Here is a 72,089-nt window from a genome sequence, read left to right as displayed (position 1 = left end):
ATGCATGGTGTGGGGTGTATTTGTGTGTGTGAGTGAGAGAGAATGGTGTGGTATGTTGTATCTTAGCTTTTGGCATTTTTTCCCCAAATTCTTTGAACGGGATTCTATCATTTGCCTTTGAATTTCCTTAATTTCTTTGGCCACTTTGTTAACAATTTTTTTCTTCTTCTTATTAATCGTTGATTCTTCATTTTTATATTTTTGCATCTTCTCTCACTTTTTTGTTGAGGCGTATACTCGATAGTATAAGTATTTAACATTTACAAAAAGAATGGCAATGGCTTTAAGAGTGCACCGTACATCTTTTGTAACTTGAAGATAATGTTATGCAGCTTGATTCTATTGAGTTACCTGTGTGAACAATTCAAGATTTGAATTTGAAGTAGCTAGCATAATATAGGATATGTTCTGCTACTTTTCAAGCACTGTCAATAACTTTGACATCAAGTGCTTATGGTCAAGGGACCGACACTAACCATTTCAAAAGTACAGGATACATCTATTGTGAACGGACAAACCAGCTGTATTTTAACGGAGACAAACAGTGTTAAGTAAGAAGGGATGTATTTGTCATGTTGAAAATTAAGTAGGGGAGGTTTCTGCATGGTTGAAGAATAGAGGGGAGGTGAGTGTCATTTTAACATACCTCAAGGGAGGTTAGTGTAATTTGCCCTAAATCTTAAAGGTACACAATTTCTTATTCCTTCTTTGTTGTCTTGATATGCTATAATTTGTATCTATCATGTATGGCTAAACATTAAAAATTTTATCAGTCTAATTACATATCACTCTCCATTTACGGTTGGCCTTAATCATTTATCAATGTTTTTTGTAAAACAAAGCTCATAAACTATATCTTTTTGGAACTCGTCTATTAAACTAGGTCTTAATCATTATCAAGATTTCTTGTAAGAATTATTTTCGTAAACTTGACATGTTCACAACTTAATTTTTTTTGGCAACCTTATTAATGGATGATATCCCTTGAGTCATGCAAAAAATGAAGCATCATAGTTGAGAATATCTCAATATACAAATCCATGCAAAAAAAGAAGCACCAAAGTATTACTCCTTATTAAGGTAGACCCAAGTCATTATCAAAAAAATTTGCAAAACAAAACTCAAAAACTAAAAATGTGTTTTTAAAAAGTGTTTCAAACAAAGACTATATCTTTTCAGAACTCACCTATTAAGATAGGTCTTAATCATTTTCAAGGTTTCTTATAAAAATTGTCTACCTTAGCTACCCGTTATATTAGGGAACAAAGAGAAAAAACACACAAAAGAAACATTGTTAATATCTTCATCATCATTATTCTTATTCTTATTATTTTATGCTAAATGCGTGTAGTCTAATCGATTAATTTTGGCATGTGTCTAACCTAAGTAACACTTTCGGTGGCATTTAGGGTGGGAATGGGAAAGATTTTCCCACCATGAGTCAGTTTATTTAGACCATTGGATTAAATAGTTTATCATAGTCTGTCAGTACCAGATAACCCTCACTTTCTCTCTACCTCCTCTCTTTCCACCCTTGGGAACAGAACCACCACAACCACCACCATCTTTAACATCTTCATATCCCTCACTTTTTCTCAAAATTTGCTGAGAACAACTATGTCCCAACTAACTCATAAAAAAGTGGAGCAATGAAAACGCACAAGTTCGTTTCTGTCGGTGACTCAACTTTCCAGATCTGTAATTTTAAATGTAATCTCAGCTTGTGCAAGAAAATGAATCAATTGCGTCCACTCACGTCTTCTCCATCACCGTCAAATTGCGTATTGGCTTCAGAATTGAATTTCTTCTCAAAAATTCTTCACTCTTTCCCAACACTAATTATCCATGTCCAAATGCTTTTTTCGTAAATACCGTTACTCCCTTTTATGTTAATTAATTAATAATTTAATGGGTTTACAGAAGTAGTAATTAACATAAAATGGATCAATTGGATACGGCTTTTAACACAATTTTTGGTTTTCCATTTTGTAAATTGGCTTAATGGCTTTTAATAGTGAATTTTGTGTTCTTAAAAAAATAAGTGTCAATTTAGTGCATTATCTGAAAGAAAAGGATTTGAGTTTACAGAAGTGGTGATTCAAGCTATTGGAGTGGGAATCATGGTGGTAACTAGGTGGATTTTGACTTTTGAGAGGTTGTTGGTGGTGGGTGAAAGGAGGACACGAAAGAGAAATTGGTGAAAGATAGTGTTAAAAAAATATAGTGTTGAGAGAGTAAGATAATATTGTGGCCATTCTTTGATCTAATGGTTTAAAATTAACTTTCCCATGGTGGGAAAGAATTCCTCCTACCCACCCTAAATGTCACCCTTTCACATATTATATGAAAACATTCACACATGTCATTACCTATCTAATATCATTATTATGCGTTGAATATAGATTCAGAAACTAGATAATAGGTTCTACTATATATTTAATGAGTTTCATCATAATTAATTATTTTGTATTTATTTTTTAAAATCTTCTTTCGTTTCTATCTCTATTAGTGGGAGAACTTAGGCTTTTACTTCAAAATGTCTCTTTGCAGGTTGACAGGGTAGATAGGAGACTTTGGAGGTTGGAAACATCTTCCGTATTAGAAGTGCATATAATTTTTTGACTGTTAATGATCCTGTTGATGCTGCGGTGTCTGTGCCTGTGTCGTCTCTGTGGCATCGGGAAGTTCCGTTGAAGGTGGTGTTATTTGCTTGGCGTCTCTTACGTGATAGGTTGCCTACTCAGGACAACCTTTTTCGTCGTCACGTTGTTGGTGTTGATGACCAGTTTTGTGTTATTGGTTGTGGGGAGGTGAAAACATCTTCTCATTTATTATTACATTGTGACTTTTTTGGGACGGTTTGGAATCATATTTTTAGGTGGATTGGAGTATGTTCTGTTTTGCCTTATGATGCTCTAAGTCACTTTCATCAGTTCAATCTCATTGGAGGCCATGCTAGAACAAGGCGTTTCATCCTTCAGGTTATTTGGTTTGCAACAGTGTGGGAAATTTGGAAAGAAAGAAATAACAGAATATTCTCTGATAAAAAGTGCTCTATTTTGCAAGTGGTAGACAAGATAAAGTCCTTAACTTTCATGTGGTTGAAGGGGAAATATGTTACTCTCCCCTCTAATTATCATGGCTGGTGGCTAAGTCCGTTTGCCATTTTAGGAATTGGTTAACTGTTTATTTTTTTCTGTTTTGTTTCTTTGGTTTGGCGGTTTCCCTGTAAATATTGCTAAGACTCAGTTTGTACTTTGGTGTTACTTCCTTAGCACACCTTGTGCTAAGAAGGCCTTTTTGTTGTGGTAATAAAAAAAAAAAAATTTTTATTGGAACAATTTCCCTACATATATAGGGCCGCTACTTAGTAAAGATAGTCATATTATGTGGTTATCATAGTGCAATAAACTTCTTTTGCCATGTGTACTACACGTTCCAGTAGTTCAAGTGCATGCGATACACCATGAGCTGCACAAAATCGTATAGATTTCCCTCTATAAATAGTGCACTTTCTCTCCTAACTATCATAAACTCAAGTTAAGACTACAGTGTTCATTCTTGCCTTGTTTAATCATTCACTTCAAGAAATATAGTATTGTTCAAAACAAAAGTTATAATCCACAAATTCATAAGCAAATTCAATTATGAATGACTTATCTAAGAAGCGCAAATGTACCAAGAGATGTAGAGATGAAACAACCGAAGATTACATATTTGCAAGTGGAGAGAGTGCTTTGTCTAACAATAAGCAATTTGTAGTTATTGTAGCCTTATTATTAATCATGCCATGTTCAAATTCGGATTGGAAGATTCACCCACATTCATTATCCGGTATACCTCGAATAAAATTATTTTGGTGGAGGGAACTTATGAGAAACCGAAAAAAGTTCACATATCCTTGTGAATATTGGCGCATGGTATCATTAAACTGTGTACCTAAATAATAACATTATTACTTTTCTCATCATATGTCCTTCTTCTGCGCCATATATCTTTTACGAGAATGTTCATGAGATTTTTGAATTCTACAATCCAAAATGAGTTTTTCACCAATTTGAATTTTATAATCCGAATACCTCAAAAAAATAGTGCGTTCCTTGCTTTTTTTTAGAATATAAATCCGAAAACCCCCTAAACACTCCTCTTGTGCTCAGGGGCGGACCTGGACTGGGCCTGCTGTGGCAAGTGCCACACCAGCCCAGGCCCATTTTTTTTTTTTTTTTTAAATTATGCTGAAATAGAACAAAACCAAAATGCACTTGCTTCCTGCACCTCCTTTTTATATTGTTCTTTCCTCTTCTCTCAAACACACTAAAACCCCAAAACCACCATTCCCCAAATTGAGTGCCACCACCCACCGTCGAAGGCGACACACCACCAGTCCACCACACCGGTCACCATCACCAACATCTCTATTTTAGGTATCCCTCTTTTTCCTTCTTTTTTATAAGTATAAGTGGTAGAAAATAATTCATGTCTTGATTGAGATTTGAGAGGTATAATTATCAATAGTTCATGTGTTTTTCAGGCTTATGTTGATTGTTATGCTTCATATCATGATATTCAAGACAATATAAGAAAAGCTTATCTTAAAAAAGGTCCACATCAACCTGTTAATTTTGATTTTCCTTGGAAACATTTTGGTAAAAAAAGGCGTCGATTTGGTAAGCGTTGGTTTGGTTTACATAATTGACTTTAGTATAGTAAATCATCTGATAGTGCCCCACTGATATTCAAAGTCCAGGTCCGCCCCTGCTTGTGCTATGAATTCAGGGGAAAACAATCCGGATTATATAATCTGAACCGCACCAGCACAAATGCTGAGCATGTTTGTAACACAGGTAGTCATTTTAAAGACCATATTAATCATCCTAACCTTCATCCTTATGTTTTATGTCATTGTTATTTGTTCCAACCGTGTCCCAGTCGAAAATCTGATTTTTGGACTACTTGATCTGATTGTTCTGAAACTCCGAAATCCAAAATTTCATCGTTTAGACAATTTTTCATATTCTTAGATAAATCCGGAAAAAAAATTGCATTAATTTTATTTGATTTTTAGAATTTTTTTGTGGCATTTTTATATTTTTTTTACATGATTTATCATTTTTTTTACTTTTTTTTGTTGTTTTTAAAAGTGATATCCGCAACTACTGAAATGGGAGAGATTCTGATTGCTATTTATATATAAGTATATTTCAGATTCTATAATTCGAACACATCTGAACTGTGTTTGGATTATAGAATCTGAAATTACATGGGTATTTTTGTAAAAAATAAAAATAGGTCGCACGAGAAATGGATAGGGTGGAAAAAATAATAGTCAAATAACAATTCATATAAAAAATATCTTCTTTAGTACCATGTTCTTCTTAATAGTTTGATCATCATTGAACTTCATTATTGACTTATGTATTCACACACACCAAATTGACCTTTAATACCTCAAACGACAATTAACTATCATTGGAGATATTATGGTAATTTTTTGATGCGTGCGAGCATAGCCCAATGATATTCTCAGTTGCAGTAGTTAATGTTCGTATATGAATTTGAATAAAATTTATCTCAAAAAATAATTTGGTAGGAGTACCTTAGGATTTTAAAATTATCAATCAATCATAAGAGCTCTTGTCCACTCTAAAAACTTAAGTATACGATTTATCCAAAGAGTAGAACTAAAATTGAAAAAATTCAATCAGATACTAACGGTTTAGTGTTAAGTAACAATAGCTTGATAATACAAATATATTAGATCGAGTTCAAAAGTTAGGGTTGATAATCATTTGATACTATGGATGAATTCATACATGCAACAACATACAAAAGGTAGTAAAAACTGATATATTGCATAAAAATTAAGATTGTAATTGCATTGAGTAGAGTCTCACAATTACATTGTTGAAACATCTAGAAATAGCTTTATCTAAGACATAATCAAAGGTAAATTAGCTACTCATGGCTAAAGCATAAATAAATAAGAAGTTTGAGTATATTACATGCAAACAAGGGCCAACTATGAGTTCAATGGTGGATCACCATGAAATCCTAGAGTTGGAAGATACAAAAGTCTCTTCAAAACCTCAGAAATTTGAACCCTCTTCAAGAAATAAAATTCAACTTCTATAGACCAAATCCGGGTCGCAACAATCACGCCACGGTACTCATAGATCATGGCAAGATCTTCCACTTATCCTCTATTTCAGGAGCCTTCAATATAAGAATCATGTCATGCTGTCATCAATCGTGCCATGAACACTTCAGAATTCAAATCTTCATTTGGGCGCTCCTTCAAACCGTGGTGTGAGCTCCTCATTTCGTGCCACAAAATAATGCGAAGTAAAATAATCAATTTAGCTCCAAAATTGCATCGCTGCTGCCCTATTTCATGGCACAATCCTTCATTTCTTAATCTTTGATTTTCTTGTCTTTCCAGCATTCAAATTGTTTGTTACTCACTAAAAACTTACTAAACGACATAAAAAATGAGTGAATAAACTAATATGACAGAGTGTTGTCATTAGTCTATACATATTATAGTAAAATATTAGATAAGATGAGAGATGCATAAATTATGGTAAGTCGTAATCTTTACACAAGAAGTATGAGGTGGTCATCACATACCATATAAATTTGATCACACATTAATTTGGGGTGGCATTTACCATGGGAAAGGTGAATCCTTTCCCACCATGGGAAAGTTTTTTTGAACCATTAGATTAAATGAAGACTATATTTTTATCATATTCTCTCCACACTATATTATTTTTACACTGTTACACCCCCCTTGTCTCTCCTCCATGTCCCCACTCACCCACCAGCAACATCAACTTCACCACTAACATCAACGCCGCCCTCCCAAACCTCACAACCTTATCCTTCTTATTGCATCCGTCAACAAAGACTATAATTCCTTACTGTTGGATCCTGTTTTCTTAAGCACATCATTAGCAAAGCCTTTAACTGTAGTAACATATAGTTTAAGCAAAGTTTCTGAGTTCATAGTACCAATCAAAACAGTGAGATTAACAAGAGACAAAAACAAGATGGTGAAACAATGCAAAAGTTACTAAGAGAAGGTGATTTAGTTGTTTGTCCTGAAGGAACAACATGTAGAGAACCATATTTGTTATGGCAATGAGTACTCATGTCACCATGATTTATGGGACCCCAGCAAGCAGATTAAAGTGTTTGGATCCTATTTTTTCTTGCTGAATCCTAAGCCAAGTTATCATATTCAAATTCTTGGGAATGATGGTGTGTGGGTTTGAGATTTGAGAGAGAAAGGGGGAAATTAATTAAAAGTTATAATGAAATGATATAATTGCTAATTCTTGTTAATTTTTGTTTTTGAGTGTTATAATTAAATGATAGAATGATGAATGAGGAATTAGAAAACAAGGTATATTTGGTTTCCGACGAGATTCTGATGAGATTGAGTTGGTTGCACATGGTTGAAGAAAAATAGAAGAGTAGGATGATGGTGTGAGAAAATATAGTGTTGAGAGACTATCATAATATCATGTTCCTTACTTAATCTAATGGTTCAAAAAAACTTTCTCATGGTGGGAAAGGATTCACCTTTCCCATGGTAAATGCCACCTTTGGTCACTCCAACATCCTAATAAATTAGCCCTTAGCTCAATCGTCCAACATGATACAAATGTAGTCGATCAATCTTGTTTCTACTTATTCGGCTATCATGTTTCTACCAGTGGTCTACTTTGATATGATATTTCATATGTACGAAGTATTTCATGAGATAAGACTAATCGACCAATTTTTTTTGAATGCATTCACCTTTTCGGCTCAACAGTCGGGAGTTGTGTTCGATACCAAATTGATTAGTCACCAAGTCATTCATAATGCCTCCGCCTTTTAGGCTTGACGCTTGAGGTTGTGTTAGTTACAAGAGATTTAAGTCGTGAGGTCACTCATAACGTCTTTACCCTTTAGGCTCGATGCTCGGTGGTTGTGGTCAATACCAAATATTTTGGTCCATATATATAACTGAGCTCATATTGAACATGAATAACTGAGTGAATTCTTTCAAAAAAAAAACTGAGTGAATTGAAACGTGCATCCTACATGTGTGTACTACTAGGTGATGGACCTAAAGACTTACTCCCTCCGTCCCGCAATACTTGACCTGTTTGGAGGAAAAAAATTGTCCCACAATACTTGACCTTCTCAAATTTTTAAGCTTAATTTGACAAGTTTACCCCTTATAGTTACTTTTTGTGGTCTCCATGTAAAAGTTTGTAGTGGAACAAAGAAAGTAATCATTACTTAAAAAAGTGAAGGTTTAAAAATAATAATAGGGGCAATTCAGTAAAAATATCATTCTCTTTCTTTCATCTTTACACTTTTCTTAATCTGTGTGAAATGGTCAAGTAGGTCAAGTATTGCGGGACGGAGGGAGTATTTATTAAGATGTTTGATCAACCAATTTAATATGCAGTCTTGTTGGTATATAATGCTAAGGGATAAGGCCAATGAGGCCATCACCACTTCCTATATAAAGGGCATGGTTTGCCTAATTTAGGCGTGTTTCATCTTTTTCTCTTTTAAGGTGAAGTCATTCATGGACACAACCTCAAATCAATATTATATAGGCACACTTATATAAAATGAACGAAATTAAGGAAAAATAATTTAATCACATCAATTGACATCATTTAATTTTATTCGCTTTTAAAAAAAGTAGTTTAGAATGTGTGTTCAAATATTTTTATTTGGATTTGTGTCCAAATAAGCACTACTTCTCTTTTACTATACTATACTTAAACTAACTTTGGCATCAAAGGTACCTTTTTCATGTTGACATATCGAGAAATATTATAAACACTCTATTTCTAACATTTTATCCGACACTAACTATCTTATTAGAAGAAACTCATGTGCTCCCACACTTAAGAAATTTACTATTTTCTATATAAATATTACTTCATCCGCCCAAAATAAATGACATTAATGTTGATTGTTACACATATATCAATACACATTTTTTACCTTTAATATCTTTAATTATGTGTTGGCAAAAATTATATAATTTTGATATTTAGCAATAAAAAAATTATCAAGACAAATCCAACATCTTATATTCTACCATTTGTTCTTATATAATAATAGAAAAATATGATCAAAGTATGTTAAATGAATAATATATGTAGTCAAATTATGTCACTTATGTTAGGACAAATGAAGTATCCCTTGTTATCTATGGATATTTGTTAGCATTTTCAATCAATTTTACACTTACATTAGTTCATGTGTGTTTGACTTAGTTGATATGAGCAATGAATAATACATGTAAGGATCATAGTTTGAACCTCAAACACTACCTCTCTCACTTATTCAAATTTTAACGAATGTCCCGAATCACTTTTTAAAAACATTAAAATAAATTTTTATAAAAATTTACATATTCAATGCATCAAAAATTCAAATATTTGACTTCATTAAATAATCCTTAAATTTAAAATATTAAAAAAGTATCTCGAAAGCACTCACTCGTTATCAAGATCCTTATGCGATAACAACAACAACAACAACAACAACAACAACCAAGCCTTATCCCACTAAGTGGGGTCGGCTACATGGATCAAATGACGCCATAGTGTTCTATCAAAAACCATATTTGGATCCAACTTATTGACCTCTAAATCTTTTCTAATGGTTTCTCTAATGGTTTTCTTAGGTCTTCCTCTACCTCTTTTAACCTGAATCTCCTCCATTTGATCTACTCTTCTTACAACGGCATCTACAGGTCTTCTCTCTACATGTCCAAACCATCTAAGCCTATTTTCTACCAACTTTTCTACTATAGGTGCTACCCCCACTCTCTCTCTAATGGTGTCATTCCTAATCCTATCTTGTCTAGTCTTACCACTCATCCAATGCAACATCCGCATCTCCGCTATGCTTACTTTACTCTCGTGTTGGCTCTTAACATACAACATTGTCGGTCTTACTGCTGTTCGATAGAACTTTCCTTTCAGCTTAAGTGGTACTTTCTTATCGCACAAAACAACCTGAGGCTCTTCTCCATTTCAACCACCCAGCTTGAATACGATGATGTACATCAGCTTCTATTTCTCCGTCATTTTGTACTATGGACCCAAGATATCTAAACCGCGTAACTTGGGGTATGATATGATCTCCAACTTTCACCTCCAAGGTAGACCCACTTCTCCTTTTGCTGAAGTTACATTCCATATACTCCGTCTTGCTTCTACTCAGGCGGAAGCCATATGCTTCTAAGGCTTGCCTCCAAGTCTCTAGCTTCCCGTTTAACTCCTCCCTCGACTCACTAAGCAAGACTACATCATCTGCAAAAAGCATACATCTCGGTGCTAACTCTTGGATGTGTTCCGTCAGTATATCCAAAACTAAAGTAAAAAGATAAGGACTTAGGGTTGACTCTTGGTGTAGTCCTATTGTTATGGGAAAATCTACGGTATCCCCATCCTGCGTCCTCACACTAGTCGAAGCCCCCTCATACATATCCTGGATAGCTCTTATATAGGCAATCCTCACCCCTTTCTTCTCCAGGGCTTTCCACAAAATCTCTCTAGGTACTCTATCATACGCCTTCTCCAAATCAATGAAAACTAAGTGTAAGTCTTTTTTATCCGTTCGATATCGCTCCATCACGCGTCGAACTAAGTAGATCGCTTCCACAGTCGACCTCCCAGGCATAAAACTAAATTGGTTATCCGTAACGTGAGTCTCTTTTCTTAGTCTTCGCTCAATTACCCTTTCCCACAACTTCATGGGATGACTCATTAGCTTAATTCCCCTATAATTCGCGCAATGTTGTATATCTCCATTGTTCTTATAGATTGAAATTAAGGTGCTTCTTCTCCACTCGTCTGGCATTTTCTTCGTCCTCATAATCTCGTTGAAAAGTTTTGTGAGCCACACAATTCCTCTATCGCCAAGACTTTTCCACACTTCGATAGGTATGTTGTCCGACCCAACTGCCTTGCCATTACTCATCCTTTTCAACGCTTCTTTCACCTCGTGCTCCTGAATCCGACGGTAATAGTTATAGTTCCGGTCCTCCTCTCTGATGTCTAACATGTTAGAGTCTGGTAAGATCTCATATCCTTCATTAAATAAGTTGTGGAAATACTTCTTCCATCTATCCTTAATATCTCTTTCTTGCACCAAAACTCTACCCTCTTCGTCCTTAATACACTTCACTTGGTCCAGGTCTCTTGTCTTTCGTTCTCGTCCATTCGCAAGCTTGTATATAGATTTCTCCCCCTCCTTGGTACCTAAAGATTGGTATAATCCTTCAAATGCTTGAGTTCTCGCTTCGCTCACCGCCTTCTTAGCCTCTTTCCTAGCTATCTTATATTTATCCCAAGTTTCGGCATTTTTACACTTAAATCAATCTTTAAAACAATCTCTCTTGATCCGAACTTTACTCTGAACACTGTCATTCCACCACCAAAATTCTTTACCCCTAGGTCCAAAACCTCTAGATTCTCCCAACGTCTCTTTTGCCACCTTCTTAATCTCATGAGCCATCCTCTCCCACATATCATTAGCGCTTCCATGTGGTTGCCTGAAACCTCCCTCTAATATCTTATGTTGGAATATCCTTTGTTTGTCACCCTATAAATGCCACCACTTGATTCACGGAGCCCCGCTACGGTCTCTTCTCTTTGCCCTCCTCTTAACCCTTACATCCATCACCATTACTCTATGTTGGGTAGTTAAGCCCTCTCCAGGTATGACTTTACAGTCTAAACAGATCTTCCTGTCTGTTTTCCTAATGAGAAAGAAATCAATCTGAGAACATGAGGCCCCACTCTTGTAAGTGATGAGATGCTCCTCTCTTTTCCTAAAACACGTATTTGCTATAGTAAGATCAAAAGCCGATGAAAAATTTAAGATGGAATTACCCTCCGCATTTACCTCCCCGAGCCCATACCCTCCATACACGCCCTCAAAACCTCTCGAAACCCTCCCTACATGCCCATTCAAATCCCCACCTAGAAAAATCTTTTCTCCTAATGGGATATCCTGAATTAAGCCTTCTAGCTCCTCCCAAAACTTTACTTTAAGGTGTTCTTCTAATCCTACCTGAGGTGCATAAGCGCTAATTACGTTAAAGGTGTCTTGTTCCACTACAAACTTTAGGGCTATAATCCGATCTCCTATCTTTTTAACATCTACAATATCTTTCTTCCACTCCTTATCCACAATGATGCCTACCCCATTTCTCGATCTAACTTCGCCCGTGTACCAAAGCTTAAATCCTGAACTATCTAATTCTTTCGCCTTTTTCCCCACCCACTTAGTTTCTTGTAGGCACATAAAATTAATCATTCTCCTAGTCATAGTGTCTACTACTTCCATAGATTTACCCGTAAAAGTACCTATATTCCATGTTCCAAAACGAATCCTACTCTCATGAACTAGCTTCTTTACCCGCACTCGTTCACGAAGATGTGGGAACCCTTGCTTATTTTTCACTACATCCAGGCGCCGATGCAACGACCCTTGCTCATTTGACACTGTACTCGAGCTATACAGCGCGTTGCTTCTGGGCAACGACCTAGCATTCACACTATTTCGTATTTTGTCCATGTCATAGAGATTCGACAAAGTTTTACGTTGGCTGTCGAGGCCTAACACAACTCTCTCCTTTTACCCGGGCTTGAGACCGGCCTTGACAGGATTCCTTATCCGATAAAAAAAAAAGGTTTAAATGTGTAATTGGTCCCTGCACTTTCAACAGATTTTGGCATTGGTCCCTGCACTTTTTTATGTTTGGCATTGGTCCCTGCACTTTGTAAAAATATTGGCATTGGTCCCTGTACTTTTTTTTGTTTGGCATTGGTCCCTGCACTTTGTAAAAATATTGGTATTGGTCCCTGCACTTTGGAAAAATATTGGTATTGGTCCCAATCATTTCATGCAACGTGGCACCAATACCAATATTTTTTCAAAGTGCAGGGATCAATACCAATATTTTTACAAAGTGCAGGGGCCAATGCCAAACAAAAAAAAGTACAGGGACCAATGCCAATATTTTTACAAAGTGCAGGGACCAATGCCAAACAAAAAAAAATGCAGGGACCAATGTCAAAATCTGTTAAAAGTGCAGGGACCAATTACACATTTAAACAAAAAAAAAAAACCAATCTTACAGTCAATTCTCACTTTTTCTTCCACGATAAAAATGAAAGCTAGAAGGAATAAATTTATAGCGTAGGTGAGGCCATGTCACACATCACCAGTAATGGTGGGGGATACCAAACGCATCAGCAATGTCTGAACACAAGATGATTAAGATACTTGGTCGGCGAACTCAAATCTCCATGATACCCTCATCTAACTGTACTCAACCATGAAGTCAAACCTGCCAGCTTATACCTACAAGGACATTTCCGTCCTTTCAACCTAACAACCTTCAACACGTCAAAACTCACGCGTCAGCATGAAAATCTAGTCACGTGTCGGTTAAGCGAAGCCTCAACGCGTGCAACACAAACGCTTCTCAAGAATCCTATGGTGCATAAAAGTACACGTGTCAGTCATCGAACAAATTTACCGGTAGCCGCCAGTACCTACCATAGCCACAGTTATATTGTTTTTCAACAAAGCGTTGTAGAAACTATTGATCATTCGTTATTTTCTATCGAAATAGAAACTGCGAGAAAATTCTCAAGAAAACTTCAACAGAAAGAAAAAATCACAATAAAAAAGCAAAACAAAAAATCGTTAAAATCGAAACTTTTCTGATTACAAAGAGATATAATTCAGCTCTGTAAAACGTTGAAATTTGAATCGATTTTCTGAAGAAGACGAAGATTATTTTTGAAGAAAAAGTAGAAAAAAAAATGGTGGCTGAAGCAGAGGTTGTTGTGTGTCAACAAAGCGTGGATGTGAAGTATTTTCCGAATAAAGGGAGCAATAATCACGAGATCGGTGATGTAGATTCGAATTTTGATCGAGTTCGTGTTTCTGAATCAGTTTCTGCTGAGTTACTTACTACAAAAGAAGTTAGTTTTTTCAGATACCCTTTTGAGAATTTCTTCTGTTTTTGGTGATTTTGTTTTGTTGGATGATATAGATGCCAATTGGGTTTGATGGGTTTCTTTCTTTCTCTTGGTTTGTGATGTTTGATCATTTGATGTGAATTCTTTGACTTCTATTTTGGGATCGAGGTTCTAACATAAATAAAAAGAAAAACAAATTTGGAAACTTTTGGATCAGTAATCTGTTTATATGCTGAATTTGATTGATCTTAGAAGGAGATACCAGAATTTTGATAATTTAGTTTAGATTTTTTATTTAGCTTAGAAATTGGACTTATATATTTAGTTTAGTCCAATTTATTTTTATGATGATCCAAATTTTTTTTAGAACAAGGGAATCTCTCTCTATCCAGTTGAAATTGAGTTTCTTTGTGAGGTTTGATATGTGTGTGATGGATCTTAAAGTAGTTGATACCAAGAAGGATGACATATCTGCTAGCAGGCATATGTTGTTGATCAAGTAATTTAACATTAGATTTTCAAAATTGTGATTGTAATTTGATTGGTAGTTTATAACCTTCATTGTTGAGGTTATGTGCAGTCAAAATATTTGTAGCCATTATTAGTATTAAATGATCCATGCCTAGAAAACTAACTTCTCTTCAATGTGACTGAAGAACTTAGGGATAGCCATTATTAGTTGCAGCATATTTTTTTTTTTCCTTTTCATTTCTCATGTGGTAGTTTGAAGCATTTTGTTTTTCTGTGTATCTAGACTAGTCTAGTCTAACGTCAAAAAAAAAAAAAAAAAAGACTAGTCTAGTCTAGTCTCAAGCTACACTAAATAGTGCATTTTAGATACTTATGATTCTCACTTTTCTGATTTGCGTTTAATTATTCTGGTGTAGGATGTTAAGACTACAGATATAACCTCGGAAGCTGGTCTTGAATCTGCGGTTCTGCAATTTGTCCCCTCCATCCGTTCCGGTAGTTTTGCCGACATTGGGCCACGTAGATACATGGAAGATGAACATATAAGGATAGATGATTTGTCATCTCATCTGGGATCACAATACAATTTTCCTAAACCAAGTGCCTTTTATGGGGTAATGAGCTTTTTCACCTAGGTCTCTTGATTATGTTTAATCTCATTGTAAATCTAATTGAGCTTTGGCAAATGTATCAGGTATTTGATGGTCACGGAGGACCTGAAGCTGCAGCGTATATAAGAAAAAATGTTCTAAAATTCTTCTTTGAGGATGTCAATTTCCCTCAGATATCTGAAGTTGATAATGTATTTTTACAAGAGGTAGAGAATTCCCTTAGAAAGGCTTTTCTTTTGGCAGACTCAGCTTTGGCTGATGATAGCAATGTGAACACTTCATCAGGGACCACAGCTCTTACTGCTTTGATATTTGGAAGGTAGGTCCATCCTTTTAGGTTCTTGGGTTTTCTTTTTAGTCCACTATCTAATGTTTATTTCTTTTGTACATTTGTAATGGCTATAATGTATGGGTACTATTAGGTTGAAAGAGGATAAGGATAACTACATCTCAAACAATTAAGAAGCATTTGAAGTTAATGAATTTCACTTCATTGAACATGTTTCATTACACTAAACATGTTTCATTAGATATGGTTCGTGATTGGATATTATGTATGACACTGTATGATCTAGGTAGCCAATCCCTCTAGGTAGAAGAATAAAAAAACTCTGGTTGTTGTATTAGCTATGGAGAGGAGAAGGCCTCCCTTTGTTTGTTTAACTGACTTCTAATATGCTTCTTTCAGGCTTCTAATGGTGGCAAATGCCGGTGACTGCCGAGCAGTTCTCAGTCGTAAAGGAGAGGCCATTGACATGTCTCAAGATCATAGGCCTATTTATCCATCAGAGCGGAGGCGAGTTGAAAAATTGGGTGGCTATGTTGAGGATGGTTATCTTAATGGCGTTTTATCAGTTACGAGAGCACTAGGGGACTGGGACATGAAGTTACCTAGGGGTACTCCCTCACCTTTGATTGCAGATCCTGAGTTCCACCAAGTGGTTCTAACAGAGGATGACGAATTCCTCATCATAGGATGCGACGGCATCTGGGATGTGATGACAAGTCAGCATGCTGTTAGCCTTGTTCGTAAAGGTTTGAGGAGGCATGATGACCCAGAGAAGTGCGCCAGGGATTTAGTTATGGAGGCATTACGGCTCAACACATTTGACAATCTTACAGTGATCATCATATGCCTCTCCTCCCTTGACCATGGGGAGTCAGAGCCATCACCACCTCCCCAACGGAAATTGAGATGCTGTAGCCTCTCTGCAGAGGCTCTTTGTAGCTTGAGAAGCTTGTTGGAAGGCAATGCTAGCAACTGAATGTACATACAATTCATCTAATAAAGTGTTGTGGAGGTTACATAAGCTGTTTTTGACTGCTTCAGGTTTAGGCGTAGGAAAAAGCAGCCATCATTTTTTCACGTTGTCTGTTGATGTACATATCCCAGGGTTAGAGGATGGTGGTGTAGATATGTAATATTTTTACATTATTATTTTGTACTAGGCAATTTTTTTCCACTATGACACGACATTTATTTCACATTCTTGTGTATCAATAAAATTTTGTTTGGAATAACATATTAGTTTATATCCCATTCATTATCTTACAGCCACTGCATTATATAAGGGTAAGGGTATTAATAAAAAAGGTTCTCATTATTGTATAGAAAGACATGATGTACAAATTACAATACAGCTGGTATGGGCACATGACTTATAGGAGCTTCTTAGTCCTGAGATGGTTTGACAAAGGCAGGATCTAAAACTAAAAATGTATGTAAGTAAATACATTACTAAGTACGTAAATACTACATAGAAATACTCCAACGTCTTGAAGGGTAGCTTATACTGATAGCTTATCTGTATTTTCAGCAGTGCCACAAGGTTGGGATTCCGGGTTTAACATATCTTCTGCTTTTTGTTGATGTGTTTGCTTTGCGTCATGACCATGATTTCCATAAGAGCCGTGAGGAATTAACACTTAAAAATGGGATAAATCCACCTAACCAACACTGGCATGATAACCGTACCCAAATCTTTATGAAATTCAATCAGTGTTTGGACAAAAATAATCATGTATGTTCATTTTAAAAAATGGAGCCCTGAAAATCAGGACAATCATTTGTAGCTTTTTGCAAACGTGGCAAATCTTTCCAAACCACGTTTAAGTAAACCTTCAAGAAATGGTTGCAGTGCCTGCAGATTATACCATGGAGAGGAGGAAAATACAAAGGGTTGTTAAAGCTGAATCAAGAGTGACAACATACACAGATAAGAGTCCATTGTAACTGGTGAAAAGTGAGATTAACGAATGGATTTGACTCCTTCAAATTGAGTAGTTAGTAAAGTGAGAAAACCAAAACTTGATATTTTTTGGAAGAGCAAAGCTTGATATTTTAACAACTACGATTTATTATGCATGTGTATATAACTTAAGCTACTCCCTCCATCCCTAAATATAAGATCGTTTACAAAAAAAGTTTTGTCCTTAAATATAAGACTATCTACAAATTTCTAGATGTTTTTATTACTCTTTCTTCAAACATACCCCTTATCAATACTATCAATATATCTTGAAATATTAAAAGTTAACATTAAATATATTTGTACACAAATGACAATATGGTAAAACATACATACATTAGTGACAAATTTATTACTTCAACTTTTCTTAATACCGTGATTTTTGTAAACTAGTCTTGTAAAACGAACGAAGGGAGTATTGATTTGGTTATTAACTGTTTATATTGCTCACTTTACTCTTGATCCTAAAGTGAGTTGTTCATTTAGAAGAGCAAGAACCCAAACAAATAAATTAGGAAAGCATCTTCCACTTTTCTTACTTTTTATCCGTCCCCAAATAATGAAAAATTGGGTATTCTTTCACGGTTTTTGTCAACCTAAAGTTGTAAAAAACATCACATTTTTATAAAGGCCAGAGTACTTACCGATGCCACTGGAGCTAAAAGTTGAGGAACCTCATATGAGACTGTCAGCTGTAATAATGGACAAAAATGCAATAGTTACTAGTTAGTGCTTGACTAAAAGCTGAATGGGGACAGGGGAGGAGAAAATGGAGAAAACACTATCTATTACTACTTTTAAGTTGTCCTAATTTCATGTTAGAAGTTAAAAGCGTGGGAAAAACTGTTGATGCGATTGATAGAAAGAGTTATTCCTTAGTGTGCATACATGTGGTGTGCCACCTAGTCATGCACTGGCCTGATAGGGACAGGCAATTAGGTGGCCCAATAGGAACTTGCAGCTAGTTTGATAAATACTAGAATGAGAAACTTACAATTGGTATTGGTTACCCAATTTTTTCCCCTAAATATGGCATCAAAGTAAGTCGACAAAGTTGTACATGAAAGATTGAGTTGTTATCATCAATGTAAAATAAAATAGGTGAAATTTGTAAAACTTGTATAAAATGCCTTACTTCTACAAGGCATGAAGAAGGACCTTTTGGATAGAATCGCACAGCACCTCTGCCACATGAGAAATCAGACAATTATAAGTCTTTTAATGCAAACAGAGAACATGGTGTCTACATCAGACGCAACATTAGATTATGATTCAATATTCTGAGAAATCAGACAATTATAAGTCTTTTAATGCAAACAGAGTCTACGTCAGACGCAGCATTAGATTATGTTTTATGACAAACGGAGATTAGACAAAAACTAGTGCTAAACATGCTTAACCGAAATGTGTTTTCTAGCCACTGGATGGCTTAAACAAGATACAGCTAGGAATTCTATAACCATGATTGAAGCATTGCATTTTGCAAACATTGTGAGAATCAGCTAACAGATTGCCAGTCCAAGCACAAAGATAACACAACCATAAGTTTTACCTAATATCAAAGCAAAAACATAACATACTTCTTGACACAGCCATAATGCAACCTTGATTATTAATTAGAACATTTCACTGCTATAAGGTTAAAGACCTTCTACTCCCTTAAAACAAGAGATCTGCAGTATTTATAGCATAGAAACCTGATGACACTAGGTCATATAACACTTTTGTTATAGTTTTTATGTAATTTTGGTTGAGTTTAGGTGATTATGCATGAGTTTGAAGCTACAAAAGAACGGATTTTGAGTACTGGAACAAGAAAATAATCGTGCTCCGATCTATAGCATCGGGCTACGATTTTGGGCACGTTTTGAGAGCTTTAGTCACGTAAAAAATCGGGCTACGATGAAGTCTCATCGTGCTCCGATTTTAGAGATGCGCCAGGCTGGGATCTGCAATTAATGAGGCATCGTACTACGATTTTAAGCATCGTAGTACGATTTTTGCGAATCAGAATTTTTCTTATAAAAGCCCAGCTGCACTCTAAGCCAAGGGTTCGAAATTTTGGAGAAAGAAACTGACTTTTGGAGCTGGAGAACTGGAGAGAAGGTTGGAGACCATCAAAACTCAAATCCGGTTACCAATTTCATGTAATGAATCCCTCTTTCATATTAGTTATTTATGCTTTAGCCATGAGTAGCTAGATCCTTTGTGATTAGGTTAAGAGATGATTCTGTTATAGCTCATGTTTATGTAACCTGTAACTCTTAATCTTTATGAATGCCATTCTAGTTTATTCAGTATAAATTGTTCTTAATGCTTTTATGATTCTGACCCAATATAACTGATTTTAGAGTATATATGACTACTGACACTAGCGTGTAACTCTGACATATTTATACTGTTCAATCTAACGGACAATCTAGGGATGGAGCGTTGTTAGGTTGTGATAATTGAATTAACGGACTTAAAACCTTTGATGATTATAGGTTCACCTAAGGGATTAGGGAATTATAATCAGAAAAGAGGGCTTAGGATCAAGGGATTGACCTAAGCTATTTTGTTAATTTGTCGTTAACTTTATAGCGTTCGTAAACTTAAGAAACAGGTTGCTAATGAGTGATGAACAGATGAATCGATTGACCTAGTCACCTCTCTATCATTTCTCAAACCAATTTTACCTGAACCATTTTTATTTACATTTGCAATCCAAACCAATTGCCTCAATGCACCCCCCATTTTACAAACATCCTTAATAATAATGACATTCCCGAGTAGAAGTTGAAACAGTCCCTGTGGATACGAATCTTATAAATTTTATTACTTCGATATAAGTTAGTACACTTGCTAATTCTGTATCAAAACCTACTCATATCATGTCAGACTCTACGACTAGAAAGCTCAAAATGTTTATTCTTAGGCATAATGTTGGGGAGTCCAGGGGCCACGGGAGAAACAACAGGCCCAAATGCTCCAGGACCACAAGAGAGGGAGATGCTGCATCTCCACCCAAAACCTTAAGGCATTAGGTATATAGGTCACCCCACTTATATAGCCAACATTTTATCCATTTATAGGCAATGTGGGACTTAACGACTCACACTTAAAAGCCAATACGTAAAAGCTGGATATTGGTATTCCTTACCAGCAAAATACTGCTATAAGAACTGGTCAAGGACTACGATGTTAAGTTCCTAGAACATACATTATCAAACAAATATAAAAATATCCAGCACATATATCAGAATACCTTCTTTTAAGTGACCTACGCTACTGAATTAGTAAACAAAAACTAAATATTCAGCCGTTTTTTTTTACTCTGGGAACCAGTGTAAGGAAGGAATTCACCCTTCCTTCTTTTTCATTACTCATTTATGAGAAATGGCACAAGTTCTACTTCATGAAGTAAATTCAGCCAATTAAGCATTATCAAGTGTAACCTAATGGCATGTTTCGGAAATGAAACAAAATAAAGAAGGGGACGTATAATAATAATACTATGAATGTATCACACATTCATACCAAAGTTAATATAGTTAATCAACTTAATTCCACTCTCTTCTCTTGCTAACCTCTTTTTGTTTACCGAACAAAGGTTAATGGCAAGAGATTTCAATTGTTTTAATTTAGCAGATCACTTGGCTGTTGAGCACATCATCAAGTATTTTTAGGTAATTTCTTTTAGCACAAGATAAACTACAGTAATGCTTGGGCAGGTTAATATAATACTACAACGACAATTAATGAAGAAATATGTACAGGGATATTTCTTCTCAGTCTTAGTTACATGTCAAATCAAATGTTTCCTAATGTTGGACTACCGAAATTTCCAAAGAAAAGGCAATAAAGCACAAGATATTAACTTATCAGAAAATGCCCTTGTCAGTTACCTGTTGGGAAGACCATCCAGAGATCGCCAATGGATTTTCTGATTTGGAGTGGGCTGCAAGAAGGCAATAAAACATGAATACAAAATACTAATTGTAAAGAGCATTTTCGAAAAGAAGCAAAAGTATCAGGTAGGCAATCTTTTCCTGCATATTACGAGCAAGCCAAGAGAACTCAATATTCTGACCAAATGCCTTATACTTCAAGGACCATTGCGACAGGTCAGGTTTGTCTGGCAATATCTGCAAAATGGATCCAACGTTTTGCATAAAATCAAAATTTATTACTGATTACATTTTATGATATTTGTACGAAGAATGCATGTTTATGATAATTTAAACAGTTGAAAGCAGCTAAAATTCGAAAGATAAAGATCATAAACTTCAAACGAACAAGCTAAATATATGATTTAGCAAAGAGAAACAAGCAGAAGCTATATTTTTCATGATTCTTCATGTTATAAAAAATATCATGGACAATTCAATATTGTCTAATTTGAAGTGAAATATCCTCATCAACACAGTTTAATCTAGTCCGACAGGAAAAGAGTCAAAGGTTGCATTTCACATGCTATGATTCCATAAGGTAAAGATTTTCAATTCTTTCTTAAAAACCAACAATAGTGATTATGATATTAGCCTTGTAATTAATCAGGGTTAGAAGGAGAGCAAGCACACCTTAACAGTGGAAATAAAGGGCATCCATTCCGGGATGGCTTCACGATCAGAATAACAATCATATGCTACAGAGATCGGGACATCAACCTCCATCTTAACCCTGCATTCGGAAATATTCTTTTTTTCATTGAAAGTAGGAAGCTGTGGTTGGGTCAGCTTGATGAAACCAAACAGAAGTGCTAAAAACTGACACCAATTAAGAAATATACAACATTAATGACATGAGAGAGAAGATTGTCGTCTAATTCTAAAACGAATGGAACAAAATGGCAAAATCACAAAACAAAAATTCCATCCCTATTAGAGGAATATGAAATAAGGCCATATTTGGATAAGCAACTTAATTTGCAGCTTAAAGCATAAACGCTTATCATATATAACTGTTTATTATAAGATATTGTCAAGACAAGATAAAATAAAGTCAAACAAATTTCTTAAAAGCTTTACACTGTTTTCATAATCTATCTTGGAGACCTTATGGAAATAAGGTGAAAACAGCTTATGAACATGTCATAAGTTGTTTTCATAAGTTATCACAAAGAGTTTCACAAGTGCTTTGGTGAGTGGATAACCTCAAATTACTATAAACCAATGGAAAGAGGCACGAATATCTATGCTAATTGCAAGAAATGTACAGTAAATATGAAAAGAGAGTATACTACATGACAATTAACGAGTTACATGTAAAAACTGTATCCTTGTGCATATATTACAAAGAAAGAAAGAAAGAAAGAAAGAAAAAATAAGCAAAATCGGCATTTTTCGTTGATGAATAATAGAAACTATCAAATTCACACTCAAATTTTTTGATTCAGTAAATATTATATCAATCAAAATTACAAAACTGATGCTTATCATCAACAGTTTTAAATTTCAATTTAGCCATACATATAAAATAGAAAAGCGAAAGAAAAAAAGGAAAGTAGTTACGTGCAATCCTGCCACTCCATGACAGGGGAAAAACGCTTGAATCGATGGAAAGTTGAGGATGGCTTAGAAGAAGAAGTGTGAGGGAGTCTGAAGAAGAAGCGATTGGAAGAGAGTGAAGTTGAGGGGAAGCTTCTAGAAGTAAAATTGGCGGCAAATGTGATTCTAGCATTGCGATTCAAAGATGGAATTGTTGAAAAAGAGCTTATGACGACGGTTGAAGTTGCAGTTGAAGACATTGTCTCAAGTTTCAGAGTTCACACTTCTCCTTCTGCTCTCCGACCGCGACGATGTCCGTATGAAATTGTGAATCACATAAATTATTTTGGAGTAATATTCCACGTGTGCACTTGGTGGTGGATCCGTGCCCACTCAAATTCTTTCATTTCATTTCATTTCGCTAGTTTTTTTTGGTCAAACATTTCGCTAAAATTTAATCTAGGATACACACTATGCCCCCAAACCAACTTGCTAAATGAAAATTCATGTGCCATTTCACAAAATAAAAGGTTGGTGTTAATTTTGAGCAACTCAACTAGTTTAAACTAAAAGATGATGAGGGTTCAAACTTTGGTAATAAAAAATGTTAACATAACAACCCATATATACTAACCAAGAAGAGAAAAAACAAATAATTGTGTCTCAAAATTCAACTAATATTTGATTTGTCTTTTTTTTTTTTTTTTTTATCAAACCACATTGATCATAGCACAAATACCTCTCAAATGTGTCCAAAGTCTCACCACAACACAATTGGGTTGAGCCTCCCATCACTCGCCCATCACGTAAACCTCCAAACTTGTCTTTGAACCTTAAGGACAAAGTTGAAGTGAAGGCGTCGGTAATAAGGATCATGAATGCTAGAATAATGAATCTTGTAGTTTATTTTTGAAGGGGATCTTTTAGACATATTCTATTAGTTTGTTTGTAGCATTGTTATTATGTGGTTGATGTAGTTATCATACCATGTGTATGCATCAACTTATATAAGCACTTTATGTCTCATGCTTAGGGCAACCAAAGATGAATGAAAAAGTTATTTCATTTTTTTAGATAGTTTCCTTCTCTCTTTTAACTTAGAACCTTATTGATAGCTAATAAATCTTTTAGGTTATTTTATTTTTCTTATAGTTTTGTTAGTGATAGTTTTAGATTCCATCAAGCACCATCTCAATTAGGATGGTTCATTGTTTGGAAAGAATAACCACTTTTACAAAATTTGAAATGATTTTTTTCAATGGAATTGTCCAAATTACTATTATTTTTTTTTTGAAGAATTGTACCATATTACTATTATTAACCGATAATTAGTAGGTTGAAAGAAAATCAAAAATATAACCAAATTAAATATTATAACTATTTTAAACAACTAAAAATTGAATAGTTAAACTGAAGCATATTGATAGTTCATGAATCGAACTAGTTCAGTTTACAAACTATTTAATCACACTTCGATATTTTTCATGCAGTTCGGTTTAACGGTCCATTTCAAATTATTTTTTAAGCATCCCTATTCTCAATGGTAAAGAAAAAGGACGATGAATGTGATCTACTATTATAGAGAGCAATACCAATTGTGTTTTGAATAACTTTCATATACATGTCGACATAGGATAAAGGAAAATATTTCATGGATATTCAATATCTATTATACCCTTGAGAGAAAATAAATAAAGAGCTTGATGCGATAGATATGATATATTAATCATGTGACATGAAGAAAGAGATAGAGAGAAATCGAAATCTTGAATAATAAGAAAATTAAAATGTACACATATCATTGTTGTTGCATAAACTTTGGCTATTATCATTGAAGTAAATCTAAGTTTCCCTTTTACAATTTCATCTCTAGCATTGTATCCTCGTTGATGTTGATTTTTCATCCTCTTACTAATTAGTAGTTAGTAGGTATAACTTATATTCAAAGTTGAACTAAATAATCACAAACCTGACAGTCAAACTCAACCCAAAACTATCATTCCCTCTCAGTATACCTTCCTTCTGTATCCTCCCATACACACCAAAACAATTTCTAGAGTCAGCTTCTCCCTTTTAACATTATCAGTCTTTAGTTTACCAATTAAAACATTATGCACCAAAAACAACAAAGCTGCCTTGCCTAGCAGAAGTGAATGCATCCATGGCATTGGTGGTAGAGTGGTACGACTTTGTGTGTTTTTCAATTGTTGGAGTGTCCATCCTAGGTGCCTTATGGGTTCTGTGGACAAACGAAGGGTCCTCGACCTCTCAAAGCGATTCTAACATCTTTGTTGAGAGCCTTCTGGTGGCTAATTCACCTTCGTCGGACAATAGAGTGGCCATAGGTCATGTGAGCACCTCCCAGCTATGGACCAGCTGTTGGCGAGGAGTGCACCCTCTTGTGCTGTTAACTACGCGTTTGTTTTCCTTTGTCGGCTTGGCCGTGCTATTATACTTAGATATTCATGAGTACGATGCAAGTATTTTTTACTACTATACCGAGTAAGTCCTTTTTCCTTCCGGTTATTCCTTGGCACTTTCATGATTCTTGTTCCTTGACCATTTGAACGTGTTGCCTTTATTTTTATGCAGATGGACTTTCACATTAGTAATGATATACTTTGCGGTGAGTGATCATCTCAATTTTTTCACTTTAGGTGTATACATAGGAACATAATTCGCTACAACACTCAGGAACCAAAATGAATTAAGATTTACGAACCATGTGACTGTGGTTGTATTACCATGTATTCCCTTTATATTGTTTTTGGGATGCAGTTAGGGACAACAGTATCTGCATACGGATGTTGGAAGGTTTTGAACAAACCTCCTCCGCTTCAAAATGGGGAAATGACAGAATTTCTGAGAAGGGATTTGGAAACCAAAGGTTCCATCTTCAGGTTTCAAAGCCGGTATACTGAAGAGGAGTTTGAACAAACAGCAGGATTCTGGGGTTACCTCATGCAAATTACCTATCAGGTTAAGTTTCCTCCGGAACATTAATTATGATGAATATTTGTTTTCTAATTTGTCACAAATAATATTTTAATCCAGTTGAACTTGAACCTTGAACTGATATTCTGCATTTCGCAGACTAGTGCAGGGGCTGTCATCTTAACAGATATTGTCTTTTGGTGCGTTATTGTCCCATTTTTATCCATTTCTCGTTTTAAGCTAAACATGGTATGTGCACTTCTTCCATATATCGCATATTTTTTTTTGTTTATTCAGTTCCCCTCATGTTCTGTCCTCGTATACCACTCAAAGTCTCAAACAAATTGTTAGTAATTTACCTAATAATAGTTGGAACTTGGAAGTATCATTGATTATTGTTGATATGTACTTGATGACAGTTGATGGGCTGCATGCATACCTTGAACGCCATTTTCCTTCTTTTGGATACCATGCTGAACAATCTTGTAAGTAACACACTCACTGGAGTGCAACATAAAACTAAGCACCAATTTTATATTACACTGAGGTACATGTAATTAATGGTTTCAATTTACTGTATGTATGTGTTCTTTTTTCAGCCTTTTCCGTGGTTTAGAATAGCATATTTTGTGCTCTGGAGCTGCTCCTACGTTATTTTCGAATGGGTTATCCACGCTTGTGGTTCCACATGGTAAGATGTAAATGTAATGTAACTGTACTTTTACCTTTTTTGCATCATCATCAGCCAGCAGCTAAAACATTCTTCCTCTAACAGGTGGCCGTACCCATTTCTTGAGCTTAATACTCCATGGGCTTCCTTATGGTAAAGATATACTATTAACAATACAAATGTCATGTCTTCTCCAACTTTCTTTCTATACCAAATACTTGTTATTCTCACTAATGCATCTTGTCTACAGGTATATCTGCATGGCGCTAGTTCACATACCTTGCTACGGCATCTATTCATTGATAGTGAAAACCAAAATCAACGTTCTTCACAGATTCTTCCCTCGTGCATTCGTGAGGTCATACTAATTCTGTTATTGCTATAATATTAAGTTGTAATTGAGGTTAAGCTGCGAACTTCTATATTGCAGTTACATGTGTTTGCAATTGTGGTTGTGATGTCTTTTGATAGACATGAAAAACTGTTGAGGTTGCTGCCAGCAATTTAGAACAATTGTCAGCATCTGAAATAGTAGAAAACTATAAATGGCTTGTTCACTTAATATTCGGGTTCATAGTCCATACAAGTATTTCCTGTAAAAATGTTCTTGCAATCGGACTAGTTCTACTGCATACAATTTGAAGAGGTCAACCGAATAATAAGTCACCAAATAATAACCAAATCTGTAAGCAGTAAATATTGAAATGATCCTATCCAACATATATAATTCAAAGAGTAATTCACTATTTCATGTTTTATTACACTGGAATGCACATATACCCTTGAATTGACGAAGAGTATAAGCGGTCACACACAAATAAAGAATGATTCTAAACAAAACAATAAAAGTATCAAAGAATTGTTGAAAAAAGAAAGAAAACTATCTTTGAATCTATGAACAAATTTTCTGAAGATCAAGATGGTGCTGCAGTTAATTATAATTAATTAACAATGCTGCAACGCTCCCTAATCTCACCTTCAGAACCTGACAGCACATCTAAGGAACCCATATGCACCATGGCTTTGGCAAACTTCACATTCCAGATTGCAGCATGTCTGGCATTTTTTAACACCATTCTCTTAGTTAAGCCACTATTAAGCAACGATTGATCCGAAGTTAATAAACCACGGTTATTCTTCAACCTCTTATAGTACATGCTGTCCAAATCATTAGGCGTGGAACCATCAAGCACCACCGTTGGGTTTATGCTCTGTGACTGTGGTGGTGGACACTTAGATTTCAACAACCTAGCAAATTTAGGGTCCATAGAAGGATCTTGAGGAAAAGTTGAATTGAAAGAGTATAATCGGTTTGAAAAAGAAGAACAACGTGAGACACCAATAGAATGAGCACCAGAAAGTGTAACCATCTCATCTGCTGACAAACCTTTTCTATCAAAATTATCGATAAGTTGCTCCGCGTTGAAATTTGGTGGTGGTAGATTTTGTGTGACTTCGTCGAAGATAGATACTCGACCATCTCTGCGTCCTGATGGTACTGAGTAGTCTATCTTGCCGCCACTAACTTTGCGAGTACTATCTCGAGCTGCGAAAGCAAGAATGTCTGCACAGGACACCGTTTTAGGACATGCAGCCTCTATTTGTGCCTTAGCCTCGTTGATTACTTCAAAGCCACGTAAACTTGGATTGTTTGCAGGATGGTCTCTCTCAGATCGAATACCTGGTATGGATTCTAATAAAACAGAACCATCACATCCTCTGACAAAGCAATCATGAAAATGCATTCGAATCAAACCAGCAGCGATGCCTGGGTTGAGTGAAACAGCTTTGTTTACAGCTCTTCTAACAATTGCCTCCGCGGATGGACATGTTGTCTTGTAGAAACCATACTTCAAAGATGTCGATGATGCCAATGTTGTTGAAACTGAGAGAATAATTAGAACCAAGGTAGCTATAGAGAGTATTGCATGCATTCTAACCATTGTTAACTTATAGGATATGCTTTATCTCTCAATTGAATTAAGTAGTAGATGTATGTATTTTGGTTTTTTAGTATTAGTCTGCTAAGTAGTGTGAGTGGAAAAGGAAGAGAATGGTATGCAAGTATGTATATATGCTGTTGGATACTAATTAAGGTTGAGGTGAAGAACATATGCCTCATCATGATTCATGAGTATATATATATATATATATATATATATAGGTTGGAAAATATATGAAGGGGAGGAGGTGAGAGTAGGTCTTACTTTGTAAACAAAAACGTGTTTGGCTGTAGCCTTCAATGTTAGACAAACGTTGAAGTAATATACTTTTGAACACTTCTTGCTCAGTCTGGATGCTATGCTTATAATTACATGGACATGGAATATATATCATATATTAATCAAGCAATTGGGGAAAGAGTGTTACTATTTGCTACTAAACACCTACTTCGTCACACAAACATTCTTACAAGAAACATAGTGGCTTATGATTACCAGGTCGTTCTGCTTTTATATTTAACAAATATGCCGACTTTTGTGTATTAAAGAACATAGTTGTCATCATACCGTGTGCAAGTCCGTATCATGTAGGGCCACATCAATGGAAAATGCAATTTAAACTAGATACTTGTTCATTAGCATTGATAATTGACAACTATTTTGGAACAATTCTTGGAACTCCCTCGCTCGTATACTCTTATTGTGTTTACTCTCTATCTTTTTTTTTTCTTTCTTTCTCTATATTGTTTTTGACCAATAAGAAGAGAGAAAAATAAGATTGTTTTTAAAGTTGTCACAAAATAGGTGTACAAATATATTACGAAACACTCTCTTTCTAACACTCTCCCATATCGGGTGAAATCCATGTGAATCTGACCACTTTATGCGAGACCCATTTCCAAAGTATAGTACTCACATGAATTTCAAGAGAGTGTGGGTTAGAAAGAGTGTTCATATCACTCATCTTGAAAATTTGGTTTTCTCAGTGTTAGAATTTGGTCTAGATAACATTATAAACATACGAGCAATGATATATCTCTAGAAAAATAACATCAAGAATTCTTCAAGAATATAGTGTTATATTCTTCGTATTATCAATTTAGCGTAGAAAAAACCTAATTCGTATGTATGCTCATCAAAATTAGATAAAAATAAAGTAATTAATTTTTAAACAAGGTAATACTGTGTCTAATTCTATTGAGGTAAAATAAGATAACTTCATTCCATCAAGGAGAAAGTGTTGAATACAGGGAGGAGAATGATAAAACTTGAGACTAGACTTTGGGCGCCCATATGAAAGTTCCAGCTAATAAAAACCAAGCTAATAAAAAACATTGGTGGCTTTAATGTGTTTCATAAGCTCGTCCAGTAATGACTGACCGAGTTAATAGCTTGCACAACCATGTCGCAATGAGATTAAAAAATGACATGATTCATCCCGATGAGAATACAAGGTACAAGCTAGTTTTGCCATGAGAATAAAGAGGGAATGGAGGATTGTCTTGAAGGTGAGTAAGTGTTCTCAAATTTAATGAAATTCGACATGTGCGAAAAGCATGTGTTAGATGGCTCAAAACACCAAATGCCTTGATAGATGAAGCATTCAAACCATTTATATCATATAAGTTATATGGTTGATGTATTTGGTGACTATAGCTTCAGTGAATTAGACGAATCCTATATATTGCATCCAGTTACAAATAAAGGGAAAGTGGACATTTGTTCCAGTTTTCCCAGTTGAACAAGTGAAAAGAGGCTAAGAATACATGACAGAAAAATTATCAATAAACAAATGTAGTAAAGAAAATGAAAACTACTCAGATTCTTTGTTACATTAATCAACAAGGATGTAGGCTGTAGCAATTATATCTTGCACACTATAAGTAAGAGCAGTTTCCTATACATCATCAATGATCATGCATTCTCAAATTCATAATAGCCCAAATGGTTCAATGTTATACATAGCATTTGAAAGATGAATAAGAATGCAATAATTGGTGGTGAAACCATACAACAATACAACAAATATTTACAAGGTTTCTGATATAAGAAGGTAGTGGTAATTCACAAGTGTAGAGAGTTCAATAGTTGACATTTATGTACAGGATCCAAAGGTTTTCTCAGTGCTATAATACAGGTAAAGAAATCCATCCTCATCCTTGAATGATCTATAAACAGAGTCCATCATACTAGCTGCAATAGCAAAAATAAACACAGCAACATGAAAAAGCAACAAGAGGAAGAAAAAAAAAATTAGATTTAAGATTAGGATAATGCAAGTTTATTACCAGTTTGAGGTAAAGTATTCTTAACAAATACAAAGATAGCTTTTCCAGCTGGTAAATTAAGTCTGGAACTCAAAATATGAATGAAATGTCCAACTGACAAGTCTCGTGGAACAAGATATCTATCACAAAAATATAACAAATGATAAAATTACTAAGTAAGTTATTATAATTACAACTTATGCATAAAGTTTTATGCATTTATTTATCTAACTCAAATTTGATTTATAGTCTTACTTTTTCTTCTCCAAATGAGGCAGATCGCATTTGGTATACTTTTCCACAATCACCTGAAGAAGAAGAAAAATTATTCAAAATTGAAAGCCAAATTGAAATTAAATTGGAGGAATACGAAAATCAATGATTGATGGGACTTACGGGGATTCGATCGGGGTATTTGGCAATAATATCACGTGATTCTTGAAGCCTTTGTTCTACACACGCGAAAACAATTCTCTTACAAAAATTGATGAATAAATAAGATAAAATTATTAAAAAGGATGAAGAATCTAATGTACCAAACGTAAACTCGTTCTGGAAACAAGAACCTCCTCCCATTTTTGTGTCGAAGATCTAGCAAGACAAGAGTTGCTCTGGTTGTGAATTTTCTTCTTCTAAGTTTCGTGCGATTAAAATGCAACACGGTAGTTGGTCAAGACATACATTATTTTAGATGATATGATGATGATTCACATGGATAAGGACAACAAGGATATTATGTTATGTTATATTGTTATTTATGAAAAGATTGTCAACAAGCGGGGATAGCTCAGTTGGGAGAGCGTCAGACTGAAGATCTGAAGGTCGCGTGTTCGATCCACGCTCACCGCATAATTTCTTTTTTTTTTTTTTGAAAATTATTTTAACCTTTTTGGACGGGATTTTTGGGTTCTGTTTTTTTTTTCTTTTCAAATTGCCAATTAACCACTACATTCTCAAAGGATCCTATAACAAAGAAAATAACCAGTCCTAAATCTTGGTCATTCAGTTTATGAACGCATCCATACATGACCTATCAAGTTTTATTAGTTCAAAGTCGATGATTCATGAACCTTAGCTTGTTCCGAAATCCAATGATTCCCATCTGAATGGTAGGAACATGTATATAACTTCAGGTTAGCTCTTTAACTGTTTGAAACGCTCCAGAAACGTGGTGGCGCTGGCAAAGAGTGGCATATGGTGGTTATGGTTTGGTTGGCCTGGCCTCGAAGAGCAAGTAGCGTCGGTGTTGCTAATTAAGGCAAAGTTTCCTTCCTTGGCCAAATTTGAGAAACGTGATCCTTCCTCATATAAATTATTGATTATATTTATGATTTTGTTGATTTCTTTTCTTAGTAAGTTTCTCTTTTTGTGGGCAAGATTTGAAGCTTCCTGCGGGAATTTCAATCCGCCATATCAACCTAGTGATATTGCCATTCTTAGTCCATTGACACTGAAGATAAATAAATCTCCAACATCTTGAATTTTGCTTTCTTACGTAATAAAGTCGCAAATAACGTTTCCTTCCATGATTGAGACAATTGGTCCCATTATGGAATTTCTAATGGAGTCCGACATCGGAAGTTTTAAACAATAAAAAGGAGGGTTGGTATATAAAATGCAGCGTGTATCTCTAAACTTGTATTATTTGGAAACCAAATTGGTTACAAATCAATTTTTACGTTGTTTCCACGCTCAGTTAAAATTTGAAGTGAACAGTTCACGAATAGGTTTGTTGTTAGGAGGCACAACGGTGATTTATACTATTATGGGTTAGATATTCATAGTTATACCCAGTGGCGGATCTTCACTTATTTTCTTGGGGGTGCCAAATGCTTTTGTATACTCCACTTTTAATGAACGTTTATATATTACAATATTTCAAGTATTATCATACAATAATAAGTGATCTGGTGGTTTGAATTGCTTTAAATAAGCGTTGTGTTGCGGGTTGGATTCTCCTTGGGAACGTTTTTTTTGATAAAATATTAAAAATGCACAAGAAAATATCAAAAATATATTGGCTAAAGGGTCGAACACACGACCATTAGCCTTGTAAAAGCACCCCCTATCCGCTAGAACAACTGGAAATTCCTTGCTGTATTATGGATAATACTATATATATAGTAAACTTGCGGGGTGCCACGGCACCTGGGGGTCTCAATAGAGATCTGCCCCTGGTTATATCGATTGCCGTAGTTCTCTTAATCACAAACCAACAGTTCGTGCAAAACATTAATGTAAGAGTTTAAACTACACAAGTACAAAATACCAATTTTTCATTTTTGTTTTGCAAACTGGATTATTCTTATGTTATTATTGTTCCCTTATCTTATTATTTTTTTTTTTTAAAGATTCCCTTATCTTATTATTGTTCCCTTATCTTATTATTGTTGCCTGTTAATATAAAGGAATATTGTTAATCAAGTAATTGAACTCAAGTGGTTGATTAATTTGACTCAAGTGGTTAATGAGCCACACCTAAGACGAATTGTTCAAAACAACCTGAGTTCAATTACCAGATGGAACAAGTCTTAGTCAGACTTTACACTTACATTTCGCTGAACTCTGAATTATCAGGTCACGTTTCTCCTAATTTCGCTGAACTCTGCACCTGCACACCTTGGATTTTCGGAAATTTCATGTAGCACACTAGGTAAATTGCATTCTGCACACCCTGGTCAAACATCTTTGCACCTTGACAATTGAGTAGTAGCACCGACGACTCTCATCTCTCAATGATTGATATTTATCTAGTGTGTTGATAGATTTTAACCAATCTCTGATGTTTACCGACAAAGTTGTGCAACACTGTTATCATTCTTTACTTTTTGGACATCATTCATCATCACATTTACTATTATATTTTTATTTAATTAATATATTATTAGATTAGAAGCATAACTAAAATTTACAATGGAAAGAATGGGACCAACATTTTGTAGTTGCTTGCATTAGCAACTACTAGCAATTGCAAAGTTATAGTTTGCACTAGGTTAGCGCAATATTATTGGTATAACCTAGAAAATATACTATGTATAAACATAAATTTAGTTATACATAGTGTCTAATGATTTATTTGAAGTTGTGTTATACACAGCGAAGAGTTTGTTCCCGAAAAGATCACGATTGTCGCGTCATTTTTTGGAGGTCAAGGCTATTTGATTAGCGTTTGACTCACTTTTTATTTCACGGCTTTGAAAAAAAATTATTTAAATTGGGGGGTCCGGGGGTTGGTTATATTTAGGGAAGGTATTAGCACCCTAAATATTCGTAGTACTCTACGAGAACCTCTTGATTTTATTTAACTTTTTGTGCTTTAAACTTGCTTTGAAAGAAAATAATGAGATGTACATAAATGATGAATAAAATAAAGAAAAGAAAAAAAGAGTTGATTTTAATTTGATTTGAGAGGACAAGTCCTTTGCCTACGTACCCGTGAGGGATCAAAATCACGTAGTTCGTGGTAGAAATTGACGTTTGATTGGTTTTGTGTTTTTTATTGGTTTTGAAAAAGGTTTTAAAATGAAAAGCCAAGTGGCAAATGAGAATTGGTTTGTATTTTTTATATTGAAAGAAAATATACTCAAAGTATGATTGAAATTGATTTGATATTTGATTAAGAAAGAAAATAAAAAGAACGATTACTTGATTGAAAATCAAGATTTATTATGAAAATATTTTTGTGATTTTTATTATTTGAATGTTTTTGTTGTTTTGGAATAATAAATGAAAATTAAACTAACGGAGCAAAAAAATTAAAAGCGCGTGGATTTTTGTCGTGACGTTAGATCACCACAAAATCCTTAATCTAATTTTTTGTATTTTTGATATATATAAAGCGGTAAAAAAAAAAAGACACACACATACACACACGCTTTTTTCTCATTTATATTTACATTTGACCTAAATACATTCTAATTGCTGGAAAATAAATGACAATAATTAAAATGCTAAATAGAAATAAAAAAATGCTAAAAAAGAAATAAAATGCAAGAAAATAAAAGGAAGGGACAAACGAAGGGACAAAATTACCGAAGGGACTTTTCCGAAGGGACAGAAAAAAGAGGGAGAAGAAAAGAATAGCTTGTCAACACAAGCTAAATGAGGGAGAAGAGAGAAAAGTTCTTTGACAACTCAAGAGAACTTTTTGGTGTGTGAAATTGTGAAGGATGAGAGTTCTATTTATAGGTTCTAAGGTTGATGAAAAATGGAAAATTGGTTTAATGCACTTTGATGGGGATTTGAATGAGATTGATGGTTTTGGAATGTGATTTGAATGATTTTTTCAAATGGGAGAGTTGACATGTAAAGATGGCATGATTGGTGGCACACTTGAGAAAGAAAAAAAAAATTGGACCTTGACACTATATTTTTTTGACAATTTATGGACTCATTAAAAAAAGTTAATAAAAACCTAAAGAAGTAATTGTTTTATCTTGGTTTTCGGGTGTCAAACATTGATTACGTTTGAACCTTTTTAACCGGTGATATCTTATTTTTTCTTGGGAAGGGAAAAAGTAAGCAAAACCCTTGAGAATCGAGGTCCGGGAGTTGTTTTCGCTACGGGAAGGTGTTAGGCACCCATAACGACTATAGTATCCTATAGGAACCGTCTTTAATTTCTACGCGCGCGCTTTATTTTTAAATGCTATTTGAAAGTGATTATTAAACCTAAGAGTATTCTAGGTGAAGAATTGGAGGGAGAAGAATGTTTTTTGGATTTTTATTTTAGTTGAATTGAAGGAATTTTGATTCCTTGCCTACGTACCCGTTTAAGGGATCAAATCCACCGTAGTTCTCTTCCAAAAAATGTTTTTTTGTTTTTGTTGGTTGATTTTAAGTTTGAAAATTGGAGTTTTGAAGAATGAAGATTGAGAGGCCTTAAAGGCATAAGATTGGAAAAATGTGAGGTTTGATTAGTTATTTTGAGAAAGGAAGTCAAAGTTTGATTAAAGTTCATTGAAATTTTGATTAAGAAAAATGAAGGGAAAATTCAATGGGATTTTGATCCCAAGGTTTATTAAGGAAAATATTTGAGTGATGTTGTTCATATTTCTTTGAAAATTGATTTTTCTAAGTATGAAGCCTAAGCATACATCTAAACATACAATCCTAAACATACATCTAAACATGCATATTCTAGCTATATACCTAAAGTGAGGTGTGTGCATGTGTCGGTGCTTGTGTCGGTGTACATCATTAGAGTCCATTGTCCTTATTACATCATTGGCCTAGATACATTCTATGGTCTTGCAAGAAAAGTAAATGACATGAAAGTAAAGTACAAAGGAAAATCCTAAGTGTTACATTCTCAGTATTAATATAGGAATTAAAGTGCAAGAAATGAAACTATAATGGAAGAATGAAGTATGCTTGTGGAGATGCATGAAAACATGAAACAAAATGGTTAGTGGCATAAGGAATAATAAGGATTGAAATAGATGTAAGCAAAATAGCATAGGGAAGTAATGAAACTTGAAAAAAAAGGGTAAAAATCCTAGCACACAAAAGTGGTAAAATATGCCTAAACTTGGTCATAAAATTCACACAAACATAAGGCCTATAATTTTCATGCCATGTCAATCTTTAAAGAGTTTTATTTCAGCTATGACATGAAAATTATAAGACAACATCAAACCAAGAATTATGACACATTTTAAGCATATTTCACACTCTACTTCCACAAACAATTATTTACATGACTTGTAAAACAAGAAACTAACAAATCAAACTCCAAAACAGTAAAGAATAGCACCAAATCAGAGGCATACACATTGTAAGCCCTTATACCAAGGGTCAATATACCATAGTAGGGTTTTAGGATCAAGAGCATGCAAAAATTTCACAAGAAATTAACGAAAGGTAACATAAAATCACAAGGAAACTCCACATATATTCTTACCAATTTCAACATACCAAAGTATCATGAGAAACAAGTTCCAAGTGCCAAGGATAGTTGCAAGGGATTTCACAAAGTTTTTAGAAGTTCTTTAGCAAGATTTTTAATAAAAAGTGGGAAAAATTGAATTAACAAGGAGACAAATATTTCCATGTGTTTTCCATCAAGATTAACATGCAAAACACATTAAAATCCATTGAAAACATCAAGAAAACATTGAGTAAATTTTTTGGGAATTTTTGAAAGGATTTTAGTAAGAACAAAGGTGCAAACAGCATTAGGTAGTGTTAAAATAGTAAGAAAATTGCAAGAAAACGAAGTAGATAGATAAGTTAAGCCCAGGCCCAGTCTTTAGGATGCAGGACGGGTTGGACCATGGGTTTTGGGTCATTGATATGGGTCGGATGAAATGGAAAATGGGAGGAAGTATATTGACGTGTTTTGAATGAAACCAACACAAAAAAAAAAACTCCTTCTTCTCAAAATCTGCAGCATCGCTGCTTTCCTTTTCATCCTCCATGTTTAAAAAAAAACTTTTCAACAACCAAACCACTCTCTTTCTACTCTTAATCTCGATTTTCTTCGAAAAAATCAAATCAAACAAGCAACATCCAAAGCTAGATCTACAAATCAAAAGAACATATGACATGAATCAAAGATTACCTCTTCCTCTTGACTTTGATTTCAGACTGAATCTTCTTTCTCCTTGACCTTGATTTCGACTGAATCTTCTTTCTCCTTGACCTTGATTTCGACTGCTTCCAATTCGAACAAACAATCACCACTTTCGGTTCTTTGGCTTGATATGCTCTTCGTTCCTTCACGTTCTTGCTTCACGAACAGTTCGAATTTGTGTGCTTTGATGTTGTTGAACTCAGAAAATTAATCGATGATTTGGTTATGAGCAATCGAGGATGAATTGATGCGGCTTGTTGACGAATTCGAGAATGCTCAATGAAAAATTGATGAGGTGTTCGTTGCGTTCGTGAGAAAAGATGGAGGAATATTGATGATGATAGTATTGCTGGAATCTTGATTCATGCTGTTCTTGAGGAAATTGGTAGGAATTGGAGCGTTTGATCCGAATTGATCTAGAAAATTGATGGATTAGTGTTTGTATTCGAGGTTGATGGTGAAGGTTGTGAATTGATTGGAGGCAATGAAAATGGAGCGGTGATGGTGGTTAAGGAGGTTGTTGTGGTGGTTAAAGGTGGAGGAGTGGGTTAGTTATGGTGGTGGAGTGGGTTTGTTATGGTGGTGGAGGAAGTAGCCACGTGGGAGAAGAAAAGAGGGAAAAAAGTTTGTGATGCTTTTGTGGAATTTGTAAAAAAATGATTGGTTATGTGACTTTAACCTTGACTTTGACTTATATAGGTGATGTGGGGGTGCAGATCCTCTCCATTTCCACTAGAAATGGAGATCTCAATTTCCTTCTATTTTCTTTAGACACGTGGCTTTAAAATGTTTGAAGGGTTGAGATTCAATTATTATTATTTTTTAATAAGAAAACTAAAAACCGTTCAGATTCTGCAACATTTCATCATCCCTGCCTGTTGACGTGCTCATCCGCTGGCGATTCCGAAGAAGGCGATTGTCCGCCTCGGCGTCAACGTCCCTCTCCTTATTTTTCTCCTCGTTGTACGACTGCCTAGTCATGGTTGTTCATTGTTACAAGGCCAATATAGGACATGAGATTCTCAATAACGGCAAGGAAAGGGATAACAAAGTAGTGGCCATTATCTCATTACCCCATACGTTGCGGTGGCAAATCTGCTCAAAGTTTTCTTCCAAAGAAATAAATTGATAATCATCAGTTATTTAATAATAAAATCAAATCTAAGCCATTGAATCCATTCAATTTTTCTTCAATTTCTTTCCTTGCTGCAACGCTTGACAGGATGAGACGGCGTTGTGACGGAAGGACGACTGTGGTCGGCGACGAAAGGCACGACGTAGGTGGCAGTGGCATTCTGTAACTAAAGACGGTGGTTTTCTATGGGAATGTTGGAGAACCTGAACTGTTCTGTTCCTTCATAAAAAAATAAAAATAATAATAATTGAATCTCAACCCTTCAAACATTTTAAAGCCACGTGTCTAAAGAAAATAGAAGGAAATTGAGATCTCCATTTCTAGTAGAAATGGAGAGGATCTGCACCCGTGATGTGGTAAGCCTTGGACCAATTGGAGTGGAACATGTGGCACTAGACTTGTAACAAACTCTTAAGGACCAATAGCATTTGGACACATGGCACTTGGACTCTAACAAACTAAAAAAGGGATTAAAATGCAAATAATAAAAGTGCGAGGACTAAAATGAAAATTAAAACTAAAATTGAATTGAAAAAGTAAATTGAAAATTAACGTAAAGCGAGACGATTAAAAACAACAAAGCAGATTAAAACGAATCAGAAATATTATGTGAAATGACCAAAACGCCCCTAGGGACTAAAATGACTCGAAACGACTCAAATGCAATTTTAAAATGATTTTTAACAAGGGATTAAAGCAAGAGTTCATACAAGCGAATTTTTAGAATTTAAACAGGGTTTTAACACATGAAAAGACTAAAATGCCCCTAGGGGCAAAACTGACTCAAAATGACTTCAAACGCAATTTTTAAAATGGATTTTGACATGGAATTGCAATCAAGACTTATTCAAACTATTTGAAAGGACTCAAACAAATTTTTAAAAGATTGAAAGAAATTTTGACATAAGAAATGACTAAAATGCCCCTAGGGGCTAAACTGACTAAAAATGACTCAACTGATATTTTTGAAATGAATTTTGACATGAGATTGAAACAAGGACTTATACAAACCAATTTAAAAGACTCAAACAATTTTCAAAGACTAAAATGAGTTGAATGCAGGAAATGACTAAAATACCCTTTTTCATGAATTTTGCAAATAACATTGAAATAAAATGCAGAGAAAGATGCAATTGATCAGAGACAGTTCAAATGACTTATAATGCAAGAAAAGAAGAATTGAATAAGTATTTTTAGGTCCAAAATTAGGGTGTAACAGTAATTAAACGAAAAAAATAAAAAATAAAATGGTAAAATGAAAAATAAAAAAAATATAAAATCAAGACTGAATAAAAATGAAAGATAAAAATAAAAACTAAAAGTTTAAAAAAAAGACTAATAAATAAAAAAGGTGAGAAGAGGTATCGATGATGAAACGCGTTCCTGATGAAAAATGGGAAAGAACTTTCTGACTTTGTGATTGAGGCTGTGATAGTGGCATGGTTGGAATAGAATTTTCTTTGGACCCCAGAGACAATTATTTCGGACTCATTAAAATGGTTAAAAAAACTAAAAGAAATAATTAGAATAAAAAAAACGGTAAATTGGAAAATAAAGACTAAATAAAAATAAAGTATTAAAAGATGGAAACTAAAAAAAAAGACTAATAAATAATAATAAAAATTAAAAAAAGTGAGAGGAGGTCTGAAAAAAAACAAGGAATATTCCTAGTCAAAAGACATGTGTCAGTGGGACCTTAGGTCAAAAATTGGGGTATGACAACGACTTATGTTAAAGGTTGTCGCTTTAATGTTTGACTAGCGGAAAACACGGGAATTGGTTGTTAATTAGCCAATCATGATGCTCTCGGGACAACATCTCTCGAGATGTTTCACATTTTTCATTTATTTATTGTTGTTTATGCTTGACATTATGTGATTTTTTATGCTTTGACATTATGTGATTTTTTTCTCAATAAAAGTTAAATATAGTATAATTTAAATCATGAAATAATTTATATAAAATATAAATAGGGTAATGATATTTGAAGACAATTATTTTTCAAACTCTTAAACCCTAAACCTTATTCAACCTCTCATTTTCTTTTCATCTCTTTGTTCTCATCACACTAATGTGTCAAATTTATGATGTTAATCTCTCTATTTCTCTCTCTCTCAGTATGTAGAATGATTGTGGATGTTCATATATTATATTTCATACAAATGTATTTATCATCTAATTGTTTTGAAACATTAAACTACATATAGGGAATACTTATCAAGTCTATGACATATTTCAAAAGTTGGGGGCTAAATATAATTTTTATAACAGTCTAAAATTAAACTTTACGATGCTAAGACGTGTGTTTAAACTTGCAATTTTCCATTCATCTATTACTAGACCAATGACCCGTGCTACCGCACGGGTCCAACCACGTAAAAGTTGATCGGAACAATAAAAATAATGTAACCATACATTGGCGATAGAAGTTTTATATCATACATAACAAAATGAAATGGTAGCATACATAACAAAAAGGTTTGAAACTCAATCGTATAAATTACTGGAATTGAAAAAAAGCAAAACAGCAAAAAAATTAAAATATATATTATATAGCGTCAATAGGTTAGTTTATAATGGCTAGATGTATAAATATGACCTCAATATATAAACAGAAACTCACTTACGCGTACATCGCCGAATATCGCACCATTTGAATCGAAAATCTGCACAAAGTTACAGGGAGAAGACAACTCTATATAGAAAAATTTTAGAGTAAATTACACTCCCTTCCCCTCAAAGATGATTGAATTACACTCCCCTCCCCCCTTATGTTAAAAGATACACTCACCTCCCTTGAAAAGTAAAATTTATACTCTCATCCCTTATAAGATGCTTGAATTACAACCCCCTCCCTTAATAATTAAACGTGCACTTAATCTATTTTAATATAAATAAATATTTTTATGATATACATTAATTTTGAATCACCATTTAAGAAAAATTAATTCATTTCTTTATAATTTAAATGTCAATGATAATTAAATTTAAATATTTTGCTATTGATTTTATAATTTGTGGTATAAAATTAACTTTTAAATAACCATGTTTTATTGTGTTTAGTAATTTTTCACATATTTTAATTTTATTTTGGGTTGTTCATATTTTATAACATAGTTTAAAACTACATGTTAATGAAATTATGAATAAAAAATAGCGAAAAAATATGTATTCAAATTTTTATTATATTAAAATAGAATCGCAATACTATTTTTTCGAATTGTGTTAGATTATTATTTTTTTGCTAGATTATTAGAAATAAAAAAAATATTGAGGGAGTAAAGTGTAGATTTTAACATAAGAGGGGAGGGGAATGTAATTCAAGCTTCTCTCAGGGGAGGGGAGTGAAAAAATTTCTAATATGTTTTGAATAAGAGGGGAGGGGAGTGTGTATTTTAACATAAGAGGGGAGAGGAGTGTAATTCAAGCATCTTTAAGGGAAGGTGAGTGTAATTTACTCAAGTTTTTAATGTAAATGACAATTGTAAATCAATTGGTATTAATTCCTATTAATTGCAGCAATTAATAGCCTTAACCGCGTATTGCTTTGTAAATACTCACAACGTTAATTCATGGACATTCTCGCTTGCACCGCGCATTGATTTATAGGAAGTTTTTAATGTAAATGGCCCTTGTAAATCAAACGGTAGTAATTCCTATTAATTGCAGCAATTAAAAGTATTAACCGCGTATTGCTTTGTAAAGTCATAAGAAATAATTCATGGAAATTTTCACTTGTACCGCGTATGGCTTTATAGAAAGTTTTTAATGTAAATGATCACTGTAAATCAATTGGTAGTAATTCCTATTAATTGCAGCAATTAAAAGTTTTAACCGCGTATTGCTTTCTACAGTCATAAGAAAACGGTTAGGAGGATTCTATAAATTTCTTGTGACATTATATGAAAAAAACTATACATTTAAAACGTAGTAGACAGTTATATGTTCGTGGGAAGGAAATACTACAGAAATCATCTTTGAAACCTGCAGCATGTTGACAAAGGTATCTGTAGTAATGCTACACCCCACCTGAGAGAGGATATATGCAAAACGATTAATTTTCATATAGTTGTGATTGCGCAAAAGTGACTGAAATGTTTAAAAAATATTAGACTTGATATAATTCGGCCATCAGGATGCTAAAAAGGCATAAGATCAATTAGTCTGCTTATAAATTTCTCACCAAATTATTGGCATCACTACCCAGCGCAGTCAACTCTAATTCCTTATCAACACCATCATCATCAGTTGAATTCTGTTAAAAAGACAGTTTCTTCCGTGTCAAAATTCTAATATATAACGGCATGCGCAAGAATCCATACCTATATGATAGTACAAAAAAATATAAACAAAAAAAAAAAACCTTGAGATTGTATTTCTTGATGAATTCATTGATGACTTCAACATCATCAGTAGCCCTTTTGACACCATAGTTCCTCCACTTCCTATTGATATTACCATCACTAACCTCCACCTTAAAGAGCATTTTTTTGTCCACAAAAAAGTTGAAATCAATAGGATAACCAATTGACTTGTTCTCAGGCTGCACCAAGCAAATTGGAGTTTGTAGTGATTAGTGTTGACTTGAATCTGCATATAAAATATAAAACTAAGAATAAGAAAGCAACCTTGTTAATTTCTGCAATCAAGTCTTGGGCATTCCTTCCTATGAACTGGGTGACAATACGATCAAAGAGAACAAATGTTGTCGAGCCAGAATCATCCATGACAATGACATGCAACTTGAACCTACAATGGATTGATTAATGATATCAGTTATAATCCAATTTAATTATTTGCATTGATATGTTTCATATAAAAAGCGGCATATTTACCTCGGAACAGCGCTTTTGCATTCCTTGCATCATTTGCAAGATAGTTTTCCATCAACCACGGTAACCAACAATGAATACATCAATGGCAGCGATCATATAATTGATTAGGAGGGAAAAAAAGGGGTGATTAGGGCACTAATTGGCATTAACTACGATTTTATTCGCTAAATGAATACATACGATATGATTCCCTAAATAGAAAAGTTTACTAATCGTTGAGAGTTATGGTGATTTGATTGGCATTAACTACGATTTTAATGGACATTATGATGCATCTGTATGAGATAGGAAATGAGTAGTTACGATTTTATTTGCATTGATTAATGAATACATCAATGGCAGCGATCATATAATTGATTAGGAGGGAAAAAAGGGGGTGATTAGGGCATTAACTACGATTTTATTTGCTAAATGAATATATACGATATGATTCCCTAAATAGAAAAGTTTACTAATCGTTGGGAGTTATGGTGATTTGATTAGCATTAACTACGATTTTAATGGACATTATGACACATTTGTATGAGAAAGGAAATGAGTAGTTACGATTTTACTCACTAAATGAATACATACGATATGATTCCCTAAATAGAAAAGTTTACTAATCGTTGGGAGTTATGGTGATTTGATTGGCATTAACTACGATTTTAATGGACATTATGACGCATCTGTATGAGATAGGAAATGAGTAGTTTAAAACATATCATTTGAATCAACGGCTGAGATTAGATTAGCAAGGAATTCACATAAACGGCTAAGATCATTTAATTGCTTAGGAGGGAAAAAGAGGGGGCGATTAGGGCAAATATGATAGCTTGGCAACTCTAGCTTTTATAATAAAGGATAGGGTGAATTAGGGCAAACATGGTAGCCAAGCAAGTCTAGCTTTTATTTTTCGTGACCAATTGATATAAGTTCATTTTAATGGATGTTTATGATTTTTTTGATTAACAATTAGTGTAGGGGATTGTTGAATGAATTGATTAGCATTTAATACGTCTTTAATTGCATTAACGAAGTTATATGAGGAAACATTTTTAGAGTTTGAATCAATGGGTGTGATCAAATGTGAAAATAGAGTTTGAACGGTGAGATTAAAGTAGCAATCAATACTTGTTTAGGAGGGAAAAATGCTAGGCATTAGGGCAAAATATGGTGAATTAGGGCAAACATGTAGCCAAACAACTCTAGCTTTTATAATAAAGGATAGTAAAACTCTAGATGATCTATATTTAGAGTGCGCGTGAGTTTTACTATACTAAACTCTTTAAACCCATTAAACTATATAAACATCTAGAGACTAATAATATATCTAATTTTAATTATTTATTCATTAATCATATTTATATTGTTATATGCATGATAATAATAATAATAATAATAATAATAATAATAATAATAATAATAATAATAATAATAATAATAATAATAATGATAATAATAATAATAATAATAAGGGTTAAATATGTTTTTAGTCCCTACAAAGTCACAAGTTTTTAAGTTGGTTCCTATAAAATTTTAATGGTAATTTTAGTTCTCCATAATATTATAGTTTGTAAGAATAGTACCTGTTTTGAAAACTTTTTAAAAAAATGGAAGCTTTTAGTCCTCTAAAATAGTCCCTATAAAATGTAAATATGGACTAAAAGTGAATTAATTTTTTGTAGGGACTAAACTTGCAAACTTGTAATTTTGTATGGACTAAAAACAAATAATAATAATAATAATAATAATAATAATAATAATAATAATAATAATAATAATAATAATAATAATAATAATAATAATAATAATAATTAATTAAAACTAAATATTCCTAAAAAAAACTAGATAATCTGCAACCCCTGGACTAGGGTCTTGGATACGTCACTGATAATCAGCATCAGTGTAAGTCACCGTAGTTAAACTTCCACCTCTTTTAAACAAGGGTCCTCTGCCTAGAGTGACTTTGAGATATTGTAGAGCACAATCTACAACTTGCATTTGTCACACCCTCGAATCATGGATAAATTTGCTAACCACAATGGTTGCATATGCCAAATGTGGCCTGATATGTGTCAAGTTAATTAATTTTCTCACTAATTTCTTATACTGACCTCTGTCAATTTTAGCACTTTCCTCCTCAAATTTTATCATGTGATTTTACTCAATGAGAACACTTGTAGATTTGCATCCAAGTAATTTTCTTGTTTCCTGTAAAAGATCTAGCACATACTTCCGATGAGAGATGAAAATGTTTTGCTTTGAGTAGGTTGTCTCAATTACCAAGAAAAATTTGAGTTGCCCAAGGTCAATCATCTCAAACTCTGCTGATAATTTCTCTTTGAGCAGTCGTCTCTAAGTCAAATCATCTCATGTAACCGTAATATCATCAACATACATACAATGTACAGTCAATTTTTAACCTTGTAAATGTTTGAAAAACAAAGTGTGATCTCCTTGACTTTGCTTATATTCTAAGCACATGCCTTTGTGAATCATTGCCGATGGGATTGCTTTATTCCATATCCATATAATTCCTTCTTCAATCAACACACTTTTTTTTTTAGAACTTCAATCAACACACCTTATTCTCTCAAAAAAAAAAAATCTACACACCTTATTGCCTCCATTTGTGAGACTAAAGTTAGTTGGAATCTTCATATACACATCATCTAAGTCTATACAAGACCACATTTTAACATCAAACTATTGTGATTCCCATCAAATGTAGCAGCAAGAGATAGTAAGATTCAAACTTATTCATCTTTGCCACTAGTGCAAATGTCTCCTCATAATCAATATCATATGTTTGAGTATAACCTTTTACCACTAGACTTGCCCTGTAACGATCAAAAGTGTTGCCAATCAGAGGCCCTGAGTCACGTTACGTGTTACTATCTTAACACAAGGTGAACGGTTCCACAAGAAATGTAAAGCATCAACACTTCACCGGTAAGTTCATGAACCAACCAACATCACACATGACTCCCTTATCATGTGGTTTAAAGAAAAACCAAGGTCGTTTCTGAGATTTTGGTGTCCTAGTGAGAATCTACAATTTGGATCCTAACCTAACTGATAAATATATAATATATATAAACATCAAGAGAATTGCTCTTCTCCCATTTAGAATTGTCCATTCTCATAAAAAAGTTGAACGTGAGTTAACTCACGTAGGTGTATTTTCAACGCCAATCAGACATTTTTTTAGTGTAAGTTAACTCACGTAGCACGGGAATGAGCAAAAACAAATGGGAGAAGAGAAGTTCTCAAATATCAAACTTGATACAAAAAACTAAGCAACTTTTAGGGTCCCAAATTTAGGGTCTCAAAAAAATTAGGGTCTCAAATTTCGTACTTATTTTTTAGGGCCTAGGGTGGTCGCCCTCTTCGCCCTACCTCAAATACGGCCCTGACAAAAACATCCTTAATTGTATACATAAAGTCAAATAATCATAATCATGCGGACACATTGTTCACTTCCGTAACAAAGTCACAACAAGCGTTTTCTTCCATCATTGAGAGCATTGGTCCCATTCTGGAATTTCTAAAGGAGTTCCACATCGAAAGCTTTTAAACAAATAAGCGGAACCGTTCTATATAAAATGCAGCATGTATCACTCTATTTGTATCACAATAGAACCCGAGTTGGTTACAAATCAATTGGTTTGTGGTCAAGGGAGCCACAGTTTGCTTGTTCACGAATTTCTTTGTGGTCAAGGGGTTGCGGTTCTTTTGATCACAAACTAGAATTTCGTGTAAAACATTAGTGCAAAGAGTTTAAAGTAAAAAAAAAAACACCGTATTATTATTATTATTATTATTATTATTATTATTATTATTATTATTATTATTATTATTATTATTATTATTATTATTATTATTATTATTATTATTATTATTATTATTATTATTATTATGGATTATTCTTGTATTCTTATCTTATTTTTGTTTCCCTTATCTTATTTTTGTTGGCTGTTGAGATTATTTCTTTTTAATTTTAGATGGATGTGCTTTATTATTTTTAGCTAGACAAGATAAAGAATTATTTTTTTTTTGAAGGAAGATAAAGAATTATTGTTAACGTACCGTATAGGTCAAGCCTAGAGACCTTCAATTCTTTTTTTTTTTTTTGGTACCATTGTAATTAAATGAAAACTAATCAAATGGTTTTTTGAAGGAAACTAATCAAATGGTTGTGATCTAAAGGAATGTTTACCTAAAGAGAGATAAACATAGAATAATATTAAATTATTTTAAAAATATTATTATTTTATTCCATGAATTTATTTTTCTCCAAACAAAAATGTCCATTAATCAGATAAGATCTCAACCTGCCTATGTTTTATCTCTTCAAATGAATAAATGGAGAAAATCCTTAACATAGATGATCCTAACCCAAGTTTCTGCAAATTTAATTTTATTTCATTAACACCTCCCTTGGAATTCACGATAACATCCAAATCACTATTCGATACACCCTCTTGCTCAACCCATCAATGGAGGTAGAGTTTGGTCTTGACTTTTTTCTGGCCACCGCCACTAGTCTACTATGGCAGCCATATTGCACTAGTATCATTGCCAAGAAACTCCCTAAAATCGTCTTTTCTATAACCCACACTGAAGTAAATGGAATGTAGACTTCCATATTGTAAAATAATTTATAGCCTCCTATGACAATGTGGGTGACTAATGGTTGTTCCAGATTGATCTCTACAAATACCCTAGAAAACTTGCCACGAGAGTGAATGGAAGTAAAGCGATCAACCTTCATTATGGTTTCTAGTACTGAACCGATAAGAGAGAAAAATGTCGTTGTTAAGCTCCATAGGCAGCCTTGGAATTATGATCCAGATTGATACTTTTTCATTGCTTCAACAGTTTGCAAAGACACCCTCCTCCCTCGTTGGACTATTAAGTAATGACCAGCAAGCAGCCATGGTCCTTGTAAAGATTGCATGTAATAAAGTATGGAAAGTATTGATGGAGCATTGCGTTTATTTTGCAGACCGGTTATTTGATTGTAAAGAGTGAATGTAATGGTTCATAACTTGATAGACGTGACTAGCTACATCCAAAATTGTTACGTTCTAATAAATTAACTTGCTTAGTTTTACTCTTTTTAATGGCATGGTCATAATTAAAAAAACAGGTATTCCACTGAATATTATATCCAAATATTACAGTACGAAGGATCCTAACAAATTGAGTTTTAACATGAGGTCTTCACATCCATTGTACAAGTATGTCCATAGAAGGATAATAATGTCCATAGAAGGATAATAATATGTAAATAGCATTTGCACAATTTAGCCAATACAAAGAAACACAACCAGTCCTAAACCTCGGTCATTTAGTTTATGAACACATCCATACATGACCTATCAAGTTTTATTAGTTGCAAGTCAAAGAACCTTAGCTTGTTCCGAACTCCAATGATTCCCATCTGAAAGGTCGGAACATGTATAGAACTTCGGGTGAGCTCTTAAACAGAAGAGCCACACAAACACAGACCGCTGCTATGGCCACCATAGAGAGCATTGCAGGTCTGTATACCATAGACCTTCCTACTGCAGTTCTACAAGAAATTTTGGTATCACAAAGTTTACAGTTCCCTCGGCTACGTCTTACTTCAGCTTTTCCAATCTCTAAGCTAGTGAATGACTCATTTTGCTTCGGGGTTTTATTGCTCTCTGTCGTATTGATGGGAATCTCAACCACCACATGAGCTGCTCCTTGTGTTTTGTTAATTTTTTTCTGCACTAAGTGAATGTAAGTATAATGGCCACGTAATCGCGCATAATCCTCAGGTGTGGAGCCTGTACTGTCACGGGCATTCTTCCATGCCTCAATTCCCACCTGTAATCAAAATTGTGTTACTGATGCAGTGCTGCTAAGGAACACGTGATGCATTAGATTACCAAAAGCCAAAATAAGGGGGGCTGGGGTTATCATTCAGCTATTCACACAAGACACGGTTCTCTATCTCTATCGAACATGTGAAGCCAAACAATATCAGTGACCAAAGTAGGCAGGTCAACCAGCTATATGATTGGTTGGTACCCATAAAATTTATGAGCAATTCAAATGTCACTAGCAGTATATAAGTGTGGAATTGTACCAGTTAAAAGCAGGACTCCGATATGATGACTCAAAATAAACAAGAGTTAAATGCAACTTTGTGTGTGTGTGTGACAAGAAAATCTCCAAAATATTATAAGAAGTCGATTCTTGTAGTGATATAAGTCAAGGTAGTAGAAATTTTACCATGCAAGGATCATTAGTCAGAGCATCCAGTACATCCTCGGAACCATCTTTTCCCGCTGCTATATGAAGTGGTGTCAAACCGGCAGGACCAACAGCATCAGGTCTAAACAAGTAGCTATGATTCTTTCCACCAACAAGCGCCTTGTCTTTGGGTCCTAGTTCATCAGATGTATTGTCAGGAACATATCGCAAAAGCAGCTCCACTAACTGTTTGCTATTTCTCCTTACAGCTCTGTGAAGAAGACCCATCTCTGAAAGTGCTTGATACAATGTAGGGTGATCTCCTTTATTAACAGTTTCATCAAAGAGTAGGTTCAACAGTTTTTTCACCACTGCACACCAATCATGGTCCATTGAAAACTCCATAAGCCATGTGAACCGTTCTAATGGAAAGAGATCTACACCAGAGTTCAAGTTAACCATCCTATATTTCAATTGGCTTCTGTGAAGAAGCCAGCCCATTTCATGAATGAAATCCATAGCTTGACTTTTGGCTTTAATTTTTCCAGTCCCTTCAATATCTGGATCAGTTTCACTTGATTCTAGTAGAGGTTCAAGCACGCGGATCTCTGAGCAAACATCCTCTTCTGCCACTATGAAAGGAAAGAAGCTGCTACTCAAACCCTGGTCCTCAATCTAGCAAATCAAAAAATGAAGTAGAAAGCTATAGCTCAGTCATGTAGCATTAAGATAGAAGTGCTTATCTTCAGTAAAAATAATGACACACTGGAAAATTGATGCATTCAACATAAAAGACAGCTTATGAGTTAGGATATAATTAACACTCAACAGTAATCACCGTGTGTTGAAATGTAGCATAAAAGTAAAAATCGGGAAAAAGATGAATTTGCTTATCCCCCCTCTCATTGAGTAATAACTAGCATGTAACCCCTGACTACTTTTTTCTGTTTACAATTTGTGAGTGAAGAAAAAAGCACCTCAATAAATCCTCTTCCATTTGTCACAGGTACAGAACATGAAAATTGGATGCACTGAAGTTCATCAAGCTCCTCGGAGTATTGATCCGTTGACTCATGAGCATCTTCACAGACCAGATATTTTCCTTCTAAAGCACACATTAACCTAAGGACAAGTTTGAGGGTCATATAAAACACTAGTCCCACAAAAAAAATACATATGTTCAAACAAAATCCAGTAGGTCCAAGTCACTTAAAAAATTTGCATTTAATTTAACTACCAACATGCAAAGGATTGACAAGTCAGAAAGCAACAGAGATTACCTTGTGGCAGGGCGCATCAGGTTGACACCTTTAACAGAAAATTGAGCTCTCTTTGATGCCGGTACAGCAATTGGACTAACAGTCCAAATTTTGCTATAATTGTTGCTTCGGAAAGGTAGTGATGTATCTATGACAACTTGACCTGCACCATAAAAAAAGTAGTAAGAAAGAAAAGATAAATTTTTGACTTATGTCATCTAGACCATAAGAATAACAACAGAGACATGAGAAGAGACCGTTGAAAATGAATGCCATTTGATGTTGCACTCTGATATGAACCCATCCAGTTTTCCAAAACGTATCATCTGAGACATCCAGCAGCTTAATCAAACTGGAAGTCAGATCACAGCAAAGCTGTAAAAAAGCAGTCATGTCGTGTAAGATGAGGATTGCCGTACGCTAGCAGAAATAACCGCCATTATATAAAGGTTGATAGTTTTAGAAGGAAAAAACTTACTTCCTCCCACACAGCCTCGGCCTGACGCAGATAAATGGTCAAAACAATACAACCAGGGCGTATGTAGCTCTCAATATCAGTAGGACTGTGGGATAACCAATCTAGAATCTGCCAATTGAAACCCTCGATGTGATTAAATTTCAAAAGAAAGAACTGAGAAGTTACTCGTAGTTGCTTATAGTAGAAAGCTTGAAGTACCTGTGCTCTAAGTACAAGAGGAAATTCATTTGGCTCTTTACCGAAGAGTTTAAAAACAATTCGGTCTGTGCGACTCTGAATGGAGGAAACAAAAAATTAACTGTTAAATAACGGTAATCACAAATTCTCAAACACATAAATATTTAATTTAAAAAGCATTCCTAAACAGCCATGGTTAGAAATGGGGAAATAATCACCAATAATTATTGGTTTATTCTGTTCTGTTTTCCACCAAAGATCCTATTTCATTTTACTATTTTGGCAGGCAGCTTGAGTTTGATCAAACATTAAACGGAGCAAGTGCTGGAATTTCAAAAAACTAATAGAAGAAATAGAGCAAGTAGTAGAAAAGAAAGCATAGAAATCATGCAAACAGGGAAATTGAAGGCCCTGAGCCATGTTGCTTGTTAGTCGTTACAGTCACGACAAAAAGGTGGGCGCCACAAAACATGTAAAACACCACAACTTCACCGGTAAGTTAAAGAACCAGCAAACATCACACATTGCCTTATGAGGGTTACCAGAAACATCCTCTATCCATAAATGAAGTCAAATAATCTTAATCATGGGGATGTGTTTTTCACTTCCATTTGAGTGCAAAGATGGTACAGAAAAGTCAAGTAAAATAGCCAATTCAAAATAGTACAGCAAACAAACATACCTGGGCTTCTCCGCTAGAACTAGAAGGGGACTGGGCAGATGCAGAATCTGAATTTCCACTTGTTTGAGGTGGACTTGACTGATGAGAATCTTGTTGTGTCCAAGGGTAGTCAACAGAGCTAGTAGCAAGATTTGTAGAGACGGGCAGTCTTTCTAGATCTTCCGTTCCATCATCTGAGTCAACATATATGTCATTCAAATCAAAATTATTCATCTTTGTTTGTCCACTGCTATCTCTTGCTTCCGAGTAAGCCGGGGGACTGTTTGAAATGCTGGGTTTTATTGAAGATATGAGTTGATGATCAGAGGTTCTAACATCATGTGTATGCACCATTTCTTGTTGCATTTGATTCATAGATACAGTTTGATGTTGTGTTATAACAGTTGGAGACCCCTGAGAACCATTGGAGAATAAAGCTGATACCATCCCTGAATTTCTTGAAGAACCCCCTTCTCTCAACAAATTCTCTTGTTCTCGTAAAAGGTTTGACAAGTTCTTGCTCCCTTGTTCATCATTCTGACTTGCAAGACTCCTTAGAAGATGAGTTAATAGATCCTGATCTGTAGGCTGATCTGACCTGTCAGCTATAATTAATTTAAAATGTCAATACCCATCCAAAGAAAACCTCAGCAAACTCATAACATAGATAGCAATCAAAGGAATAGATGTGAGAATACTCTTACTAAGCAAACATAGATCCCAAATGTCATTATTGCCATATGATGCAATAAATAAGTGCCCCGTTGTTATAAAAATAATCCGTCTCATAAATCATAAGCTTGCAATGTCGCGTGCAAGATTGACACATACAAGTGAAATATTTACAATTCCTAAAAATCGATTGCATGTCAATTGCTGAAACATGCGTATTCTAAAAAGGAAGAGAACACAAATTATTGTATTGTCATGTATTTTAACCATTTTCAACATAAGCTCCCATTAATATTGTAACCCCCATATCCTTCTTTAGAGGCCAGTTGTTGATTTCTCAGACCAATTTAATGCCAGCATAATAAAAAGATGAAGACATCATGTGTTAGTTTTAGAAAATTTCAAGACTACGATGAATTTATGAAATTCGTTAATAATTTGATCCCATCAAAGTTCCTTTGTGTCTTATGCCTAATTGTCATATATACAAGCAGTAGACTATATAAAATGTTGTGAAAATCGAGAGTCTAAGCAAGATCGGGAGAGGGTTGAAAGATTGGGTTAAAGACTAAATTTATATAATAGTGCCTCTCTGTTTTTTCTAAGGTGGGACTTAAAGGCCCAAATGTTGTCAATTATTATTAGGTAATTTCCCAACCCGCCCCCCTAAAATGCGGCTTTTTCCCGGTAGCACGTTTCCAATAGTGTATTTTTGGGGGCTTTGAGCACATAGGGGGGGCAGTTTGCAGGATGGTGCGATTCCACAAGGCAACTCATGATCTTGCAACATTGATTAATATATAAGGTTGGTTTGATGGTTGAGGCGGAGAAGTTAAGGAGTGGAGTGATAAGGAGGTTGAGGGTTCTATGCCTACCAACAACATAACACTAACATACCAACATTTCTCAATAAAAAAAAATAAAAAAAAACCTATAACCGGTTCCATGTGAAAACACAGACAAACTACTATACCAACAGGTGCAACTTACGAAACCTCTCCCATAGTTAGCATGTCTTGCCAGTTAAAAATACAACTGCGATAACCAGATTTATAACTAAGCAAACTAACTTCCTGTAGCTACCAAAGGATCAGTTATGTACAGGAAGAAATAACTTAAATTAATACAATAACTTTCCTCATTTCAAACCAATTCCTCTAGGCTATAGTTGCAAAGATAATGATTTAAAGAAATATAGAAAAACTCACAATGCATATTTGAAAGTATCTTCAATAAACTAATCAACAGATAACTACTAGTCTGATCATCATTTGTTGGACTTCCATTAGGAACAGCTTCTTGATTTGTTTTCCTTCTCCGTTTGTTATGGCCAGCCAAGCGTCTTCGACAGCTTCTCTTTCCTTCATCGAACTCTTGAAGTATGTGAAACCTGTTGATGGGGTAAAAGAATGTCATGCAATAGTGTTATTTACATCAAACACTTGCATAAAAAAAAATTTATTTTTTTTTGAGAGGAATCCTACATAAAAATTAATACAAAATTATTGAATAAAGGAGTACTAATAAAAATCCATCATGATATTAGGCAGTATTGAGATATAGTTTTCAATTTTCAGCTAACTTGTTAATAACAGATGGCAGCCCATAGCACCAAACCTAAAATATGCTACAGCAGTATGGCGGATAGCCGGATAACCGCTGTTGCGAAGACTAACAGTGTACAAAGTAAACACAAATTCCAACAAGATACAATAAATACTCAAAAGTAGAAAAGTACACAAAATTAAAGAGACGATCATACTTAATAATTTGCCTTAAAAAAATCATACTTAATACTCCCTCCGTCCCAATTATATGTCGCTTTGGAAAAAAAAATTGTCCCAAATTATATGTCGCTTTACAATACCAATGAAACATTAATGTTAATTTTCCTATTATATCCTTAACTATTTATTACTCTCTCTTCTTTCAATTCTTTAATTGATTTTTTGCCATACCATTTATTAAGGGCAATTTTGTAAAACAACTCATTATATCTCTTTCGCATATAAAATTAATTACATGGCCAAAACGTCAGATAATTTGGGACGGAGGGAGTAATTATAGTTAACTTTGTCCTTTCCCATCAAAATCAGGTTATAAATGTAATCTAAATATAATTAGAATTAAAAAATTAAAGGATAACAAGGACTTGGACAGAATTAAATTAAATTTAGTTTTTTTCACTCGCTTAAATTTAATTTAATTAAAAAAACGAAAGAGTTTGGGCTGTGGGTCGTGAGGCCAATAACCCTCCTCAGGAAAAATGGGAGAGGAACTGCACATGTTTGGCCCAGTTAGACAAACCCAATTTTGCACCAGGGATGCGTAGGCTATGACAGGTAAAAGCCCTAATTTTACACTGATTATTCAATAGCGAGCATAGTTTGTATGTCGGTGTTGCATGTGCAATGAGATCAATTAATTATATAGAGAGATCTCACATGGCAAACTTTCGAACAATGGCACATTGCAGGCGCGGGGAGGGGGAGGAATCATGTCGTGTGCAAGAGAGCGAGGCCATTTCTTCAAACCCTGACCCACTACACTATTCCGCTATCGCGGCGCCATCAACAACATAGATTTTCAGATATTGATTACATTTTGGAGCGGTAATTGATTAACAACAATAGCATTTATTTCCTATACACACATAACTATCAACCAAAGCAAAAACAGAAAGCAATCAATAAGAGGAAATTAATTACCTACTACACTGTTGACAAAACCTCTGCATTGCATTTCCCACAAGAGCCCTACTAGCCTTAGAATGCATCTCACAAACTTTATGACGTCTGTGATAATCCTTACCTCTACTCAGATCTGCACCACAGTCTTCAACCTGACAGACAGCTCGATTCGAAGTTCCTCCAGCTACTCTGCTCTTTTTTCCGTCCCTTTCCACAGCCGGTGAAACATGTCCTGCAAGATTTAAGCTAAGTGCACCAGCTTCATCATTCAAACCATCATCTTCCAGCACAATAACTCTCCTTTTCCTATCCCCTTCCTTATTCCCTTTCTCAAGATCTCCTTCCTCGGAGCATGAAGAAGACGTATTGGACGAACCTCCAACCACCGGGATCCCAGACCGGAGTGGGAAAAACTGTTGTCCCACTCGCAAACTCTCCGCCTGCACCGGATTCACACGGCTAGCTATAAACAAATCACCATCCCATCTCCAATCATTCAAATTCCATTCCCTTGACCTCCTCCCCATCCCACTCAAATCAGATGAACCACCAACACCATAAAAATGATAATTTTCAGCACCCAACCTTTCCCCCATAATCACAATTCACAATTAAGAACTCTCAATCTAATTATTACTCCTCAACACAAACAATTAACCCTAAACTTAGCTTAAAATACAAAATGAATTAATTAAAATACAAATCAAAGTGATTAAACCTTAATTCATCCCCAACAATCCAAAAAGAGCACACGGACACAACCATGGTTCCAATTAAGAGCAATCCACATAATCAAGTACAACAGTACAAGCAACTAATCATGAACTCTTCCAATTTCACAAATCAACAACTATGTAACAGAAAAACCTAGCTGAGCTCAAAGTAGTACTAAAAAACAAGCTTTTCGAAAGAAAAAAAAACGTAAAAATTGATGAAAACGTGAAGTGTTGAACTGAGAGAGGTGTACGTCAGAGAGGTGAGGTTGAAAGGAAAGTAGATCGGCAACAAGTGTGGCAGGCAAATGGAGAAGATGTTATGTGGACGGAAACGGCGTTATTGTTGATGATGATGACGAAGAAGAATTACGGTTGAAATGATATTTTATTGTTGTTTTTGTTTTGGGAGAGACAACGGTGTGATGGTATATTCTGTTATGGAACACTACTTACATGATAGAAAGATAGATACATACATAGATACGCAAGTTATTAAAACAATAAAAGAAAAACGTATTTTAAGATGAATTCACTAGTATGTCAATATTGTTAAAAAAAAAAGCAAATAAAGTTAATCTTTTTATTAAAAAGAACATTATTACACTTTAGGTTGAATACATAAATTTTAAGGTAATTTTACTATATTATATTTAATAACGAAATATAATGTTTAAGGAATTAGATTTGGTTCAATTCATATTAAGTTTGTTCATATCGATAAATGTGAGAGTTGAACTTAAGAATTTTGATAGATAATTTATAAGACCGATGTTCTCTAAACTTTGAAAGACGTTTTAATCGGGTAAGTTTTTGAGACTCAACTCACTTAGTATGTGTTTAGTTCCACTTTTATTTATAAAAGCCAAATGTAGAATTAATTATGACATGTTTGGTTGTTTTCGAGTATAATTGATTTTGTCGAATTAATTTTAATAAAACTTAGAATTTATAGTTTTTTATTTTAGAATTGATTTGTACACGTAAATTTATGATTCAAGTGACTTAAAACACACTTTTATTTATTGAGTCTTGCTAACAAGTGCCCTTGTTAAAGATAAAAATAGAAATAGATGACAAATTTTAAGTATAAAAAGTTAAATTTTAAAGTTTCAATGCCTTAAATACGTCATTTTCAAAACAAAATTTCTTCTTTAATTTTCTTAACAAAGAAACTTGTTAGCATTTCCCTTATTTAAAATCAATTTTGCATAATGGGGAGACTGTTAAACATATTCTAATCAGAAAACCAAACATACAATTAAAATATAAGGAAAATGTAACAAGTCAAGTGGAGGTAGGGATGGGGAACAGTACACCCCACCGGCCTCAAAGTGGTGGGCCAGTGGCACACACTGCGTGTCTCTCGCCCTTTACCTTATGGGATGAGGACCCATAAAAAGATACCATTAGTTGACGTAGATCCACACATCACTCATCTTACCCTGCTAAATTCTCTGTACCAAATTGCTTATATTACTCACTCACACCGCGTTTCTGTTAAGTAAACGTCACATTCCTCCACTTCTTTCTTTCCTCTAAAGTTCTGTTTTTTTCCCTTATCACCACATGCCATTTGCCAACCTTAAGCCAACCACGTGTGAACACAAAACGACAACCTCACTACCCTCGTTATTATTATGATGATTGTAATTATGATTATGATGATATGACCTATATGAATATATATGATCACTCCTTTTCATCACAGGTTGTGTAATCTTATATGAAATTGTATTAGGTGACATGTAAATCTTAGTTATTGAGAGTAATGTGTTCCTAATACTACGTCTACTGTTTTTTTTATGGAAGTTTTCCTAATCTACTACTTCTTTAATAAAGCTTCTCTCTCTTCATTATGTCATTATTAGCAATCTATCACATGCAATGATACTATACTTACCGTCCCATGCTCGTCGTCGACACTACTTTTACATAACAGACAGTCAAAGTCTCTCTGGATTGGTCTTCGATTGAAGAGACAAAAATAACACAAACAAGATAAGTATATATTTTTTAGTTGGTCATAAGACATAAACATAAACATTAACTTAGACAGACATACATATATTTACATCATTTAAATATTTTGATAAAAAAAGAAAATTGATACCATTTTTTTTATAATGGGTCTAAATGTTTTAAATTTGGACTTCTAATCGCACAAATTTTGCTCATATAACGTCTTTATGTAATTAATTAATTCATACGTAAATATCTGTTCGGTTCCTCAGTTTTTTGGATCTCAAAATCAAAAATCAAGAACTAAAAATTAGTTCTTTTTACATCGGTTTGGTTTTAAACCGAACTAGAGAAGGTCTAATACTTTTTCGGTTTGAATTTTCAATTTTAATGGTTTTATCCAAACCAGTTACACCCCTATTAGCGATAATGACACTGCGTACAAGTGTAGTTCCAATCGTAATTTCACTTGAGCTCCTCATCACATCACAAGATAGATGCAGGAGAAAAAACTTTGGTGCCTAAATGAAATGAAGATCACTAAAAAAATGAAAACGGGATAGCTTTTTTATGTCAACTATAACAATAATACCTAAGACGGTAAGACAGCCTTAGACAATCTCCAATTGGAGAGTCTTAAACTTTTTAAGACTTGATACCTATTATGTACCCCTATTGGTGAGAAAAGTTGTTAAAGTCTTATAAGCTTCAATGTCTCACTTAAGACCCCAATTTTAAGTGGGACCCACATTTTTAAAATATTAAAAATTGAAATGTAAAGATATAAAGTTATTGGTAGTTGATTAGTGAATCCATTTAAGAAATTTGTGTGAGATTCTGGGTTGGAGGGATTGAGTGTTTTTTAGATACTACTATTAAAAAACTTATAAATAAGCGATGTGTACACGTAACGTAGTACCCATATAAGTATCCAAAAAATGCATGTCTCCGTCGTGGATGAATATCAATCTTTTTTATGTCTCTTTACTTCACTAATCATCCTATTTTTTTAGAAACCCAAGGAAAAGATCCTTATATATTCGATTTGCAATTTAAAAAATATATTTATCTAATTCAATGACACCAACTTTGCAAATACATTGAGATATTCTAATAAGATCATGAAACAATATATAATAAAACAAGAGAGCAAGGAAAGATGAAGAAAGAAAAAAAAAAACTTAGAAATTTGTACGACAAAATCTTGAACCAAAGTACGGCTTTCATTGATCAATAACAAAGTGCAGGCTTATATAGCCTTTTACAAAGAGATAACCAACGTTTAGCATAATATAATCCTAAAACACGTGGTAGCATACTAGACTAGGCTAAAAGGAAATGATAGTAAGTAACCTAACCCTAATAAGCAACTAGGTAGGAGATTATTGTAATGGAACTGCATGCGCACGTTTCAATCGTCATTCAAAAATCCGAATCAAGCAGCAAGGCGGTATCAGTATGGGAAACTCAAGGTCAGCAAAAGCACTTTGACGGAGCGGTGGCTGTTGTTTCGAAATCTGGTTTCCGCCGGCGCGGGATCCGCCATTAGGGATGGTGTTGGAATTGTTGAAAGTGGGAAGATTGTGAAAAACTCTAGGGTTAAGGCTCGGTGAGTTGATTTTTAAGTCATCCATGATTGAATCAACCAACAAGAGACCCAATTTGTATTTTTGAGTGATGATTTGGGTTTGGGTGGATGGCTATATATAAATATACATAGCATTCACTCATTAATGGTGGTCACTCAATCACTCTATCAAATCCGTCCTAAAATCAATCAATAATATTAGGGTTCATAAGTAATATCCTAATTTTCCGATCAAACATATTTTCCGATCAAACATATCATTGATTATAACACTTTTCTTCTACTTTGTTCCTCAATATAATACTCCCTCACTCCATTTGTAAAAAAAATTAAAAAAATAGAACTCCCTCCCTCCTCCCATATATTATTCCCCTCTCAAAGTTACAAGTTGTTTCGGTTATTTCATACAGATTAAAAAATTATATATTTGTTGAAACAAAATATAATTAATTTTACATAGGAGAAGAAATTATGATTAACTTTACAAAATTATCTTAAATTAATAACGCGCAAAAGAAGATTTCTTAAAAGAATAAGAAGAAGAGTGAATAGTAAAAGCAGTATATATTAAGCATTAACAATTCATTGTATCGAAAAAAATATCTTATATTTTGGGATTTTTTTTAAAGTGATTTTTAATTTGGAATGAGTAAGTATTAATTTCGAGTTTCCAAAGAAATATTAGGTATTTGTTTCGATTCGTCCGTGTTAAGAAAAATTGATTAAATAAAAGAAGAAAAATTAGAATTTTGTTGAAGGAGTCAAACAAGGAAACATTCAAAGGGAAAACATTTTTGGACAAATAGTTTAATAGTTAGACTCGCACACATTGATTTAGAGAAGGGAAAAATTTCTTGATAGAAATCAAGTATGCCAATGTCCCTACAACTACCAAATGTGTTGCACTTACAGAGCGCAAATGCAAATTTTACGCTCACTTACCCTTCAGTTCCTGCCAAATGCGAAAGTAAAATTTTCTTTCTTAATTAATAGTATGAGAGTAGCATTCTTTCAATTCTAGCATTAACTCTATTACAAAATGGAAAATGTTAACTTGTGCCCTCAAGGCACGAGTTAAGAAATCAAAGATAGAAACTTTTTGTTGGAAATTGTGCATTTAATGTTCTAAAAATTTAAAATCTCCTCTTTTCAAGACATTATTTATTATTTAACTAGTGCTGTACCCGTGCATACGCACGGGTTGCGCCGTTGGCGCATTTTTTTTTGCCAATGTTTATATTTTAATTGGGGAGTGTATAAGCAATGCAAATTTGTTAAAATAATTTTATTTGGCAGTAAATTTTATTTTATTTTTTTGGAAAAAGCAAGATTAGGACAAACTAAACTTATCAAAATTGAATATCATTGGTAGCTTTGTGAATAAGTAATTGGCAGATTTGTACCTATATTAAGTAAATAATTGGATTGGAAATGATTATAAATATTTTTTGCAGTCAACATGAGGGTTAATATTAAGTAAAATTGTTTATATAATTAGGTGAATTTCTGGGAACACAAAGGAAACGGCAACTTTATTAATCAACATATGTAAATGTGGAGTTCACCCCACTTGATTCGATAGAAATAAAGTTGAGTGAAAACTTGTTAAGCGTATTCACTCCTAAAAAAAGTTTTAATCTTATGAAATTTAATTTTATTAGTGTCAACTTGTCACTTTTTTCATGCATTTTAGTTAAAGAGAATATAATATCGTTGTATTATAAAAGTTAATTTCTTTTGTGACAACTTATCCCATACATTTGAGTTATTTCTAAGATTTTATAAGTGACAACTTGTCTTTTTTATCAAAGATAATTTTGTTTATGACAACTTATCCCGTACATTTAAGTTATTTCTAAGATTTTATAAATAACAACTCGTTAAGTATTTGCTCCTAAAAAAAACACTTATGTCGTGGAAGTTTAACTTTATTAGTGACCACTTAACATTTTTTTTTTTCATGCATTTTACTTAAAGAGAGTTTAATATCGTTGTATAATTAAAGTTTATCAGAGTTAATTTTATTTGTGATAAATTATCCCGTACATTTGAGTTATTTCTAAGATTTTATAACTGACAACTTTTCTTTTTATCAGAGTTAATTCCTTTTGTGACAACTGATCCAGTACATTTGTGCTATTTCTAAGATTTTATAAGTGACCACTCATTTAGCGTGTTTGCTCCTAAAAAAAAACTTGTCTGCGGTATGAAATTTAACTTTATTAGTGACAACTTATCATTTTTTTCATGCATTTTTGTTAAAGAGAGCTTAATATCGTTGTATAATAAAAGTTTATCAGTGTTAATTTGATTTGTGAAAACTTATCCCATACATTTGAGTTATTTCTAAGATTTTATATGTGACAACTTATTTTTTTTATCTGAGTTAATTTCTTTTGTGACAACTGATCCACATTAGAGCTATTTCTAAGATTTTAAAAGTGACAGCTTGTTTAGCGTGTTTGCTCTTAAAATAAACTTATCTGTTGTACGAAATTTTACTTTTTTTTGACAACTTATCACTTTTTTCATGCATTTTAGTTAAACAGAGCTTAATATCGTTGTATAATAAAAGTTTATCAGTGTTAATTTGATTTGTGAAAACTTATCCCGTACATTTGAGTAATTTCCAAGATTTTATAGGTGACAACTTCTCTTTTTTATCTGAGTTAATTCATTTTGTGACAACTGATCCCATACATTTGAGCTATTTCTAAGATTTTATAAGTGACAACTCCTTTAGCGTGTTTGCTCCTAAAAAAAACTTGTCTCGTGTATGAAATTTAGCTTTATTAGTGACAACTTATCACTTTTTTCATGCATTTCAGTTAAAAGAGAGCTTAATATCGTTGTATCATAAAAGTTTATCAGAGTTAATTTCATTTGTGAAAACTTATCCCGTACATTTAAGTTATTTCTAAGATTTTATGAGTGACAACGTGTCTTTTTTATCTGAGTTAATTTCATTTGTGACAACTGATCCCGTACATTAGAGTTATTTCTAAGATTTTATAAGTGACAACTCGTTTAGCGTATTAACTCCTAATAAAAACTTGTATGCAGTATGAAGTTTAACTTTATTAGTGACAACTTATCACTTTTTTCATGCATTTTTGTGAAAGAGAGTTTAATATCTTTGTATGATAGAAATTATGGTGCAAATAATAGGAATAATTTTATAGTGATATCATGTTGATTTTTTTATATATCTTTGAAAAAAGATATTCTACGTTGAATCTTATTTAATATGTCGATAAAATATATTATTTTAGCAATGACCACTCAATTAAAATTATTTTTTCACTGACAACTTGTCTATTTTATCAAAGTTAATTCCATCTGTGACAACTTATCGCGTATATTTGAGTTATTTCTAAGATTTTATAAGTGACAATTCGTTTAGCGTGTTTGCTCCTAAAAAAAACTTGTCTGTTGTATGAAATTTAACATTATTAGTGACAACTTATCACTTTTTTCATGCATTTTAGTTAAAGAGAGCTTAATATCGTTGTATAATAAAAGTTTGTCAGAGTTAATTTCATTTGTGAAAACTTATCACGTACATTTAAGTTATTTCTAAGATTTTATAAGTGACAACTTGTCTTTTATATCAGAGTTAATTCCATTTGTGACAACTGATCCCGTACATTTGAGTTATTTCTAACATTTTATCACTGACATTGTCTCTTTTATTAGAGTTAATTCCATTTGTGACAACTTATCGCGTATATTTGAGTTTTTTCTAAGATTTTATAAGTGACAGCTTGTTTAGCGTGTTTGCTCCTAAAAAAACTTGTCTGCTGTACGAAATTTAACTTTATTAGTGACAACTTAATTTTAATATTCATGTACGGGATTAGTTAAAGAGAGCTTAATATCGTTGTATAATAAAAGTTTATTAGAGTTAATTTAATTTGTAAAATCTTATCTCGTACATTTGAGTTATTTTTAAGATTTTATTAATGACAACTTGTCTTTTTATCAAAGTTAATTCCTTGTGTGACAACTGATCCCGTACAGTTGAGCTATTTATAAGATTTTATAAGTGACAACTCGTTTAGCGTGTTTGCTCTTAGAAAAAACTTGTCTGATGTATGAAATTTAACTTTATTATTGACAACTTATCACTAACTTCATGCATTTCAGTTAAAGAGAGCTTAATATCGTTGTATAATAAAAGTTTATCAGAGTTAATTTCATTTGTGAAAACTAATCCTGTATATTTAAGTTATTTATAAGATTTTATAAATGATAACTTGTCTTTTCTGAGTTAATTCCATTTGTGAGAACTAATCCCATACATTAGAGTTATGTCTAATATTTTATAAGTGACAACTCGTTTAGCGTATTACGTCTTAAAAAAAAACTTGTATGTCGTATGAAGTTTAACTTTTTTATATATCATTGAAATAAGATATTCTACGTTGAATGTTATTTAATATGTCGATCAAAAATATTATTTTACCAATGACCACTCAACAAAAATTATTTTATCAGTGACAGCTTGTCTCTTTTATCAAAGTTAATTCCATTTGTGACAACTTATCGCGTTTGAGTTATTTCTTAGATTATATAGGTGACCACTTCTCTTTTTTATCTGAGTTAATTTCTTTTGTGACAACTGATCCCGTACATTTGAGCTATTTCTAAGATTTTATAAGTGACATCTTGCTTATCGTGTTTGCTCCTAAAAAAAACTTATCAGTTGTATGAAATTTTACTTTTTTTGTAACAACTTATCACTTTTTTCATGCGTTTTAGTTAAAGAGAGCTTAATATCGTTCTATAATAAAAGTTTATCAAAGTTAATTTGATTTGTGAAAACTTATCCCGTACATTTGAGTTATTTCTAAGATTTTATAGGTGACAACTTCTATTTTTTATCTGAGTTAATTCCTTTTGTGACAACTGATCCCATACATTTGAGCTATTTCTAAGATTTTATAAGTGACAACTCGTTTAGCGTATTAACTCCTAATAAAAACTTGTATGCCGTATGAAGTTTAACTTTATTAGTGACAATTTATCACTTTTTTCATGCATTTTAGTTAAATAGAGTTTAATATCTTTGTATGATAAAAGTTTGTCAGAGTTAATTTCATTTGTGAAAATTATCCCGTATATATTAGTTATTTCTAAGATTTTATAAGTGACAACTTGTCTTTATATCAAAGATAATTTTATTTGTGACAACTGATCCCTTATGAAAATTATCTTTATTAGTGACAATTTAGTTAAAGAGAATTTAATATTAGAGTTAATTTCATTTGTGAAAACTTATCCCGTACATTTAAGTTATTTCTAAGATTTTATAAGTGACAACTTGTCTTTTATATCAGAGTTAATTCCATTTGTGACAACTGATCCCGTACATTTGAGTTATTTCTAACATTTTATCACTGACAGTTTGTCTCTTTTATCAAAGTTAATTCCATTTGTGACAACTTATCTCGTATATTTGAGTTGTTTCTAAGATTTTATAAGTGACAGCTTGTTTAGCGTGTTTGCTCCTAAAAAAAACTTGTCTGATGTACGAAATTTAACTTTATTAGTGACAGCTTAATTCTAATATTCATGTACGGCATTAGCTAAAGGGAGCTTAATATCGTTGTATAATAAAAGTTTATTAGAGTTAATTTCATTTGTAAAAACTTATCCCGTACATTTGAGTTATTTCTAAGATTTTATGAGTGACAACTTTTCTCTGAGTTAATTCCAATTGTGACAAATGATCTCGTACATTAGAGTTACTTATCACTTTTTTCATGCATTTTAGTTAAATAGAGTTTAATATCTTTGTATGACAAAAGTTTGTCAAAGTTAATTTCATTTGTGAAAACTTATCCCGTACATTTGAGTTATTTCTAAGATTTTATAGGTGACAACTTCTATTTTTTATCTGAGTTAATTCCTTTTGTGACAATTGATCCCATACATTTGAGCTATTTCTAAGATTTTATAAGTGACAACTCGTTTAGCGTATTAACTCCTAATAAAAACTTGTATGCCGTATGAAGTTTAACTTTATTAGTGACAATTTATCACTTTTTTCATGCATTTTAGTTAAATAGAGTTTAATATCTTTGTATGATAAAAGTTTGTCAGAGTTAATTTCATTTGTGAAAATTATCCCGTATATATTAGTTATATCTAAGATTTTATAAGTGACAACTTGTCTTTATATCAAAGATAATTTTATTTGTGACAACTGATCCCTTATGAAAATTATCTTTATTAGTGACAATTTAGTTAAAGAGAATTTAATATTAGAGTTAATTTCATTTGTGAAAACTTATCCCGTACATTTAAGTTATTTCTAAGATTTTATAAGTGACAACTTGTCTTTTATATCAGAGTTAATTCCATTTGTGACAACTGATCCCGTACATTTGAGTTATTTCTAACATTTTATCACTGACAGTTTGTCTCTTTTATCAAAGTTAATTCCATTTGTGACAACTTATCTCGTATATTTGAGTTATTTCTAAGATTTTATAAGTGACATCTTGCTTATCGTGTTTGCTCCTAAAAAAAACTTATCAGTTGTATGAAATTTTACTTTTTTTGTAACAACTTATCACTTTTTTCATGCGTTTTAGTTAAAGAGAGCTTAATATCGTTCTATAATAAAAGTTTATCAAAGTTAATTTGATTTGTGAAAACTTATCCCGTACATTTGAGTTATTTCTAAGATTTTATAGGTGACAACTTCTATTTTTTATCTGAGTTAATTCCTTTTGTGACAACTGATCCCATACATTTGAGCTATTTCTAAGATTTTATAAGTGACAACTCGTTTAGCGTATTAACTCCTAATAAAAACTTGTATGCCGTATGAAGTTTAACTTTATTAGTGACAATTTATCACTTTTTTCATGCATTTTAGTTAAATAGAGTTTAATATCTTTGTATGATAAAAGTTTGTCAGAGTTAATTTCATTTGTGAAAATTATCCCGTATATATTAGTTATTTCTAAGATTTTATAAGTGACAACTTGTCTTTATATCAAAGATAATTTTATTTGTGACAACTGATCCCTTATGAAAATTATCTTTATTAGTGACAATTTAGTTAAAGAGAATTTAATATTAGAGTTAATTTCATTTGTGAAAACTTATCCCGTACATTTAAGTTATTTCTAAGATTTTATAAGTGACAACTTGTCTTTTATATCAGAGTTAATTCCATTTGTGACAACTGATCCCGTACATTTGAGTTATTTCTAACATTTTATCACTGACAGTTTGTCTCTTTTATCAAAGTTAATTCCATTTGTGACAACTTATCTTGTATATTTGAGTTGTTTCTAAGATTTTATAAGTGACAGCTTGTTTAGCGTGTTTGCTCCTAAAAAAAACTTGTCTGATGTACGAAATTTAACTTTATTAGTGACAGCTTAATTCTAATATTCATGTACGGCATTAGCTAAAGGGAGCTTAATATCGTTGTATAATAAAAGTTTATTAGAGTTAATTTCATTTGTAAAAACTTATCCCGTACATTTGAGTTATTTCTAAGATTTTATGAGTGACAACTTTTCTCTGAGTTAATTCCAATTGTGACAAATGATCTCGTACATTAGAGTTACTTATCACTTTTTTCATGCATTTTAGTTAAATAGAGTTTAATATCTTTGTATGACAAAAGTTTGTCAAAGTTAATTTCATTTGTGAAAACTTATCCCGTACATTTGAGTTATTTCTAAGATTTTATAGGTGACAACTTCTATTTTTTATCTGAGTTAATTCCTTTTGTGACAATTGATCCCATACATTTGAGCTATTTCTAAGATTTTATAAGTGACAACTCGTTTAGCGTATTAACTCCTAATAAAAACTTGTATGCCGTATGAAGTTTAACTTTATTAGTGACAATTTATCACTTTTTTCATGCATTTTAGTTAAATAGAGTTTAATATCTTTGTATGATAAAAGTTTGTCAGAGTTAATTTCATTTGTGAAAATTATCCCGTATATATTAGTTATATCTAAGATTTTATAAGTGACAACTTGTCTTTATATCAAAGATAATTTTATTTGTGACAACTGATCCCTTATGAAAATTATCTTTATTAGTGACAATTTAGTTAAAGAGAATTTAATATTAGAGTTAATTTCATTTGTGAAAACTTATCCCGTACATTTAAGTTATTTCTAAGATTTTATAAGTGACAACTTGTCTTTTATATCAGAGTTAATTCCATTTGTGACAACTGATCCCGTACATTTGAGTTATTTCTAACATTTTATCACTGACAGTTTGTCTCTTTTATCAAAGTTAATTCCATTTGTGACAACTTATCTCGTATATTTGAGTTATTTCTAAGATTTTATAAGCGACAGCTTGTTTAGCGTGTTTGCTCCTAAAAAAGTTAATTTCATTTGTGACAATTGATCTCGTACATTAGAGTTACTTATCACTTTTTTCATGCATTTTAGTTAAATAGAGTTTAATATCTTTGTATGACAAAAGTTTGTCAAAGTTAATTTCATTTGTGAAAACTTATCCCGTACATTTGAGTTATTTCTAAGATTTTATAGGTGACAACTTCTATTTTTTATCTGAGTTAATTCCTTTTGTGACAATTGATCCCATACATTTGAGCTATTTCTAAGATTTTATAAGTGACAACTCGTTTAGCGTATTAACTCCTAATAAAAACTTGTATGCCGTATGAAGTTTAACTTTATTAGTGACAATTTATCACTTTTTTCATGCATTTTAGTTAAATAGAGTTTAATATCTTTGTATGATAAAAGTTTGTCAGAGTTAATTTCATTTGTGAAAATTATCCCGTATATATTAGTTATTTCTAAGATTTTATAAGTGACAACTTGTCTTTATATCAAAGATAATTTTATTTGTGACAACTGATCCCTTATGAAAATTATCTTTATTAGTGACAATTTAGTTAAAGAGAATTTAATATTAGAGTTAATTTCATTTGTGAAAACTTATCCCGTACAATTAAGTTATTTCTAAGATTTTATAAGTGACAACTTGTCTTTTATATCAGAGTTAATTCCAGTTGTGACAACTGATCCCGTACATTTGAGTTATTTCTAACATTTTATCACTGACAGTTTGTCTCTTTTATCAAAGTTAATTCCATTTGTGACAACTTATCTCGTATATTTGAGTTATTTCTAAGATTTTATAAGTGACGGCTTGTTTAGCGTGTTTGCTCCTAAAAAAAACTTGTCTGATGTACGAAATTTAACTTTATTAGTGACAGCTTAATTCTAATATTCATGTACGGGATTAGTTAAATGGAGCTTAATATCGTTGTATAATAAAAGTTTATTAGAGTTAATTTCATTTGTAAAAACTTATCCTGTACATTTGAGTTATTTCTAAGATTTTATGAGTGACAACTTTTCTCTGAGTTAATTCCAATTGTGACAAATGATCCCGTACATTAGAGTTATTTCTAAGATTTTATAAGTGAAAACTCGTTTAGCGTATTAACTCCTAATAAAAACTTGTATGCCGTATGAAGTTTACCTTTATTAGTGACAACTTATCACTTTTTTCATGCATTTTAGTTAAATAGAGTTTAATATCTTTGTATGACAAAAGTTTGTCAGAGTTAATTTCATTTGTGAAAACTTATCCCGTATATATTAGTTATTTCTAAGATTTTATAAGTGACAACTTGTCTTTTTATCAGAGTTAATTCTATTTGTGACAACTGATCCCTTATGAAAATTAACTTTATTAGTGACAATTTAGTTAAAGAGAATTTAATATTAGAGTTAATTTCATTTGTGAAAACCTTTCCCGTACATTTAAGTTATTTCTAAGATTTTATAAGTGACAACTTGTCTTTTATATCAGGGTTAATTCCATTTGTGACAATTGATCCCGTACATTTGAGTTATTTCTAACATTTTATCACTGAAAGTTTGTCTCTTTTATCAAAGTTAATTCCATTTGTGACAACTTATCTCGTATATTTGAGTTGTTTCTAAGATTTTATAAGTGACAGCTTGTTTAGCGTGTTTGCTCCTAAAAAAAACTTGTCTGATGTACGAAATTTAACTTTATTAGTGACAGCTTAATTCTAATATTCATGTACGGCATTAGTTAAAGGGAGCTTAATATCGTTGTATAATAAAAGTTTATTAGAGTTAATTTCATTTGTAAAAACTTATCCCGTACATTTGAGTTATTTCTAAGATTTTATGAGTGACAACTTTTCTCTGAGTTAATTCCAATTGTGACAAATGATCCCGTACATTAGAGTTACTTATCACTTTTTTCATGCATTTTAGTTAAATAGAGTTTAATATTTTTGTATGACAAAAGTTTGTCAAAGTTAATTTCATTTGTGAAAACTTATCCCGTACATTTGAGTTATTTCTAAGATTTTATAGGTGACAACTTCTATTTTTTATCTGAGTTAATTCCTTTTGTGACAATTGATCCCATACATTTGAGCTATTTCTAAGATTTTATAAGTGACAACTCGTTTAGCGTATTAACTCCTAATAAAACTTGTATGCCGTATGAAGTTTAACTTTATTAGTGACAATTTATCACTTTTTTCATGCATTTTAGTTAAATAGAGTTTAATATCTTTGTATGATAAAAGTTTGTCAGAGTTAATTTCATTTGTGAAAATTATCCCGTATATATTAGTTATTTCTAAGATTTTATAAGTGACAACTTGTCTTTATATCAAAGATAATTTTATTTGTGACAACTGATCCCTTATGAAAATTATCTTTATTAGTGACAATTTAGTTAAAGAGAATTTAATATTAGAGTTAATTTCATTTGTGAAAACTTATCCCGTACATTTAAGTTATTTCTAAGATTTTATATGTGACAACTTGTCTTTTATATCAGAGTTAATTCCATTTGTGACAACTGATCCCGTACATTTGAGTTATTTCTAACATTTTATCACTGACAGTTTGTCTCTTTTATCAAAGTTAATTCCATTTGTGACAACTTATCTCGTATATTTGAGTTATTTCTAAGATTTTATAAGTGACGGCTTGTTTAGCGTGTTTGCTCCTAAAAAAAACTTGTCTGATGTACGAAATTTAACTTTATTAGTGACAGCTTAATTCTAATATTCATGTACGGGATTAGTTAAACGGAGCTTAATATCGTTGTATAATAAAAGTTTATTAGAGTTAATTTCATTTGTAAAAACTTATCCTGTACATTTGAGTTATTTCTAAGATTTTATAAGTGACAACTTTTCTCTGAGTTAATTCCAATTGTGACAAATGATCCCGTACATTAGAGTTATTTCTAAGATTTTATAAGTGAAAACTCGTTTAGCGTATTAACTCCTAATAAAAACTTGTATGCCGTATGAAGTTTACCTTTATTAGTGACAACTTATCACTTTTTTCATGCATTTTAGTTAAATAGAGTTTAATATCTTTGTATGACAAAAGTTTGTCAGAGTTAATTTCATTTGTGAAAACTTATCCCGTATATATTAGTTATTTCTAAGATTTTATAAGTGACAACTTGTCTTTTTATCAGAGTTAATTCTATTTGTGACAACTGATCCCTTATGAAAATTAACTTTATTAGTGACAATTTAGTTAAAGAGAATTTAATATTAGAGTTAATTTCATTTGTGAAAACCTTTCCCGTACATTTAAGTTATTTCTAAGATTTTATAAGTGACAACTTGTCTTTTATATCAGGGTTAATTCCATTTGTGACAATTGATCCCGTACATTTGAGTTATTTCTAACATTTTATCACTGAAAGTTTGTCTCTTTTATCAAAGTTAATTCCATTTGTGACAACTTATCTCGTATATTTGAGTTATTTCTAAGATTTTATAAGTTACAGCTTGTTTAGCGTGTTTGCTCCTAAAAAAAACTTGTCTGCTGTACGAAATTTAACTTTATTAGTGACAACTTAATTCTAATATTCATGTACGGGATTAGTTAAAGAGGGCTTAATATTGTTGTATAATAAAATTTTATTAAAGTTAATTTCATTTGTAAAAACTTATCCCGTACATTTGAGTTATTTTTAAGATTTTATTAATGACAACTTGTCTTTTTATCAAAGTTGATTCCTTTTGTGACAACTGATCCCGTACATTTGAGCTATTTATAGGATTTTATAAGTGACAACTCGTTTAGCGTGTTTGCTCTTAGAAAAAACTTGTTTGATGTATGAAATTTAACTATATTATTGACAACTTATCACTAACTTCATGCATTTCAGTTAAAGAGAGCTTAATATCGTTGTATAATAAAAGTTTATCAGAGTTAATTTCATTTCTAAAAACTTATCCTGTATATTTGAGTTATTTCTAAGATTTTATAAATGATAACTTGTCTTTTTTATCTGAGTTAATTCCATTTGTGACAACTAATCCCGTACATTAGAGTTATGTCTAATATTTTATAAGTGACAACTCGTTTAGCGTATTACGTCTTAAAAAAAACTTGTATGTCGTATGAAGTTTAACTTTATAAGTGAGAATTTATCACTTTTTTCATGCCTTTTAGTTAAAG

General features: G+C 33.1%; 5 protein-coding genes, 1 long non-coding RNA gene, 1 other non-coding gene and 1 pseudogene across 8 annotated transcripts; 3 read left to right on the top strand and 5 right to left on the bottom strand.

Moving 5' to 3' along the window:
• Positions 1-13,638: 13,638 nt before the first annotated feature.
• Positions 13,639-16,624, top strand: LOC146957477 (putative protein phosphatase 2C 49). Its single transcript, XM_085736757.1, has 4 exons — positions 13,639-14,024; positions 14,909-15,106; positions 15,187-15,422; positions 15,792-16,624. Exons 1-4 carry the CDS (start codon positions 13,863-13,865, stop codon positions 16,366-16,368), a joined length of 1,173 nt encoding a protein of 390 aa, XP_085592883.1. The 5' UTR covers positions 13,639-13,862; the 3' UTR covers positions 16,369-16,624.
• Positions 16,625-16,685: 61 nt separating this feature from the next.
• On the bottom strand, positions 16,686-23,147 carry LOC146957476 (uncharacterized). Its single transcript, XM_085736761.1, has 7 exons — positions 22,845-23,147; positions 21,915-22,014; positions 21,389-21,479; positions 21,240-21,297; positions 18,488-18,536; positions 17,997-18,044; positions 16,686-17,244 (listed from the first exon to the last, which is right to left on the bottom strand). The coding sequence occupies exons 1-7, from the start codon at positions 23,078-23,080 to the stop codon at positions 17,167-17,169; spliced, it is 660 nt and encodes a 219-aa protein (XP_085592887.1). The 5' UTR covers positions 23,081-23,147; the 3' UTR covers positions 16,686-17,166.
• A 1,705-nt stretch (positions 23,148-24,852) lies between these two features.
• Positions 24,853-26,986, top strand: LOC146957475 (protein rolling protein). The gene is made up of 8 exons (XM_085736749.1): positions 24,853-25,322; positions 25,413-25,446; positions 25,599-25,799; positions 25,914-26,003; positions 26,174-26,239; positions 26,354-26,445; positions 26,530-26,577; positions 26,675-26,986. Exons 1-8 carry the CDS (start codon positions 24,982-24,984, stop codon positions 26,790-26,792), a joined length of 990 nt encoding a protein of 329 aa, XP_085592875.1. The 5' UTR covers positions 24,853-24,981; the 3' UTR covers positions 26,793-26,986.
• Positions 26,987-27,123: 137 nt separating this feature from the next.
• Positions 27,124-28,679, bottom strand: LOC146957474 (peroxidase 5 pseudogene; annotated as a pseudogene). The gene has a single exon (XR_015023192.1). The product of XR_015023192.1 is annotated as a peroxidase 5 pseudogene (transcript).
• Positions 28,680-30,145: 1,466 nt separating this feature from the next.
• LOC146957473 (autophagy-related protein 8i-like) lies at positions 30,146-31,336 on the bottom strand. Its single transcript, XM_085736753.1, has 5 exons — positions 31,171-31,336; positions 31,031-31,086; positions 30,890-30,942; positions 30,656-30,774; positions 30,146-30,560 (listed from the first exon to the last, which is right to left on the bottom strand). Exons 1-5 carry the CDS (start codon positions 31,208-31,210, stop codon positions 30,463-30,465), a joined length of 366 nt encoding a protein of 121 aa, XP_085592879.1. The 5' UTR covers positions 31,211-31,336; the 3' UTR covers positions 30,146-30,462.
• A 74-nt stretch (positions 31,337-31,410) lies between these two features.
• TRNAF-GAA (transfer RNA phenylalanine (anticodon GAA)) lies at positions 31,411-31,483 on the top strand. The gene has a single exon. It is a non-coding gene; the product is annotated as a tRNA-Phe (tRNA).
• A 10,729-nt stretch (positions 31,484-42,212) lies between these two features.
• LOC146957471 (uncharacterized) lies at positions 42,213-43,009 on the bottom strand. Its single transcript, XR_015018692.1, has 3 exons — positions 42,972-43,009; positions 42,527-42,886; positions 42,213-42,372 (listed from the first exon to the last, which is right to left on the bottom strand). It is a non-coding gene; the product is annotated as an uncharacterized LOC146957471 (long non-coding RNA).
• Positions 43,010-48,300: 5,291 nt separating this feature from the next.
• On the bottom strand, positions 48,301-56,398 carry LOC146957470 (squamosa promoter-binding-like protein 1). The gene is made up of 10 exons (XM_085736742.1): positions 55,344-56,398; positions 53,844-54,025; positions 51,985-52,568; positions 51,324-51,398; positions 51,126-51,233; positions 50,905-51,022; positions 50,669-50,810; positions 50,366-50,510; positions 49,428-50,063; positions 48,301-49,019 (listed from the first exon to the last, which is right to left on the bottom strand). Exons 1-10 carry the CDS (start codon positions 55,919-55,921, stop codon positions 48,576-48,578), a joined length of 3,012 nt encoding a protein of 1,003 aa, XP_085592868.1. The 5' UTR covers positions 55,922-56,398; the 3' UTR covers positions 48,301-48,575.
• Positions 56,399-72,089: the final 15,691 nt, after the last annotated feature.

This window comes from Medicago sativa, chromosome 1, assembly GCF_051527215.1.
Source record: "Medicago sativa cultivar Bolivia chromosome 1, Bolivia_mono, whole genome shotgun sequence".
Lineage (NCBI taxonomy): Eukaryota > Viridiplantae > Streptophyta > Magnoliopsida > Fabales > Fabaceae > Medicago > Medicago sativa.
This window is presented reverse-complemented; position numbering and strand designations above follow the sequence as displayed.

Coding starts and splice junctions, on each gene's coding strand:
- LOC146957477 (XM_085736757.1), top strand. CDS start 13,863: ATGGTGGCTGAAGCAGAGGTTGTTGTGTGTCAACAAAGCGTGGATGTG. Junction 14,025..14,908: donor AGTTACTTACTACAAAAGAA/GTTAGTTTTTTC, acceptor ATTCTGGTGTAG/GATGTTAAGACTACAGATAT. Junction 15,423..15,791: donor ACTGCTTTGATATTTGGAAG/GTAGGTCCATCC, acceptor TGCTTCTTTCAG/GCTTCTAATGGTGGCAAATG.
- LOC146957476 (XM_085736761.1), bottom strand. CDS start 23,080: ATGTCTTCAACTGCAACTTCAACCGTCGTCATAAGCTCTTTTTCAACA. Junction 21,480..21,914: donor CCTTTATTTCCACTGTTAAG/GTGTGCTTGCTC, acceptor TCCATTTTGCAG/ATATTGCCAGACAAACCTGA. Junction 18,045..18,487: donor CTTCTTCATGCCTTGTAGAA/GTAAGGCATTTT, acceptor CCATTATTACAG/CTGACAGTCTCATATGAGGT.
- LOC146957475 (XM_085736749.1), top strand. CDS start 24,982: ATGGCATTGGTGGTAGAGTGGTACGACTTTGTGTGTTTTTCAATTGTT. Junction 26,240..26,353: donor ATACCATGCTGAACAATCTT/GTAAGTAACACA, acceptor TTCTTTTTTCAG/CCTTTTCCGTGGTTTAGAAT. Junction 26,446..26,529: donor CACGCTTGTGGTTCCACATG/GTAAGATGTAAA, acceptor TTCCTCTAACAG/GTGGCCGTACCCATTTCTTG.
- LOC146957473 (XM_085736753.1), bottom strand. CDS start 31,210: ATGGGAGGAGGTTCTTGTTTCCAGAACGAGTTTACGTTTG. Junction 30,943..31,030: donor AATACCCCGATCGAATCCCC/GTAAGTCCCATC, acceptor CTTCTTCTTCAG/GTGATTGTGGAAAAGTATAC. Junction 30,561..30,655: donor GAATACTTTACCTCAAACTG/GTAATAAACTTG, acceptor TTGCTATTGCAG/CTAGTATGATGGACTCTGTT.
- LOC146957470 (XM_085736742.1), bottom strand. CDS start 55,921: ATGGGGGAAAGGTTGGGTGCTGAAAATTATCATTTTTATGGTGTTGGT. Junction 52,569..53,843: donor GATACTTTCAAATATGCATT/GTGAGTTTTTCT, acceptor AATTAATTATAG/CTGACAGGTCAGATCAGCCT. Junction 50,511..50,668: donor CTGATGCGCCCTGCCACAAG/GTAATCTCTGTT, acceptor ACTTGTCCTTAG/GTTAATGTGTGCTTTAGAAG.